This window comes from Lactuca sativa, chromosome 6, assembly GCF_002870075.4.
Source record: "Lactuca sativa cultivar Salinas chromosome 6, Lsat_Salinas_v11, whole genome shotgun sequence".
NCBI lineage: Eukaryota > Viridiplantae > Streptophyta > Magnoliopsida > Asterales > Asteraceae > Lactuca > Lactuca sativa.
This window is the reverse complement of record NC_056628.2, coordinates 201,977,229-202,049,317: the sequence shown is the minus strand read 5'-3', so window position 1 is coordinate 202,049,317 and position 72,089 is coordinate 201,977,229. Positions and strand designations below refer to the sequence as shown.

Below are 72,089 nucleotides of genomic sequence, written 5' to 3'. Positions count from 1 at the left end.
TGAGGCTCCGAAGACTCGTGGGAGAGCTTTTCAGCTGACAACGGAGGAGGTCCGTGCAGCGCCTGGTGTCGTGGCTGGTATGTATTTCTTTATTGTTTTTTAGATTTATTGTGCTTATTATGTATTATATCTAGGTACATTTCTTGTGAATTATGTACCAGCTTTAGTGTTATTTGATTCGGGTGTGAGTCAATCCTTCGTGTCCTTAGCTTTTAGTCGTCACATCAGTATCCGACATGAGGAGTTGCGTCGACCTTTGACGGTTTCTATAGTCGATGAGCATGTGGTTTTTGCTATTGATGTGTTCCGAGGATATGTGCTGGAGATTTTTGGTGTCGAGTTTCCAATGACTATACGAGACCCCAGTGGGGTTGCGCTTACCGTGTATAGCGAGGGTACCAGATATGGGTCAGCTTTCTGCTCTGCCACCAGGGCAAGGCAGAGTTTACAGTAGGGTTGTATGGGATTCTTGGCATATGTGACGGATTCACGGACTGTGTTAGAGAGGCCGAGTTTTGTATCTGAGGTTCTAATAGTATGCGAGTTCCCCGATGTTTTCCCCGAGGAGTTACCGGGTGTGCCTCCCGAGATGCAAGTGGAGTTTCAGATTGTTTTGTTTCCGGGGGCGGCGCCAATCGCCAAAGCACCATATCGCCTTGCGCCGCCAAAGATGCAAGAGTTATCCTGACAGCTTCAGGAGCTGCTGGGGAAGGGATTTATTCAACCGAGCAGCTCGCCGTGCGTAGCGTCGATCCTTTTTGTCAGGAAAAAGGATGGTTCACACCAGATGTGCATTGATTACCGAGAGTTGAACAAGCTAACGGTCAAGAACCGTTATCCACTTTCGAGGATCGATGATTTGTTCGACCAGTTGCAGAGGGCATCTTGGTTTTCCAAGATTGATTTAAGATCTGGGTATCACCAGATGAGAGTACGAGAGGAGGATATTCAGAAGACGGCCTTAAGAACTCATTGTGGGCATTATGAGTTTGTGGTGAGGCCTTTCGAGCTCTCCAACGCATCGGCAGCGTTCATGGATCTCATGAACCGGGTGTGCATGCCTATGTTGGACCGGTCGGTGATCGTGTTCATCGATGATATCTTGGTGTATTCGAGGTCCAGTGAGCAGCATGAGGAGCATATGCGTAAGGTTCTTGGGGTATTGAGGTCGAAGAGGTTGTATGCCAAATTCTCCAAGTGTGATTTCTGGTTACGAGAGGTCCAGTTCCTGGGACACCTCGTTAATCAGAATGGGATTTTGGTAGATCCGGCCAAGATTGAGGCTTTCATGCAATGGGAGGTGCCGAGATCCCCATCCGAGATCAGGAGTTTTCTGGGATTGGTTGGCTACTATCGGAGATTTATCAAGGATTTCACCAATATTGCGGTTCCTCTCACCAGATTGACCCGGAAGGGCGTTACATTTGTTTGGGGGCCTGAGTACCAGGCATCATTCGAGACTCTTCGCCAGAGATTGTGTGAAGCTCCAGTGTTGCTCTTCCAGAGGGAGTGGAGGACTTCGTAGTTTTTTGTGATACGTCCATTTCGGGAATGGGTTTAGTGTTGATGCAGAGGGTTCATGTGATAGCATATGCGTTGAGGTAGTTAAAGCCTCATGAAACGAGATACCACACTCATGATTTGGAGTTAGGGGTAGTGGTGTTCGCCCTCAAGATTTGGCGCCACTATCTTTATGGTGTTCGGTGTACCATATACACAGACCATAAGAGCCTAAAGTATCTGATGGATCAGCCCAATCTTAATATGAGACAAAGGAGATGGTTGGATGTAGTGAAAGACTATGACTGTGAGATCTTATACCACCCATGCAAGGCTAATGTGGTAGCCGATGCCTTGAGTCGCAAAGTAGAGAGTGCTCCGATCCGATATGTATGTATAAGGATGATAATGATGACTCCTGTCTTAGATACCATCCGAGAGGCCCGGGTGGAGGCTGTGAGGTCGGAGAACCGCAAGAGAGAGCGTGTGGTGGGACCTTCTACGGGTGGATTTGGGTGCCCTGTGCAGGTGGGGCTCGCCGTGTTCTGATGGAGGAGGCGCATAGATCGAGATTCTCAATCCACCCAGGGGCACTAAGATGTATTTGGACCAGAAGATAGACTATTGGTGGCCTTGTATGAAGAGGGACGTGGCATGGGTTGTAGAGAGGTGTTTGACCTGTCGTCGGGTTAAGGCGGAGCATCAGCGGCCACATGGTCCATTGCAGCCTCTGGAGATTCCCCAGTGGAAGTGGAAACAAATTTCTATGGACTTTATCACCAACTTACCGAGAACTGTGCGTGGGGTTGACACAATTTCGGTGATTGTGGATCAGTTGACGAAGAGTGTTCACTTCCTTGCTATTAGTGAGAGTTCTTCTGTGGAGAGACTGACTGAGATTTACGTTCGGCATGGAGAGCCGACCTCGATAGTGTCAGACTGAGACGTGCGCATTACTTCTAGAAACTGGAAGAAATTTCATGAGTAGTTGGGTACACGGTTGCACTTCAGCACCGCATACCATCCGCAAACAGACGGGCATAGTGAGCGGACGATTCAGACGCTTGAGGACATGCTGCGAGCATGTGTGATGGACTTTGGAGGAAGTTGGGACACTTATTTTCCCTTGACTGAGTTTTCTTACAGCAACAACCATCATTTGAGTATTGGTATGCCTCCCTTTAACCTTCTTTATGGGAGGAGGTGTCGGACTCTCATTTGTTGGGGAGAGGTAGGGCAGCGAGTGATGGGTGGCACTGAGATAGTGCTGAAGACGACTGAGCAGATTCAGCAGGTCAGACAGAGGTTACTGACGGCCCAGAGTCGCCAGAAGAGTTATGCAGACAGACAATGATCCGAGCTAGAGTTCCAGGTCGGAGATTTTGTACTCTTGAAGGTATCCCCGTGGAAAGGGGTGATCCGATTAAGGAAATGGGGCAAGCTTGGGCCCCGATACATCGGTCCTTTCAGGGTGACCGCCAGGGTGGGTAGGGTAGCATACCGTTTGGAGCTACCTGCGAAGTTGAGCCAGATTCATAACACCTTCCACGTGTCTCAGCTGAGGAAGTGTGTAGCCGATGAGACGGCAGTGGTACCACTAGAGGACATTCAGGTGGATGCAGGCCTGAATTACATTGAGCAACCGATTGCGATCACGGATCGAAAGGTGAAGATTCAGGTGGATGCAGGCCTGAATTACATCCGGACATCCATGTATTTTATTTGTTATCAATTTATTTAATTCTTGAGCTACTCGACGAGTCGGTGCCCCAACTCGTCGAGTAGAGTCGCGTTGTGCCATGTGGGTTTAATGACCTACTCTACGAGTCCTAGGAGCCGACTCGTTGAGTAGGCGTTGGGATGAGAAACCCTAAATCCTCGGGGTTTGGAGCCTATTTAAAGGTACTTATAGCCTCATTTGCGTCTACCCTTCCTTGAGAGCAAACCCTAATCGACCTTTGAGCTTAGAGAGAGTGCTTTGCTAATTGTGAGTGTTTGGTGCATCTTGTGAAGAGAAGAGAAGATTTCCAAGACAAGGGACAGGAGGGTGTTGCTAGATCTGATGTTGTTTCACATCAAAGCTTCTGGGAAAGGTATAAAGCTTGCACCTTTCTCATTATTTTGTATAGATCTCATGATTTTGTGAATCTAGGGTTTTTCCACCCAAATATGAGGACCTTGAGTGTTTCATGCTCATTGAGAGGGTTGAACTTCAGATCTGGACCATATGAGATCCCTAGAGCCCAAAAGTCCCTGCTTTATCCAACCATAATAGTGATCTTGAGTGAAAAACCCTTTTTGGGGTGTGTTTTGGCATTTTAAGCTCAAAATGCCATGCATGAACGTAAAGCTTGTGACTTTACGTGATTGATGAGCCTTAGAAGTGTAGATCCATAATTTGGAGAAGTTCTCTGCCTTGAAAATGACTGAATGATACATGACTCTGAATGGACTCGCCGAGTCAAGGAACCGACTCGACTAGTCGGATGCGTTTGTCCCGATGGTTTTGATCGTGCAGCAACTCGGCGAGTTGAGCCAGACTTTTGAGTGATTCTGTGGATCGTGAGCAAACTCGTCGAATCCCATAAGTGCACTCAACGAGTAGGGTCAACATGGATTGTTGACTCGAGTTTGACTCCTGTTGACTTAAGGTTTGGTCAACCTTGTCTTTGGGAAACCATGGAAGGGTAAATTGATCTTTTTCCACTTAAAGAGAGAGAGAGAGAGAGAGAGAGAGAGAGAGAGGATAACTTAGTAAAAATGTGTAATTTACAGAGTTAATTAGATATAATTATCTTATGTGATTAGGAGGAGGCTAGACTTGGTGATTCATGTGCGAGAGTATTCATTCACTTAGCTTACTTACGAGGTGAGTCTTCTCACTATACTTGCCTTGAGTGGTACCTTGTGTGATTGAGTTGTTTATTGTGATTATCTGTGTATTTTGATATTTTGCATTATGTCGTTGTGATTTATGTTGAGTATTGTTATTATGAGCTTACTGAGTTGGGACAAGAGGGTCCCACTAAGACACATTGACCGAAGGGTCTTATCGAGTTATAGCCTAGAGTGGCTAATAAGTTGTATATGGTATTTTGGGGAAACTCACTAAGTTTCGTGCTTACCGTGTTATGTGTTATGTGTTTCAGGTAGTTTCGATAATCGCGGGAAGGCCCCGGTTTGATTGTACACACACACACGCATTGGAGATATGTCTTGGAGGATCCTGGTTTAATTGAAAAACAATTTTTGATAAATAAATTGTATTAATGTTGATACTTGATATTTTCTGGAAATATGACATGTGATTTTTATGTTTAAAAATGAAAAATCTGGTTTGAAAATTTTCGGTGTTACATACATACACAAATATAAATATAGAATAAAAAATGTATGTTTTAACTAATATATTATAAAGGTACACATGCATGTATGTATGTATGTATGTATCATATTTAACCGAGTAAGATAAAAGTATTTAATATATAACAAAGTTGAACAAAATATGAAACGAAAAAACAACGTTTAAACCCCGAAAAACCAAAAAAATGAGTTTTGGTCCTAGGAAATCCCTTGGAAATATCTTCATATTTCCAAGGGATTAGTGATGAATTTTGTATTGTGTAGGAAGTCCCTCGGTATTTCCTATGCATTTTCAAGTGATTTACTAGGAATATAATCCGCTTTTTCATATTTTTATGTTCAAACATCGTTTTTTTTTTCATTCTATATTTTGTTCAACTTCATTATACATGAATTACTTTTATTTCAACAAGTTATACACGATATATATATATATATATATATATATATATATATATATATATATATATATATATATATATATATATATATATATACATACATACATGTTTGTACACCATCACAACACATTACTCCCATTAGTTTACCATTATAAATCTATATGTATGTGTATAATATGTATAACTTGGTAAGATAAAAGTATTTAATGTATAACAAAGTTCTACAAAATATGAAACGAAAAAATAACGTTTGAACCTCGAAAAAATAAAAAACGGGTTTTTGGTCCTAGGAAATCCCTTGAAAGTACCTACGAATTTCCAATTGATTAGTGACAAATTTTGTATTGCGTGGAAAATCCTTCGGTATTTCTTACTTATTTCCAAGAGAATTCCTAAGAACATAATATGTTTTTCATTTTTTGATGTACAAACGACGTTTTTTTCGTTCTATATTTTATTCGACTTCAAAACACATAAATTACTTTTATTTCATCAAGTTATACACGACATATAGATACGTACATGTGTCTGCACCATTAGAACCCATTACTCAAAACATTTGTTTACCATTGTAAATATATATATATATATATATATATATATATATATATATATGTGTGTGTGTGTGTGTGAGTGTGTGTGTGTACATATGTATGGTTGGGTATGTGTATATACGTATAACTTTAGAAAATAAAAGTATTGAATGTATAACAAAGTTGTACAAAATATGGAACGAAAAAACAATTCTTAAACCCCGAAAAAACAAAAAACAAGTTTTGGTTCTAGGAAATTCCTTAGAAGTACCTACGCATTTCCAATTGATTAATGACAAATTTTGTATTGCGTAGGAAATCCCTTGGTATTTCTTACTTATTTCCAAGAGAATTCCTAGGAACATAATCCGTTTTTCATTTTTTGATGTACAAACAACGTTTTTTCGTTCTATATTTTTTTTTACTTCATAATACATAAATTACTTTTATTTCATCAAGTTATACACAATGTATACATATGTACATGTGGCTGCACCATTAGAACCCATTACTCAACATTTGTTTACCATTATATATATATATATATATATATATATATATATATATATATATATATATATATATATATATATATATATATATATATATATATATATATATGTGTGTGTGTGTGTGTACATATGTATGGTTAGCTATGTGTATATACGTATAACTTTAGAAAATAAAAGTATTGAATGTATAACAAAGTTGTACAAAATATGGAACGAAAAAATAACGCTTAAATCCCGAAAAAACAAAAACAATTTTTGGTCATACGAAATCCCTTGGAAATACATACGTATTTCCAAGGGATTAATGACAAATTTTGTATTGCATAGGAAATCCCTCGGAAGTTCTGAGAAACTTCATAGGAACTACTTAAGCGAAATACTTCTAACGTAAAGGTGGGGCTCTTTGGCATATTCAAAAAAATAACATAATATCTTTATAATAATAAAATGGTATAAAAAAACTACCGAGTAACTACCTATGAACGTTAAATATATATTTATTTTTTATGAAAAGCTTAGGAACTACCAAGGGACTTCCGAGAAACATTTTATATATATATATATATATATATATATATATATATATATATATATATATATATATATATATATATATATATATATATATATATATATATATATATATATATATATATATATCGTAGGAAAAGCGTTGGACTTTTGAAGGACTTCCTAGGACAATTAGTAAAAGTTTGACATGTTTAATGGGAGACATTGGTTCGAAAATTTCTTAGGAAATCCCTCGGAAGTTCTGAGAAATACTTCTAACGTAAATGTGAAGTTCTTTGGCATATTAAAAAAATGATATAATTTGTTTATAATAATAAAATGGTAGAAAAGAAAACTACCGAGGAACTACCTAGGAACGTTTAATATATATTTATTTCCTAGGAAAAGCGTAGGAATTTCCAAGAAATTTTCGAGGACGGAAAATTCCTCGATATTTCCTATTTATTACCGAGAAAGTTTTAAGGAAATATCAGAAACACATTTTCCTCGGAAGTTCCTCGTTGATGTGTAGGAAGTAGTGAGAATTTTTTTGTTGTGGGAAATTTTTGTAGGAAATCCCACCTTTTTCTAGTAGTGAGATATAACGTTTATATTTGATTGTGTTTGCTATCAATAAAAATAGGTAACATCTAGTTTCTTTGCTTTTCGACCAGCAACCACCTACCGACTTCAATCACCTAATTCCCTAATTACAACTGTTTACAAATGTCATATCTCTTACTGTTTTACGAGCACAAACACACGCAATGGAACACGTTAATTGATATAGAGGTTGTAAGTAAGTTAACTTTGGTTATGGATTCGTTTTGTTATAATTTTTCTCATAATAAGGAATTAACCTTACACCTCTGTATCACATGAGTATCAGCTAATTATCGATTAATACTCTGATTTTATTTTAAGATTTCTATCATTTATTTGTTGTAATTAATGGTTAAAGGCACCATACAGTAATGTATAGACACATTTTTTTATCAGGAAGACGTGTTAACTACACCCATGAGAATATAGGTTTGTCTATTTCTCACATGTGTTTAGGCCTTCTTTAATCCAAATTGTTGATAAGTTATGTTCTTAAAGAGAATATAGGTTCAATTTTATTCTATACGTGAAAGAGTAGAGTGGAATCTCACAAATTGTGTCATCACTTTATGGTATACGCACACTCACAGACACCAAAATCTTTCGGTTTCTAACCGGTTGGTTTTCCAATCCCCTTTGATTTTTTTTGGTTTTTATATTGCAAAAAATAGCAACATACTTAACCTCTATGCTCTAATGTTTACTGATAATAACAACTTACTTATAATTTTCAACTTAATATGTTGATAGACAAGCTCTCATATTGTATCTTTTATTTATGGCTTCAATAAACTACTTACCGGGACTTTGTTGTTGTAGGGAACTCTAAATATTACGATGATTCAAGCTCTCAACCCGTTGGTTATGGACAACTTTTCTCACTAAAGATTATCTTTTGAATAACGAACCAACTATAATTTCATATTGTGTACAATTATATTTCAATCAAACACCTTTTACCCACGCAATGCGTGGGATACTTTTATAGTTGCATATATAAACCATTAGTTTTGAGACCTATATACTATATAGATTGATTAAAAGAAAATGTTAAATAGGAAGTTTATTTTAATTTGAAATTTGAAATAAATGAAAAATTATGAGAAAAAAAATGCTAAAAAAATAAATTAAAATTATATGTTTAGTTGTCATATCCGTGTAGTAAACGAATTAATTATAAAAAAAATATTAAATATAAATATTTAAATTGTAAATTTATTTGAAATTGAAATCGAAATTTCAAATTTGAAATTAATTATCATTATTGTACGTTTAATTTATGAAAACTAAATTATTGATATATCGGAAAATGAAAAATGAAGTAAATGACAAGTGGAAAATAAATATCTTAAAATTATGATAAAATGACATATAACAAATTGAACGAAAAAACGGTATGTGACAGAATGAATCTTTATTTATTAGTATAAATTAATTAATATTTTGGTCATTTACCTAACGAAATTTTGTATCGTGGCAACATTTTTAACATGTATTAGAAATTTAAAGTGATCAACATAGAAAATAGTTAAACTTAAAACTAGTCAAAGTTGTGTGGCCTGTGCGGAGATATTATACTTGGAGCTCGATTTCCTCGCCTGTATGCTATTGCATATAATAAGGATGCGTTCGTTAGTGATTATTGGGATGGATCAACTTGGAATTTTCATTGGATACGAAATATTAATGGTGGGGTGCTTTTTGATCATTTAGATCAATTAAATGTCCTATTCGATTCGTTCCATTTGTGTAATAGACGTGATTCTTGGCGGTGTTCAATTGGTGCAAGTGATACGTTTGTGGTAAAGGAGGCTAGAATTAGATTAGATAATTTGAATCTCCCTTCAGGTAGTCTGGTCACTAGGTGGAATACCTATCTTCCTATTAAAATTAACATTTTTGTTTGGAGAATGCTTTTGGATAGGCTTCCTACGAGATGTAACTTGGATAGAAGAGGGGTTGATCTTGAGTCATTGCTTTGTCCGTGTTGTGAAGCAGGCCCGGATTAGGGCATGGGCAAACAGTGCAGCCACACAGGGCCCATTTATTTTAGGGGCCCAAATTTTTTTTATAATATATATATTATATACACGATAGTCGAACAAGATACGGACTAAGGTTAAAGGTCATCAATCGCTCATCGACCACGCACCACCAGAAGACAGAAGTGAAGTGACGAAGTCGATATTCGAAATTGCACAACCAGTCGAGCACCTCTATGAAATCGTCCATCAATTCAGCAGCATGTAGTGATTTTCAGGTAAAAGGTTTCTACTTTTCTTTTTGTTTCATGCCTTGAATCAGAATTGCCAAATCAGATTATCATTTTATCAGACTATGATGTTATGTTGATTGTTTAATTTTTATCAGAAATCAGATTGCGACTAGCAAATGTAATACTATTGATAAACTATCAATAAATCAACTTGATTTATGTAAGTTTTAATTTCATACGACTCCAAGTTACACCTAGCTTTCCTAACCCAAATCATTGAGTTTTTTTTGTACCCGTGAACAGAATATCAAGGTTCAGCCACTCCCGGTTTAGTAAATAACATCTAGGTAGTAAGGTAGGATTTTAGGCAAGAGAATGCATACACATGGTTTGAAACCCCATAAATCAACTCACGTAAGTTGTAACTTATGTGGAGTTAATCAATGAATGTGTGTTTCTGTGTAAAGAAAGTTTCTTGCACACTCAAGATTTGCAGAAAATGTTCCTGTAATTTTTCTTCTTTAAAGGATTAATACCAACAAAATGGTAAGAACCTATGTTGAAAAGTTCAAAGGGGCATATTAGATTAAGTGTTATAACTATTGATGATACTCTCCATATTGAAACATGGAAAGGCTGTCACCAAGTTGAAAAGATCTTGGTACTACTGCAGTTTCAAGAATCAAGACAAATTCATATTTTTGAAATCCTTAAAAGTTGGAGGTTTTCAAGAAGTTGAAGATGTACACTCTATAGATGGTGTATGTATGGTGATAGATCCGGATGAAAAGATTCAAGATAATATTATGATGTTTTTGATGGTTTTATAAAGAAACCAATTAATGAAAATTTAGTGTTTAATGAAGAATTGGATAATATTTTGTTGGGTAATAAGAGGTTAAGGAACCATCTTCAAGGTATGGTTTTATGGATATCAAATTCAGTAAATGGACAAGTGATATAAGGTGTTGTTGGTGAAACATGTCCATTCACTTGGGTTAACTCTTAACCCAAAGAATACAAAATTGAATGAAAAAAGGGGCCTTTTTATTCCGGCTCGGCCTGGGCATTTAAATCCTTAGGACCGGGCCTGTTGTGAAGTGGAACAAGAGGAGAGGAATCATCTATTTTTCGAGAGTAACGTTGCACGTCTACTTTGGCTTAAAGTTGCTAAGTTGGTGGATAAGTCAATTCCTACTTTTCGTGAAGTGACAGATTTTTTTATATGGATTGATGGTATTCCGGCCGCTCGGTTCCAAAGGATGATCATGGAATCGATTTGTGCTTCTCTCATTTGGGTCTTATGGACGTATCGGAACAATCTTGTTTTTGGCAACAAGAAGAAGTACAAGAAAGAGTTTATATTTGATTCTATCATTTCTTTTTCTTATAATTGGTATTGTAATAGGAATCGTAAAGCTAGGAAAAATTGGAATGAGTGGATGCTTAATCCTCTCATGAACTAATTTGTTCTTGTTTGCTAGTTCTTTTGCTAGCCTTTTTATTTCATTCAGTCGTTCAAAAAAAAATATAGTAAAACTTGTGAGGCAGGAATGACCAAATTCACCACAGTATAGTTTTTTATTTTTTATTAGCTTATAGTCCGTGAGAATCATTTAAACTTTTTATATAGATAAAAAAAAATAATAAATGTAAAAAAAATAATATATTGTCGATTGTAAGTATGAATTAATTTGTTAAACAAAATAAACATCATAACGTTATTAGGATATGATTTTGTATTTTCAAATTTTGAATTGAATTTGATTTGTTATAAAAAATAATAATAATAAAAATCATAGAAAAATGTCACACATCAAAGAAATATTTTAAAAATTTTAGATTTCATTTATTAGAAGAGATGGAATAGAATAAAATAGAAGAGATAGATTTTTTATTTTTTTGTTTAATTTTTACTTTTTTTACTTTTTTGTATTTTGCCCCTTTTTTTATTTTAACCATGTCCATCTCACTTTTTTGTAGTACTAGTCAAACACGAAAATTCATTTGTCCGATTTGGAATATTTTATCAAACTTGGAATATCTGGCCAATTAAACTAGGACTCCACTATTTAAAACTTAACTATCTTCGAGATTTTATGTTTCATCAAAAACGACCTTTTGGCTTTTTCGATCATAACTAAAATGTCAGTTTTTTCTTCGCCATCAAAGTCAATAAAAGATAGCCAGCATGGTAAGCAACTACGATTTGTTCTATATATTCTTAGCTGTCTACTAACAAGCCAATATACAATATTCACCACAATCCCTTTGAAAACAGACACAGAAGAATGGAGACAGTGGCCAAAACTGAGAAGAAACCTCATGTCATCTTTATCCCACTTCCAGCACAAAGCCACGTTAAGGCGATGCTCAAACTAGCGCAGCTTCTTCACCACAAGGGACTCCAAATAACATTCATTAACACAGAGTTCATCCACAAGCGTTTGCTCAAGTCTGGTGGTGTCCACAGCCTCGATGGATCAAATGGTTTCCAATTTGCAACCATTCCAGACAGCATTCCTCGCAGCTCTGAAGATGACGATGGTCTAGAACATCTCCTTCCTTGTGTTGAAACCCACTTCCTGACTCCTTTTCTTGATCTTGCAACCAAACTCTCATCTCCTCCAACTCTTATCATCTCTGATGGCTTCATGTCGGTTTTCACCATTGATGCTGCAAAAAAGTTGGGAATCCCGGTCATGCTCTACTGGACGCTTGCAGCTTGTGGCTTCATGGGTTTTTACCAGACTAAATCTCTCTTGGAGAAAGGACTTACACCACTTAAAGGTTTATTTCTTTTTTATGTGTGTTTGTGATATGGCCCTTCTCTGTATATGTAAAACATGTAATCACAAGTCATCATTCATGTATACAGATGAAAGCTACTTGACAAATGGATTTTTGGAAACCATTGTTGATTGGATCCCGGGAATGAAAGAAATCCAGCTTAAGCATTTACCAATATTAGACCCTTCGCACAAACTGTTTACGTTCTCTATGGCAGCTACACAAAATGCCCACAAAGTCTCATACAATATTATTCACACGTTTGACACATTGGAGACTAGTCTTGTGGATGTTCTTTCGTCCATGATTCCTCGTATTTACACGGTTGGTCCAGCGCAGTTACTTCTTAATCAGATTCCGGCAAAGGAAAGACAAGCTAAAATGTCGAATTTCAATGGATACAGCTTATGGAAAGAAGAACCAGAGTGTTTGCAATGGCTCGAATCCAAGGAATTAAACTCTGTGATTTATGTGAACTATGGGAGTTCAACAGTAATGTCTCTACAAGATCTTATCGAATTTGGTTGGGGACTTGCTAATAGCAACCACTATTTCCTTTGGATAATTAGATCCGATGTTATCGTTGGAGAATCCGCAGTTTTGCCTCCTGAGTTTGAGGAGGTTATAAAAAAGAGAGGTTTTATAGGAAGCTGGTGTCCACAAGAAAAGGTGCTGGAGCACCCTTCCATTGGAGGGTTCTTGACTCACGGTGGTTGGGGTTCCACCATCGAGAGCTTGTCTGCTGGTGTACCAATGATATGTTGGCCATATTCGTGGGACCAACTGACGAATTGTAGGTATATATGCAAGGAATGGGAGGTTGGGATGGATATGGTGAAGGACGTGAAAAGGGATGAAGTTAGTAAGCTTGTACAGGAGTTGATGGGTGAAGGAGGTGACATGATGAGGAAGAAAGCCATGGAGTGGAAGGAAAAGGCTCTTGTCGCAACAGCTCCCAATGGTTCATCGACCTTGAACGTGAACAACCTTGTCGAGGAAATCATAATGTTGTCAAGAAACTAAAAAAAAAATATTTATACATTATTTTCCTCATGTATTGTATAGTCGTTAAGATTTACCATGTTTTATGTAATATTTTTATTTTTAATGGTATATATATATATATATATATATATATATATATATATATATATATATATATATATATATATATATATATATATATATATATATATATTATCTTATAAAAGAAATCTTACTATTTCTATAAATAGAATCAATATAATAATAATATTTTTTTAAGACGTTCAAGTGTTTAAGCTTAAAGTACAACCAACTATTAATATAATAATATTATAATATATGTCTTACAAATGATAATGCTAGGGATACAACTATTAAAAACACATTTAAATTAGTATTTCCTTATTTTTAAGGATTGAATTAGTATTTTCATCAATTTTGACCCAACTTGTACTCCTAAAATATCTCTTCTCTGGTATCTGGTGCATTCGAAATCTGAAACACTTCTTTTCGACAAATCGTTTGAAATTTAAAAGCTCATTCAAATTGGAGTTCCCTAATTTTTTGCATAAAATATAGTTGACTGGAGACTAATTCAAATCTTCATCTCCTTTTCCTCCATGGAATCCACCACCACAATATTTTTTGGTTTTGGCATTGCACTTTTTATTTTTGTGAAACCGATCGATAATGGTGCAAGTGTTCTTAGAAATATAACATGTCTCCGAATGGAACTAATTGCTTGAAAGAAACTATTCGTCGCCGCCGCTTTGCGCGGACAAACAGCTAGTATATATATATATATATATATATATATATATATATATATATATATATATATATATATATATATATATATATATATATATATATATATATATATATATATATATATATATCATTAAGGATATTGTCCACTTCTTGAAAATTAAGAGGTACAAAACTTAATACATCATTTACAAACATGTTATGCATATCACTAACTTAACATCATATACGCTTTTCCTTTTGTGAAAAACCCTAAAATCCTATACACATATCTTCACACGCCGTTTCTCCCATTTTTCTTATGTATCCGTAAACGTAACCGCCATTCCGCCTACCTCTTGAAGTCGTCGCTACCTCCACTCTCTTGAGACAGTCGCTACTTCCACCCTCCGGCGGGCCTCCGCTACCATCACCCACCTTACGTCGCTACAACATAGAAGAGGGTCCCCCATTAACCCTTACATACTAAGCCGACTGTTCTTCCATTTTAACTGTATAATTGACGACCTAGAAGTTTACCTATACTACCACCGGCATCCGCCATCCCCCTATGGCACCCCACTTCTACGTTCTATCGGGACGAGAAACCCTAAACCTATCCCACCGCCACCGTCAACGCCAACGTCACACACCATTCACAGGTACCACTAACCCTAAGTTTCCTCTACCATCGCCACCAGACATCACACACACTTAACCTGACAGTTGGATTCTCAAGACTGATTACTTATCCGCAAGCAATGAGGCAGGAAGATTCCTAACAGAAGAACCTTATGAATAGCAAAAGGACGGCCTAAGTCAAGATGGTTAGATTAACCTACAAGCTCCAAGGAAGTGGCGCCTTTTGAAAGAGAAAACCGGGCATGCTGCCTTTTATGGAATACGTATTGTTATATATGGGGAATGCATTGCACCCTCTTTGGTATTTTTATTTTTTAAAATCTTGTTTATATGTAACATTACAACCAAACTCTTTTAAGATGGTCTTTTTTTGCTTATGTTACAGGGCACTCTTAAACGGGTAGTGAAGGCTGGAGATGGGACCATAGTGGCGACTTCCCCACCATACACCCGCTTTTGAGACACTGGTATCGACTGTGCCATTGTGAGCCCTGGCATGCCACATGTCGATATATGGGTTCGGGAGTTCATAAAACATGAGATATCGTGTGTCCCCGCTGATTACCTTGTGGAATATGTATGCAAACCTGGATATTCCCTTGAAACACATGTCCAATATGATACCAATGTTTGGGCAGAAAGGTCATTTAACAATCTCAAGAACCGTTGTTTAACCATTGAAGAAGAAGAAGAGTCAACGGGTCCCACAACACCTGAGAGCAGTGATGTGGCATGTGAGGTATGTAGATCACGTGACAGAGAAGAAGAAATGTTGATATGTGGGAATGAAAGCGGTTCGATTGGATGTGGTGTTGGGATGCATATCGATTGTTGTAATCCACCAGCACCCATTTTCCTCCATTGCACCATATCTTCAACGATGAACCCCAACACGATATGCCATCACTGGGTTAAAAGTCAACAAATACCTTTAAAGGTACTCCAAATACATGAACTTTTATATATTGGATTAAGTTTTTCAACATTTCTCATATTGCATAACTTCTTATGGTATTCACAAAATAGATGTTGAAGCCTTTGTGCTTAAGGTATACCTTGATAGATGTAATTATTAGGGAAGTTTGTGTGTTAGTTAATACAATTAAAAAAAATATTGATTTTCCTTCTTTTTTTCTGATTTTCACTTGATTTTCCTTCTTTTTTGTTAATATGATTAAAAAAATGTTGGTAGGTGAAACCGTTGATTTGAGTTGAGGCCCAAGTTGAAAGACTTACTAGAAGTAGGATTATTATGCTTGTAAAACCTATAAGCCAATTTAGGGAACAAATGTATGTCTTATACCATGGGCTTTGTATTTGTTCAATTTAAATGTTTTTAGTTTTAATGTAAGATTACTTGTGCTTTGAGATTGTTTCCAAAGATTCTTGAGCAATTTATATAATAAATGTCAATGTACCTTTATTTTTAATCCAAAATAACAATATACATCTATTAATTTTAAATGAAAACAACGATGTAGATTTATTTTCAGCCGAAACAAGTACACATCAATATTTTAAACCAAATCACATGTATTCATATTTTTAACCAAAATAAAACCTTATTTTATTTTTAAACCAAAACAATTTACTTTTAATTTTCTCTCAAAATGATAATGTAATTTTGATTTTAAAAACAACAATGTATTTTATTTTTAACCCAAAAGGACAACTTATATAATTGATATATTTCAATGATAAATGATATTTGTAGATTCATTACGTGCTCTTTAAAAATACAATTAATAAAATATAATCTCAAATTTTAAACTCAAACAATTTACTTTTATTTTTAACTCAAAGTTTTCTTTATTTCAACAAACATAACTATGTACTTTCACTTTTGAACCATTCAAGCAACATACCTAAAATTTAAAACCAAAAACAGTAACTTGTGTTCCTTGAAAAGTAATTTACGTTACTTGAAATATAACATGTTTTCGAATGAAAATTATTGCCGCAACAAACTATTTGCACCCGGCGCTTGGCGCGGGTAAACGGCTAGTGTATATATATATATATATATATATATATATATATATATATATATATATATATATATATATATATATATATACACACTACATACTTCTAGAGGTCATGCTAAGCAGTAAACACGACCCACGAAGGGTAATTTGGGTAGTTCTTACATTGTATCATAATAAAAAGAATAATTAAAAGTACAATGTTATAAATGGCCAAGTTTTCAATATAGAATGTCTGAGTAAGAAAATGAAAGTACAATGATGTAATACATCGCCTTGATGCCTCCTAGCTTTCCCATATCCTATTTCACATCTATATCGATTCACTTTTATCGTTGATGCGAAAGACTCATTTCACTTCAAACTTATTATTTATCGCTTTCTCTACAATCTCACCATTGAAGCATATCTATCTCCCCCAATGTGTTCTCCCTCTTTTTTTCGGCTCTCAACCATCAACTTTCTACGACGGCTCTGCACTACTGGCTACAATGTTGGCAACAATGTCCACTTCCTTCACAACCTTCTCAAAAAAGTTGGCTTCCTTTTGAATTTGCGATTTTGAAAACATTTTGCTGCTTATTCAAAACGACATCTGCTGATAATCCCCAACATATGCCTTATCATTGCACTTACAGAACATAAGTTTACATCATTTTCAAGAAAATATAATGACTTTATAAAATAATATGTATTAAAATTTTAAAAGGGCTACATAAAATGATATATAGTGAGTGATATATCCGTATCTTATCTTTTTTTTCAAACTATCTTTGTTTAATGAAGCAAATATTTTTAGGCTCATTGGTCCTAATGGAGAATAACAAATGTAGTTCCCTATGTTGAACTATGTTTATCAATTTAAATTGTTTAGTCATAATGGAAATGTATTCACTTTTTTTACTAACAATAGAAATATTATAGAAATATTTTACCTATAATAAAAATATACTTATATTTTATGTATACACAATAGCAATGTATCTTTAATTTTGCCAAATAAACATGCCTAATAAAAATTTATGTCATCGATATCGCTTATTAAGATTATGATAAACAGATGAGAATGCTATTATTTACATCATGTGATGCAATCGTCATCAAGTTCAGCTTAACTAATAGCTAATGCCAAATTACCCTTGTTATCCAGAAAAAAAAATGAAAAATAACTTGTTTGTCTTTCTTCAAGTTAAAGATTGTTTTTTTCTAAAAGCAAACCCGAAATATGTTTCTATTATGAGTACAAAATTAAAGTATTTTATATCAGTAAAAATGGGCAAAGTACATTGTTATTTCCCTTAATTTTCCAAAAAAAATTAACATAAGTTTCTAGAGTTACCTGTCAAAATTGGTGTAAATTGTCGCTTCTCGATATCATATTTCCCAGGAGCTAAAAGATGTCGAGATCTTTCATGGACTCCGTACTTATCTCTTACATCACCAAGAAATACACTATGAGGTTCGGTTAAAGGAATTTGTTATTTATAGCACCATACTTTATTTTGTCCCATTACAACATTGTACTTTAAAAGAATTTAGCTAAATATAGCAATGTCATCAAAATACAAAGTAATTTTTCATGACTAAAAATTGGGTTAGATGGTTCTAAGTTCAATGTCGTAATAAGAAAAAAAATTGAAAAATTAAAGCTACTATTATTCTTAAAAGATCTCTTGCATAAGTATCACATACATGTAAATCTTGTCTTGTAGAAGTTTAAATAAGAGATTAGATGTTATGATTGCTAAAGTAGAAATAAAAGATTAGATGTTATGACTTATGTTTGCCAACCAAGAAAGCTTTTAGTCAACTATGACAACTGTTTTTTTTTTTTTTGATAAATGAAGTAGCAAAACGCCCAACAGCGGGCCCCATTGCAAACCATTTTGTAACATTTGAATTATGAGGTATTAAAAATATTTATTTTTGCATTTAGAAGAGGCTCACGATGTGATCCATACCGGTCACATCCTGAGTGGTACCATTGACCGTTTGACCCGTGTTCTCGAACCTCACGACGTGAGGCATAAGATCTCACGACGTGAGTCAGGCCTGATGGTTCCAAACCCTAAAAATCGAGTATAAAACGGAATGAGGAGGCTAGGGTCGCCCATCCTCAACCTCTTTCACTCCCAAGTCACTAAAAAACCTTAGATTCAGCCCTCTTGAGTCCTTGAGCCATTGTTGGTGGTATTAGTGTGTTAATGGTGTTTTGTTTTCCTTGAAGAAGAAGAAGAAGCTCTTGTGGTGGTTTCTTTTGGCGAGATAAGCTTGGAATCCTCCCCAAAATCTCAAGGATAAGCTCCCAATTGATCTTACTTCACTCACAATAGGGTGTGCGGCCGTAAACGTTCTTCTATGGTGCTAAGGGAGGCTACTGGGGAGGTATAATGACGTTTATAAAGGGGGCAAACCCAAAATTTAGGGTTTTCTTTAAACAGCTCGGACTCGCTGAGTCGACCTTCGACTCGCCGAGTCGGTCCCGTTCTGCGTTTCCTGATCTCACGACCCTACTCGACGAGTTAACCTCCCAAGTCGCCGAGTCCATGCATAAATCCTTCCCAATTCAAACAAGGTGTTACACCTTGGATCTGTATTTCGGTGCAAGTTTTGGACTCCAAGTTTGAATCTTGATGTTTGCACCCATCTTTTGTCCTAACTAGTGTTTAAGTCATGCATGGGACATGCATGACTAAAAAGATATAATTCTTATGGTCCTTTATAATTCTTATAGTCCTTTAGGCTAGATATGGTATTCTGGAAAGTCCCAATGCACATCTTAAAGGATTAAGAGCTTAATGCTCACAGAACAGTTCTCACGACGTGAGAAGTATAGTCTCACGATGTGAGCACGACGACTGCACCGATCTGAAACCCTGAGGCGAGTGAGCCGAGTTGACTCGCTGTGTCGACCCAAGTCGAGTTGACTCTCACGACGTGAGCCAAGGAAGGTCACGACGTGAGGATAGAATGATAAGAAAAGTGGACCATTGACCCGAGGCGTTGACTTTTGACCTAAGTTGACTTTTTGTCAATTATTGAGAAGCATGGTAAGTCTAAGGGTTTCACTGCATGATTTCTTAGGTGTGGAGTAGTCCAGAGTAGCTGATAGCGTGAGCAGTTGTAACATCCCAAAATTTAAGACCAAAATTTTCATTTTTAGTTTAATAATTCATAAAACCAACGGTATAAAAACATCCATAAAAACATCCCATGTCAAAACCAAAGTGTCAACAATCAAAACATGTTATCATAAAACAATATCAGAGTGTAATCCCAAAGATCTCATGTGCAGAAAACATAGTGTGATGCGCTGTGATCGGGGCTTCTTTCCTTTGAAAACAAAGTACCTGAAACCAAAACTGAAAACCGTAATCACAAAGCTTAGTGAGTTCCCCCATCATACCACATACCATACAATAAACATACTGTCAGGCATATCTGGGTACCCGTCCTACCCTGCTGAGCATATCTGGGTGCTCAACCTACCCTTGTCAGGCATATCGGGGTGCCCGACCTACCCCTGTCAAGCATATATGGGTGCTCGACCTACCCTGTCAGGCATATTTGGGTGTCCGACCTACCCTCCAATTTATTTCAACCGGTTACGGGGACTATTTCATCCCCTACCACTACCACATAATAACATAGCATAACATACTGTCAGGCATATCTGGGTGTCCAAACTACCCTGTCAGTCCTTACAACCGATATTGCGGTATGTCCACCTCTCCTACCATTATCACATAATATCATAGCATAACATACTGTCAGACATATCTGGGTGCCCGTCCTACCCTGTCGGACAATACAAACGATATTGGGGTCTATCCACCCCTCCTACTACTATCACATAATATCATAGCATACCAAAACATAACTCATAACAGATAGTGGCATACCAGACTATTATCGCACAGACAATTATCTTAACTATAATCAACTACAAGTGGGTCGGCATTGGTGCTTTTGTCCCACTTCTACTGGAAGGTAATTCACCTCACATTGATGTAGTCCTGCGGACAAAACTCTAGTTGTTGGATGACAGATTCCTGAACTGTCAATATCAAAATAACACCCAATTAATAATTGGGTTCCAATACATAACTATAAGTCTATGCTTGGGGTAAATGACTACTTTACCCCCCCCCCCCATCTTAGCTTCATTCAAGCTCAAGGCCCAAAAGTCAAACTATGAATCAAAGCCCAACATATGGCCCGATTTTCCAAATTCGGCCCAAACCTCTACATTGTCTTACCCTAAAGCCCAACCATTTGTTCCAATGGTCCAACATTGGTATTCCAATGATCCAACATCTCATAATCCTCAAGGCCCAGTTATGGCCCATCTATGGCCTAATTTTCCAAATTAGACCCAAACCCCTTACATGGGCCTTACCCTAAAGCCCATCAAATTATTCTAGTCCATATGTTTGTTCTTGGATGGCCCATTATTAGCCTAATCACCAAAACCCAATAGAAAGGCCCAACTTAAGGCCCAAGAAATGTTAGGGTTTTCACATAAAATGACAATTAGGTTTACGTGTTTCTTACTTAACCCATTAAGGACTTAATCCATTAAGTCCATCAATCTACAAGGTCAATAATATAGTGTGGACGGGCTTAATACATAATCTCAATCCGGTCATCCAAAATGCGGGTCCCGACAAGTCCAAATTAAAATCTCCAAGATTAGGGTTTCCAACCCAATTAGGACCAAAAGCTAAGTCTTTAGATCAATTAGGGTTTCCTTAGGTCAACTAGGGTTTCATAAGTCGGGCACCACCCACTACCACCTCGGGTAGTGGTGGTCAACGGCGGCGGCCACCACCTTACGGTGGTGGTTATGGTTCTAGTCCAATTATGCCCAAGCATCCCAAAAGCAAACTAAACACAAGCAAAAGCACACCGCCACCCAACATGGTGGCTGGTGGCGGAAGAAGGCAGCAGCCACCACCTCACGATGGTGGTTATGGGTTTCTTGATTATTCTGTCACCCATTACAATCATACAACACAAAATCCCAAATAACACACACATACACACACTAAGATAAACACACACATACAACCACCCTTGTGGTGGCCGGCGGTGGTACAAGGTGGCAGCCACCACCTCACGGTGGTGGTGGTGGTGGTTTTTTCTCATGAAATCCGACCAAGCAACACCACACACAATACACTCTTTCTGATCGCAACATGAATCCAGCCACCCACCTAGTGGCGTAGGGCGGCGACGACGGCACGAGACGGCGGGCAGCAGTGGCGGCTAACGGCGGTAGCCACCATGGCAGCCATGGTGGTTTTCTTTGAGTAATTTTGATTAGCAACAACACACATACATACGTCTGGAACACAGCAACATCGGGTTATGCACTCAATCAACAAACTTGTGACGGCATATGGTGGTTGGAGATGACAGCCACCACCTCACAGTGGTGGTGCTGGTGACAGGTTATCTTGATTCCCTGCCCAAAATAACGCACATACTTCACTATTAGCTCCTAAAGCAGCCCTTAAAGGCGAACACACACGCATTCAGCCACCTGCAAGGTGGTCGGACATCGTCGGAATGCCACAGGAATGGAGACCAACGGTGGCGGCGGCCAAAACGGAGATTATGGCCCCATACAACTAAAAGGGATGAAAGAGATGAAAGATAGCCTCACCGTGAGCATTCCGATCGTGCACGACTCATGTTCGCTGGTCACAACTCCGTCTTCGTTCTTGGTGGGGTTTCTCCGGCCGTTCACGACTTCACCAACGGCAACAGGGGAGGTGATGGTTGAAGAAGGAGAAGAAGAAGAACGGAGGAAGTTCGGTGCTCGCTTGGCGGCCGCTAGCTGATCCGAAAAACGGGTTACAGGAGGTGGCTGAATGTGTGTGTGTTCGATCTTGATTTCTATAACTCGTATGTACTAAGTGATCACAGGAGGGTATTAACAACACTTTCAGTATACAGAACAATATGTTTTCAACTAGTTTTATTTATGTAATAAAACCACTTTACATCACTGGTGGTAGACAGGGTTTTCAAACAGAACAATGTTTAAACAACATAAGTATGGTAGATACTCGTACTCTTCGATTTGGAACAGATAATTCAATAAATTACACTTAGGGAAAATATAGGATTTTCCATACTTATTAATTCTATATTCTAACATCTTCAACGATTTACAATTTATTTTCTTGAAATATTCATACAAAACATCACACCACACTTATTAATTGTGTTACAAAGTTACTATTAAGTTGATTTTGACCAAAGCAATAGCGATAGATTATTTGTGGTGGATTTGCAACAATATTTAGCATAGGACAAAGCGCCAGAAATGTAGAATAGCAACGGATGTTGTCTTTTTTAGTAACAATGTGGTGTTGATAAGGCCAACCGGTGTACGTAGCACGAATACGTCCGTGGTCTAGTTGGCCACGAACCACGGACGTGCACACCGTCCCGGTGGTTCGTGGTCGACCGTGGTCGTTGCAAAATGTGCTCGGGACAACGAAATGAAACGAGGATTGCTATTGGTCAAATATTTTGAGCCGTTGGACGGCTATTTTGGCCGTTCCTTTTTTTTTTTCAAACTCAATTATAAAAACTCAATACCAAAACACATACACATACATATACATTCTACACTCAATTACACCTATGGATCCCTCGATAAATATGGAATTTTTAAAAAGTTTTGACTCGGATGACGACGTAGAATTCGTCGAGACATTCTTCAATGTTGTGCAACACGTTCACGCCGAAGAAAGTTCGAATGCAGCGCGTACAAGGACGGTCGTCAATCGTGATCGCCAAGCCGCACACGACTTATTGGTACGTGATTACTTTGCCGATAATTGTCTTTATAATGACGACTCGTTCAAACGTCGTTTTCGTCTGAATAAGGCTATATTTTTACGTATTAGTAATGCTTTAGAATCTCGTTATGATTTTTTCAAACAAAAACCCGACGCTAGAGGAAGAATGGGTTTTAGTAGTATACAAAAATGTGCGGCTGCTCTTAGGTATTTGGGATACGGTATAGCATTTGATGCATCTGACGAATACTTGAAAATATCCGAGAGGACCGCGGTTGAATGTGTAGATTGGTTTTCTGCATGTGTTTATGAGGTTTTCACGAAGAATATTTGCGTAAACCTACTCAACGTGATATTGAGAGATTATATTCGGCTCATGAAGAGAGGCATGGATTTCCCGGTATGCTTGGCAGTCTAGATTGTACGCATGTGGCTTGGGAAAAATGTCCAACTGCATGGTGTGGTCAGTTCACTCGAGGAGATATAGGTGAACCAACTATCATCCTAGAAGCTGTTGCATCTCAAGATTTGTGGATATGGCATGCCTTTTTTGGAGTAGCGGGGTCTAACAACGACCTTAATGTTCTTGGTCAGTCTCCACTTTTCAACGATATTTGGACCGGCAAAGCACCTAATATGACGTTTACGGTAAACGGGCACGCGTACAAATATGGTTACTACCTTGGTGATGGGATATACCCGGATTATTCTACATTGATGAAGGCATACTCAGTTCCTCGAAGTGAAAAAGCAAAATTGTTTACAAAAAAACAGGAATCAGCGAGAAAGGATATCGAGAGGACATTTGGAGTCCTTAAGCAAACATGGCATGTAGTGAAATATGCTACACGACTTTGGGATAAAGAAAGAATTAAGCGAATGGTCCTAGCATGTATTATAATGCATAATATGATTATTGAAAATCAAGGTCGATCGATTTGCACGTATGATCCGAACGACGTTGTCGTTCCAATTGAGGAGTTCGTACCCGGAACGAATGCTTTTTTGGAGCGAGTTGTCGAAATCCATAACAGTGAAACGTGTTTCAATCTTCGAGAAGATGTCGCGGAACATTTGTACCAACATAGCATGAACGACGATTAGGATTTTTATATGTATGTTTGTTCGTTTTCTTATTAATGTAATGTTTGTTTTCTAGATTAACTAAGTAATGTAGTTTAAAATTGTTATTTTATTTTTATAATTAATGAAAAAATAGTTTTAAAAAAATAAATGCTTTTTACTTTTAAAAATTGTAATTTTATTTTAATTTTTGGATTAAAAAAAAAGTAATGTTATTGTATTTTTGAATTAAAAAAAAAGTTATTTTATTGTATTTTTGAATTAAAAAAAATAAAAATAATGATGTGGAGTGGTGTGTTAGTGGTAAGTATCCCATGTTAGTGGTAATGGAATGTGGTGCTGATGTGGCACCCACCACATATGTGGTATGTGGTGGGTATAACGGATGGTCTAATGTACCCCCACTACGCCAAAGTTAACTTCTTACCAATCACTAATTAATGATATTTCTTATCATTGTTAACCTGTCTTCTATATGTAGGTAATTCATCAATAAATTTGAAAAACTAAAGTTGTCGTTCATCAATAAACCATCATTAATTTAGTAGCAATGGTACACTTTTTTTATAACAACTAACTCACGCCCCATTACCTTACTATTAAATCTACATATTTCGCCTCAAGCGAAATTTAAACCCTCAACCTTTGGCAAGTTTTTTTTTAAACGGAAAATCTAATATACTTTTATTTTACTTCTAATACCACCTGTGTTCCAAGTGGCACTTGAATCCTTGATCTCTACCGTGATAAGTTTTATATGTTACAAAAAAAAATATATGTGGCGGATAAATAATAATAATAATAATAATAATAAAAAAAAAAAAAACTTAACCCTAAGTTCACATGCAAACTATTGGATCTAAGTTTTCTCTATTGATTTCAACAAACAATTGAACATCAAGAACCCTAGGAATACTCTATTATAATCGAAATTCATAAAGGGTTTTAGGGTTTACATACCTTTTGATTATTGTAGTAAATAATCAACAAATAAGACTTGAGATGAGAGAGGAAGGATAAAAAATTTTGCTTTTATTCTTGAGAAAAGGAGTGTCCGGAAATTTAAGGTCTAAGACTCCTTATATAGTTGAATTAGGAAACCCTATAAATCCTAATTTGAATATAATACTAATATCTCAAATTATGTAATTATTCACACTCCTAATTATCCTTAAAGATGAACCTAGAACTCTAAGAAGGCTCCATATTTTCAGCCTACCCAAGATAACTCTAGAATTCTTCTCTTGTTTAACTATTGAAAATTACAGTTTATGTCATTGCACTTTTAATTAATTCAATTAATTCCAAAATTAATTTCTGATTAATTAATAATTAAATAATATTATTTCTAATTAATATATTAACCCCATAATATATTAATAAATTATTTAATGCTACTTATTAATCTTATAATAAACCAATAAATCAACATCTCTTTCCAAAAAGTCATTCCGCCAATTACTAGTTTTTAGGGCAACCCAAAAGGATTTTGTTTTTAATTCAAATATATATCGATTTAGTTATTGGCTTAAACATCTAATCCAGCATACATTTGATTGCTGATGTTTACCTTTTCGATATTGATACCGTTGAGCCACATGCGTGTATTAGGGGTGTCGAACGGGTAAAATTTTCGGGTTTCGGGTAGAACGGGTATTTCCTTAAGAAAATAATACCCGACCTATATTGTAATTCGGGTTTTCGGGTTTCGGATATTTGGGTTTGAGGTCGGGTCGGGTACTTATCGGGTACACACGAAAATTTCTTAAATGACACTTATTGATAAATTTTTTTATTTTTATTTTTTTTACTTTTACATGTTGGCTGGTTTAATAAAAAATTGGGTAGGAAAATACTTCATACAATTAACAAGTACATATATAATAACAATACAAATCATTATAATATGTTATGTACTTTTTTAATTTCATTCCGTACAATAGTGAGAAACTGAGAATTGTGATGACGGTTCATGACTTCAGCTTCAGCGTCGTATTCCCTTTGTAAGTTTGCGTCGACTGTCGAGCTGTCGTTCATAAGAAGGAAACGAAGGGTTTTGTTTTATTTGAAGTGTGCGTACATGACTGCATTGTATATTCGGTATTATTTAAAAAACGAATTCGGGTATTCGGGTATACCCGAAAATAAATATTCATACCTAAAACCCGACCTATATTATTATTGGGTTAACCTATTACCCGAATGTTCATACCTGTTACCCGTTCTACCCGACCCATTTTACCCGAATTCGGAACGGGTCGGGTGTGTAGAACGGGTTTCGGGTTTTTTCGACAGGCCTAACGTGTATCATATATGCCTTTGTGATAGACAAGTATGAATTTCACCACAATTTGATGTTTGCATTGAGTTGTAATTTATTATCTCTAATACCCCCTCAAACGAACAAGTGGAGGTTGTACATGTAACTGATCTAGGGCTGTTAAATCGGGCAGTCGTGTCGTGTTTTTGTCTGACACGACACGACACGACATGACAAGATTTTGTATAACACGAACACGACACGACACGATGTCGTGTTTTTTTTCATTAACACGAAAACGAACCGATTAAAACATGACAACATGACACGACATGACAAAGATAATATTCCATAACTATTAGTGTATTTCATTCATGCTTAAAGATATATAACACGACAAAAACAACAAACACGAAAAACCCAACAACCACATGCTTAATCGTGTCAATTTCATGTCGGTTTATGAACACGACATGACACGATGTCGTGTCATAAATTGACACCCCTAAACTGATCTCGAAACGAGTCAAATAGAGTTTTGGTAACGGATTTGTAAAGACGTCCGCCACTTGAAGCTTGGTAGGTACAAATTTGGTGTGCGGGTTTCCTAAAGACACAAGTTCATGAATGAAATGATAATCAATATCAATATGTTTTGCCCGTCATGTGCAATTGGATTTTGACTAAGAAAAATGACACTCAAATTGTCACATAATAAGGTTGGTCAATATCAACAAGCTTGTCACATATAGCTTTAAATTGTTTCCCATAATCAGAAACGGAGAGACTGTCCTTCTTCAATTGACACATAAAGAGTCTTTGAGATTTTGAGAGAGCTCCATAGAATCATGGCTATATGTTGATTCCAGAGCTTTCTAAACTTCATGAGAGGTTGTAGGCTTAAAACTTCTGCGATAGCCTCCTCTGTGAGAGAAGATTGAAGGAGTAGAAGAATTTTCTTGTTTGCGTCAAACCAAGATGAATATTTTGGGTTTAAGGTAGTCTTACCTTCTGTAGTGATAGTTTTAGATGGATCTGATTAAGATCCATCAACAAAACGCGTCCAATTTTGATGAATGAGCAATGTTGAGATTTGATTTCACCATAGGAGGAAATTTGCGGATGAGAGCTTTATCGTGAGCATATGCAGCAGAGTATTCATGCGGAGAGGCAACTCATGTGAAGATGAGGAACCAGCAATGAGAGAAGAAGATGTATAGAGGGAAGAAGGAAAGACAGAGAAAGGTCGATGATCGACTGAGAATAGATGGGCAAAAAAATTACAGTTTGCAATTTAAGAGAGGGGTGAGACTGTGGTTGATACCATGATAGACAAATATGAATTTCACCACAATTCGATATTTGCATCGAGTTGTAATTTATAATACAAGGTACAACATAATTTAAAGAATATATAGAGAAAATGTATAATAGATTGACTAAATCAAATAATCTAATTTGTGGGAATATTATTTGATACTTAATTTTCTAGTAGAAAATTTTGGTCCCCATAGCCCACTTGCAGAGCTGAGAGGCGAGCTCAAAATTTTCTAATAGTATCGTCTGATGGTTAAAATGACGCTCTATTACATTTTTAGTAAGATTGTTTTGTATTATATCATGTTGTCAAAATTTTAGCTTAATCATTAATCAGGTTCAGGTTCAGGTCATAAAATTTTCACGTTAAAAAACATTAATTTATCAATTGATTATAAGCCATGTCCAAACATCTTATCTAAATTTACGATTGTTCAGTTTTTATGAATCGTGGAATATTTTACCAAAGTTGGAATATCTGGTCAAACTAGGACTCCTCCCGTACTTGAAACTTAGCTGTCTTCGAGATTTTATGCTTTATCAAAACAACCTCTTGGGATCATAAATCAAATCTCGGTTTCTTCAATTCGCCATTATAGCCAATAATAAATTTCCTTCCTTGTTCCGATTCTAAATCAAATCATGATATAAATATTACCTACTTACTTCATAATGATCCTAAAAAGCCGGCATGCTTGGCGGCTGCAACTCATACATTAAAACCTAAACGCATAAACACGAGGGACAATCAGCTTGAGTCAACATATCAAATCATATTTACTTATCTATTAATTGTTTTATTCGTAGCTGTCCACTAACAGGCCCCTACTTTTATATTCACCACAACCCCTTCGAAAACAGACACAGAAGAATGGAGACAATGGCCAAAACTGAGAAGAAGCCTCATGTCATCTTTATCCCACTTCCAGCACAAAGCCACGTTAAGGCGATGCTCAAACTAGCGCAGCTTCTTCACCACAAGGGACTCCAAATAACATTTATTAACACAGAGTTCATCCACAAGCGTTTGCTCAAGTCCGGTGGTGTCCACAGCCTCGATGGATCAAATGGTTTCCAATTTGCATCCATTCCTGACAGCATCCCTCGTAGTTCTGAAGATGACGAAGCTAAAGAACTGCTCATTCCTTATGTTGAAACCCACCTCCTGACTCCTTTTCTTGATCTTGCAACCAAACTATCTACTCCTCCAACTCTTATCATCTCCGATGGCTTCATGTCGGTTTTCACCATCGATGCTGCACAAAAGTTGGGAATCCCGGTCATGCTCTACTGGACACTTTCGGCTTGTGGCTTCATGGGTTTTTACCAGACCAAATCCCTCATGGAGAAAGGACTTACACCACTAAAAGGTTTGCTTCTGTAATTCTTTTTTGTATGTGCGATTTAGATATATGGCCTTCTTTTCATATGTACAACATGTAATATCGTACAGCTGTTATTCATGTATACAGATGAAAGTTATTTGACAAATGGATTTTTGGAAACCAATGTTGATTGGATCCCAGGAATGAAAGGAATCCAGCTTAAGCATTTACCGATAATAGACTCTTCGCACAAACTGTTTACGTTCTGTATGGAAGTTACACAAAATGCCCACAAAGTCTCATACAATATTATTCACACGTTTGACACATTGGAGACTAGTCTTGTGGATGTTCTTTCGTCCATGATTCCTCATGTTTACACAGTTGGTCCAGTTCAGTTACTTCTTAATCAGATTCACGCAAAGGCAAAACAACCTAAAATGTCGAATTTCAATGGATACAGCTTATGGAAAGAAGAAACAGAGTGTTTGCAATGGCTCGAATCCAAGGAATTAAACTCTGTGATTTATGTGAACTATGGGAGTTCAACAGTAATGTCTTTACAAGATCTTATAGAATTTGGGTGGGGACTTGCTAATAGCAATCACTATTTCCTTTGGATAATTAGATCGGATGTGGTTGTTGGAGAATCTGCAGTTTTGCCTCCTGAGTTTAAGGAGGTTATTAAAAAGCGAGGCTTTATAGGAAGCTGGTGTCCACAGGAAAAGGTGCTGGAGCACCCTTCGGTTGGAGGGTTCTTGACTCATGGTGGTTGGGGTTCCAGCATTGAGAGCTTGACAGCTGGTGTACCAATGATATGTTGGCCTTATTTGTGGGACCAGCTGACGAATTGTAGGTATATATGCAAGGAATGGGAGGTTGGGATGGAGATGGAGAAGGAGGTGAAAAGGGAGGAAGTTAGTAAGCTTGTACAGGAGTTGATGGGAGATGGAGGTGACGTGATGAGGAAGAAGGCCATGGAGTGGAAGGAAAAGGCTACTGCTGCAACGGCTGCCAATGGTTCTTCCTCCTTGAACGTCAACAATCTTATCGAAGAAATCATTATGTTGTCAAGAAATTAAATAACGATTCATTTTACGAATCTAATAAATAACTTCTTTATATATCATTGTTACATTTTACGAATCTAATAAATAACTTCTTTATCATTTTTATGATATATACTGCCTCCATGCACATTCAATTACTAAATTTATTATTTTACACATCTAGAAAAACAATAAACAAACTAAAATCGAACATCAAGCACCAAATCATCCCCACTAAATCCATTAATTAATAAAAATAGTAGCTACGATTAAAAAAAAAAAAAAAAAAAAGTAAACACACTTAAAACCATAAAAACATATCAGAAGATACATACATACATTTAAATTAGAATATACCAGTGAGAAGATTTGCAGCTGTTGAAACAGCTGCACCTGTGATGGCCAACTGCACAATTTGTTCATGAGACGAATCATCAGATGTAAGTGCCAGAGCTGCACCCGTGATTGCTCCCGCCACTGCACTACTTTTCTGCACCAAATAATACATTAGATAAAACAAATGTGAATTAATAACAACTTAATTCCATCTATTGGATATTATTATTATTATAAGATGCTACTTCCATTTATTCCTATTTTTAAGGATTATAAGACATTTTATTTTGCAAAGTCTGCCCGATTATAACAAAAATGGACAAAAGAGATTCATGGACTAACCCAATCATGAACCCCTCGAGCTTCTTTTAAACCATACGTCAGACCAGAGTACATCCCAGCAGCTAGACCTGAGATGAAAAATATCATTATATATTATTAGTAGTAGTACTATTTATATCTTTATTGTAATCTTTATAATTTTGATTATTATTGTTATTGCTATTACTATTCGGAGTCCATTAGATGATTTTCTTACCCCATTGTATAGATTCTTTCCCTGTGCTTGTCACCTAAGAACATCAAAAAATAGATAAAACAAATGTGAATTAATTTGAATAATAAATACTAGTACTCAAGTAAAAAGTGCATGTCCATTACCACAATATGCTGATGTTTAAAAAACATTCAGAGAGAATGATGGCAAATTGGAGAAATGAAAGGGAAAAATATATAAGGGCAAATTTGTAATAAACATTAAACATACCAAGGCTTCAACAGAGTTTCTGCTAGTTTCCCCTGCAAATCAACATCGATAACAACCAGTATAATAAGTAGTATTACTCTATATGACCTAGCTTTTATCTAATAAAAGTTAAAAGATAGAGATCATACCATGAAGGCCTCGGAACTTCCTTTTACTGGAGATTCTGGTTTCGTCTCCACTTGCATCTGATTATATTAATATTAGAAAGCAACTTAATTAACATTAAATTTTGTTTCATCATCTCTTCATCTTAATCTATCATAGTATTACATGCTTGTTTATGCAAACAACTTTTTATTCTTCTTCAGTTTATGCAAGATAATGGTTTTTAAACAAAATATGCAACCAGAGATCGGCTACCTCATGGTGTGGTATTTGGAATTAATCTGATTTTATGCAACAATGTTTAACTTTCTTTTACTTAAGGATCAAAAAATTAGCATCTGAAGCCAAACTCATAACAGCTATCCATAATAAATTTTGATGATAACGTGAAATACTACTTGATCATTGTCTTCATTATAAGTAAAACAGCTCAATTTTATGGTGTCAAATTCTTATTCTACTTCATCTGTACTTTAAACATGATTAAGCAATTCTGTAAACAGTGGTAAAATGGTTATGGATGATTAGTATTTTTTTTTTATTTTATGAACTCATATAGAAGAAATGTGAAGGAGACCGAAGTTTTGGGAAACTCACTTTCGAGAGCAGTGAAACATGCTTCGCGTGAAACCGCCTGAACTGCTCCGATCTGCACCACACATTACATCATTCCCCGATCAATCAAACTTCGTGTTAGAGAGACAGATGTATGTATGTAGAGAGAGAGAGATATAGAGAGATAGAGAGGGATGTGGGGCTTACGCCGGCGGCGGTAATGAAACTTCCGGCCATCCGATTGAGAAGAGGATGACCAAAATCGAAGAGACCTCCGGCACTGTTGAAGCTCCTCACTTCATCCATCAACGATCTCGTCTCCAAGTTGTGCCCCATTAATTTTGCAACTGTGTTTCTGGGTGAGAGTGTGAGTGTGAGATTAGAGAAGACGGTTGTAAGCAGAAATGGAGTGAAAACACTAATCGAAGCAGACATCTGTAACATTTGCGCGTCACACGTGTCAGACGTGGAGCAAGAAGCTGATGCCGCGTGGCATATTAAAGTAATTTTATTCTAGGGGAATTCACGAAAGGAAGTTCATTTCGAACTCCAGATCAAATGGATATCCATCCTTTTCAAATGGTTTTTTTGGGAAATTTGAAATGGGTACCCACACATATGGGGATAGTATTTTGGATTATTTTTTTTTTTAAATTGAAGCGACGATATAGAAGTGGATACACAAGAGATTTAGGTGTAGGTGGTATGTTTTTTTCTATCCTGTACGTCTTTGTTACTTTTTTTACATTTTGTCGTGTATAAAACTGAAAAAAATGGTAGTACAAAACGAAAACCCTTGTTAGAATTAGAATCTAAAGAACTTGTCCAAAACGGAAAGGGTTTTGGTTTGAAACACTCCGTAATTAAGCTTTCATTAGTAATTAATATCTTAGTTAGTAAGTATTGATGAAGTACAAACACTTGTCCAAATTGATAATTTTAGTCCATAATCCAATTTTTTTTTTTTTTATTTGTATCGGTCAATTAGAGTTAGGTAGAGATTAGTCGGGACCCTAAATTATAAAAGAATTTGTTTAAAATTAAATAAATATAACTAAATACCAAAGTCTGAATCACTATTATATGTTCGGATACACATCAAAGGTATCAAAGTTTATACAGACAGCTAAAAGTTAAAACAAATAGCAAAGTCTTATTCATTTTATGTTCAAATACATTAGAAGGTCCGTATTAGCATGATACGATGAAAGATATAGAAACTTAGTTATCGACGTGATAAGAGACAGAGATGTAAAGTTAGAATTAGAGAATTTAGTTTACCATTTGCGTATTTCATTTTTCGATACCATTTGACATTTTGACATTTTTTTTGACCATATAGACGATTAATTGGTCACCGAGCTCGATCAGAATCCTCCTAATATGACTGATTAGCATTAATTGTAGATGAATTGAGACCGCCAAATAACTAATCGGCTGCATATACCGATTTTTACAAGAAGTTATAACATTAGCATTTTGATCATTATAGCATTTTCAATTTGTTTGCTTACGAAAATCATTTCTCAACCAAATCTTTGTTGTCTTGCTTTTTTGTTACATGCAGATGTGCCTAAATCGAATCCGGATGTCAAAGTATATTATTTTTCATATATCAGGAAAGGATAAATCGTATATGTTGGATACGAATCAGATACCCAAAGTTTTTGAAATTGGATTGGATTTTTTATCTAGTTCTTTTTATTTAAATTTATATTCCAAAATCCAAAATCTAAATAAATGTCAAACCGTATTTTTTTCATATCAGGATATCGGGAAAGGATAAATCTTATATGTTGGATACAAACTTTTTGAGATCATATTGGATTTTTATCTAGTATCTTTTTGTCTGAATTTATATTCCAAAAAAATCCTACATTTTCATCCAAAATCTAAATAAATGTAATCTAAAAATCTGATCATTTTTAAACAAAAATTAGGATGAATTTGGTTGGGATTATCCCAAATCCAGTTGTATCATATTGGGCTTAAAAAATAGGCCTTCAGATTTTTATTTTCTTATATTTATCAATTAAAACATGACACCATATTACATAACGATTTTGTATTACATCTAAAGCATGACACCATACTACTATTACATATGCTATTATATGTTTGCATCAACATTTAACAATAACATTATTATTGTTTTTTCTCATAGTAATCATCATATTATCATGTTACAGCAGTGGCATTTTGAATTTATTCCCCTATGATACCAATTCCTATCTTGGAAAATTGAACTATTTATCTAAATGGTTACTAATAACAAATCCGAATTTAAAAAATAAATAAAAAAAGAAAAAGAAAAACATCCCAATCTTATCATTTAAAAAATGAAAAGCTAATTCCTGTTTTAATAGATAAATAAATAGCAAAAGAAAGTTTTGGAGCTTCTTGGAAGAAGTTGATAATGTACAACATATAAATAGCGCAGCTACATTGTCCCAACCAACCACCACCACCAAACATTTTCATGGGAAAATTATATAACAGTCAGTCACTTGTGACCCTGGGTGTTTTGTTATACAACCCAATCTATCAATTATATAATGGTTTTCACATTGCCTAAAAGACTAATCATAAAAAGCTAACCAAAATTGCAAAAAGAAGACAAAGTTTATAAATGTTTTAATAAACCCATCCCATCATCAAGACTCATTACCAGACCGGAAAGTATGGCACCACCTCCACCACCGCCTTTGCAATGGTACTTACTGTACAGTATGCTCTCCCACCACCACCACCACTACTCCTATTTCAGTTTTATCATCCATTTGCTTCTTGTTTTTTTTCAAGATCCATTTATAGCGACCTCGGGGCCCACTGTTAGGGTGTTTTTATCATCGGTTTCCTTATTTGGAGCAGTATCGCCCTTATCTTTATTGTCTTGAGAAGTGTAAGTGTTGGAAGGCAATACGGCTTGACTTAGAGTTGAGCATAATGTGGCAAACACGCTTTCTTTTGATTTCATTGGGTTTTTAGTGAGCAATCGCTTTTTGACAGAATCGGGTTGTTCTTGTTTGGAGATTTTTCTTTTTAATCGGAATTGGAATTCCAGGCTTCCTTCATCCTCTTGTGTTTTTTCGGGTTTGGTTTTTGGGGGTGGCTTGTAGTCTTCATCATCATCATCATCATCGTCTTCATAGTCAACCAGTCCACCTGGCCTAGGACTAGCACTAGAAAAAATTTTAAAAATAAAAATGTTAAAACTCCAAATAGCAACCTACTTTTGCTTATTTGTTTGTTGCTATTGTTTCCTTCTATTTCAGTATTTGTACTTTGAAAAATCCAAATGATTATAGCCAAGACAATGTTCTAAATTATCTAAAAAATCAAATAAAAAAGTTTCCAAGTATGAACATGAAATAATAAAAAAAAAAAGGAAGTTACCTATACCTACCTTAAAGATGATGATGATGATGATCCATTGGATAAAGTGGGTTGTGTGCGTATCCTTGTTGTACTACGAGGCATTGATGCAGATGCGGAATCTTCTTCATCGCTGTAAGGAACACAACTTAGATCTTTCTTAAAACTTAAAACAGATTATGCACACGCACATTTCTATTTAGGAAAGACTGAAACTTGAATCCATAATTACCTTTTTTCTACTCTCATTGGTAATCACAAAATATTGAATGGTATTGACTAGGTATACACGAATCCACTATTTCAAGTTTAAATGCAAGAAATAGCTGCGTGTTATAAGTATTTTATTCTACTTCCAAATATTTTCTTGTCAAATGTCAATGCATTGATTGAACTTTGAAAAGTCTACCACATTACAGCATTGTACTTGCACACAAAAAATTTCTTATTATTATACTTTGAAAAATCTACCCAATTATAGCAGCAGGGAAAACTGCTTTTTATATTTTTCAAATACGAGATATCTGGTACTATAAAAGGTGAAGAAAGTTTAAGATGTAGAAAGAAAAGGAAAGAAAAGAATACAAGTGTGATAAAAGTTTTGGCCAACTTCCTCAACAAAAATCAAAACTTTACACCCAGATGCACAAGTATTTGGAGTGAATTTAACTACACACTTTTTTATTGACAAAATTACCATTTCTTTTCTGTCCTAACTTATTAATGACAAAATTACCCTTTTTTATGAGATAACCACAAATGAAGGGTAAGCCTAACAGTGAAACATTTCATTAAACTAGGTCGGAACGGAAGACAAAATTTTATTTTTATTTTTATTTTTTTGGGAAACCATAATGTGAAGAAGTAAATGATTGAAGCATATTCAAATTCTTGACTAGGTGATGTTTCTTTTTGACTTAATGGACTTATTCCATAAGGGCGTCTCTTTTTTACTTGACACAAAAAGAACAGACTTGATGTAGAAAGTCAATAAAAGGAGACTATTTTTTTTTTGTTTCCTTCTATTTCCCACATTTTCTCAAATTATCTTTTGATCTTTATTTCTCCAAAAAAAAAAATACCTGTCCTCATTGAAGTAATCCTCCTCTTCCTTCTCAAGGCCGCGCTCATCTACACGTCTTCTAGTGTTGAGTGCATATGGCCCATTTTGATTGGTCACCTGCTCCATGGCCTGCAAATTCCAAATCCACACATACCATTTGATTCATAACTTTTATAAATAAATGTAAAAGAATTTAATTACCTGATCATATCTAACTTTCAGAGATTGAATGGAAGGTAAACCATCAAACTTCACCAACTCCACCCAAAATGTTTCAACCAGATATTTCATTAGCGTCTTCAAATTTTCCTGCATAAAACTCACTCTCTATGTCATCATACCAAATAACATAACTTTAAAGATATTAAATACTACTATTTTGCACTTGTGAAAACAACTACCTTACGGATATACTCAAAAAGCTCCAAAACTGCAGAGTTCAGTAAATTATAGCGACTTCCATTATCAACAAAAACATCTACAATCGGTTTCAATAGATTGTTTTTTCCCATATGATTCATGAGTTGCTCATCCTGCAAAAAAAGATTACATCATCCAAGTGCCTGAAAGATGTCTCCATCTAACTGTTTACAAGCATGTCATTATTATTAAATATTAATCCATACCAGCCACAAGATAACTTTTTTTCCAAAAAAGTCAAAATAAGGCCTTGTTTCTTCTTTTCTTCATCAAGTGTTATTTGGATAAATGATGTTTAAAAATAAGACTTGAGAAAATGAAGACACACTCGAGGAAATGGAAGAAAAGAATTAATGAGGGTAGATTTGTAAAAGGTTAGGAGTTCATGGGAATTTACTTACTTTAAGTGAAATTAGAGTTCGAATGAAGCGAATAGCTGCAACCACAAGATACTTTTCCCTTCTACAAGTCAGACTTAAAACTTTCTCTATTACGCCACTAAGCAAAAATTTGGACCTGAAAACAAGAAAAGATGGATGAATTTACACAACTCCCAAACTCTGAGTAAAATTTTAAAAATATCACAGAAAATTTATTGAAGTACTTACTTAATCTTATAAGGATGTTGCAGAACACAAAAGCATAAGAGGTCATATATGTTCAAAAGTATTTCAGGCTTGATGCTAGTTTGACTATGCAAACTTCCATTGGAATCCGCGGATTTATGAACAGCATATGGAGGACATGATGATGATGATATGACATCAAGTAGTTGATCCAAGTGCCTCTCATAGAAAACATCAACAATAGCATCTCTCTGCAGCAAAATCAAAAACATCAGAAAGTAGGTTGGATGCAAAGTTTTATGAATGAAAAAGATGAAGTTCTAGACAAGGGTAACCACTCAGCAACAAGGAAATATAATAAGGCCTTGTTTCTTTTTTGGTGTCATTAAATGATGTATAGAATACATTTGAAACTTTAATCGAATATTGTAACTTTTGACTTAATTGAAAAGTGGTCTTTTATTTATATGTGCAAAAGACATTTCTCATCATCGAAAATAGCCTTATAGAACAAACATTTCAGCTTGTCATGAATCGATATAACTCTAACTCATGGTTAATACATATCTTACTGATGACAAAAAGTATAAATAGCCTACACACCTGTCCTGCTGGAGAATATGTATCCAAAAGACTTTTAATTATCTCAAGAAATTGGCAATGCATATCATCCCCAAAATCTTTAAGCATACCTTTTACCTGTAACAGAACAAATATCTGCCTTTGTTATAAAAGTTCATGCCAATATCAATTTTTTTTTTAAAAAAAAAAAGGCCAGATATACAAAAGATGATTAGTGATTACATACCAAAAGCCCAATTAGTGAGACACCTTCCTGGCGACTAACATAGGAACGCAACAAAGCTGGATCTTGGCTCACAAAAAGCATGAGGATGTCTGTCCTGCATCCATCAGATTTTTGTTGAGAGTTATGTTAAGGGTCTTTAGGTCTTTTCATTTGTGGTTCAAATAATAAAGTTTGTTAGTAAGGGCAATAAGGTAGTTTCTTCCTATTAGGTCGGCGATAAATAGAAGGGAGGGAGAGTTTGTAAGTATCTTGAATCTATTTTTGTTAGAGTGATCAGAAGTTAGTTTGCAATATAATCATTCAATTCTTGTTCTACCATAAGTAGAACGAAATTAATGCATTATATAAATCAATGAGTATGAGAGATACAAATTGTTTACCCGGTCAGAATGAGCTTGTTATCATCACTCTGCAAAATATCACCAATCACTTCAAATATGCCTTCAGATACGAGATCCCTAAAGTGTCAAAACATGTTAAGAAATTAGAATTTTTACATAATAAAATGTTAAAGTTGAAACTCAGAAAGCATACCTGAACAGCCGGAGTTGCTGGACCATTTGTAAGCTCTTGCTTAGATTACAGAATTCTTGCAAGAAATATACCTAAATCATAAACAAACATATATACTTATTCAAAAAGATTAGGTTTATGTAGTGTTTGGTATATGAAATGCATATAGTATAATCTTTACCAAATTCATCTTGGATTCCGGAGTGGTGGAAGGCGATTTTAACCTCGTAAACAACTCCTTCATAAAGTTTGCATCATCTTTCAACAAAGTCACAACCTACACAAGTATAAAATATATATCAGATACTGAATGAAAGTCAAGGCTCAAGATTTTATACAAAAAGAAAATGTAATAACCTCCTCTCCTCACCATTCCATTGTTTGAGTGGACTATGGAATTCAAGCTTGCAGCTGTCGCCTCATCCAATACTCTAGACAAAACAACATCCTAACAAAAGCAACATATATCAGGATTCTATAGGAATTAGGCAAAAAGAGTAATTACCTCCTTGAATACATTCAAGAATTTACCTTCAGGTAACTGACTCTGTATGTTTGATGTATCTTTGATGAAGCTAGGGGATCCTTAATTGGTATTGCCTACACAAGTTAAGTGATATGTTACATTAGAAAAAAAAAATGTACTACAAACTGAAAGAAAATCTTTTTGTTTCTCATCATCCTTCACAGCATAGCTGTCAGTAAAAAAAAATCAATGGAAATAATTACCTCCTTGAATACATGTGCTTTAAGTAAGTCACGATGGTGGACATGAGGTACATCAGGGTCATCTACACAAGAATATATAGCAGCATCCATCAATTATAAATTTCTATACCAATAATGATATATTACAATTATAAATTTACTTTCAATCTTCGATAACACAAATGAGTTGATAGATATTTCTACACATCAATTAAATTACACTCCAAAGAACCAACAGAAGAATATGAATTCTGAACTAAAACACAGATTTAAGACGGAGGTACAACTTACATTCAAGACATCCAACAATGTCCATGATTAGTTCATCAGAAAATATTTTCTCAAAGATCTGTGGACTATTGAGGAGAACTGCAATAACAATTTATGAAATCAAAATGTCAGACTAGTTGTTCCATATTAATTATAAAAAGTAATTAGAATTTGGGTATTAACTGATCCCTCTGATAATTTTGTATATTATGTGAAGGCCATCATAATTCTCCAAATCTTCACACACTCTGAACAAATCCATCAACTTGCGGAAAAACTTTTGCTGCAAAGGTTATAATGATTTATAAAAAAAAGCATTAACCTTAGAATAATAATAAAATAGAATACTATGTACATTTCATAATAATTTTATCAAATACAGTGGCATCATATGGATAAACAAATATGCATGTTTCTCTATATTTTTCTGAGTGGAAAGAGATTGATAATAGCATACATCATGTAGTATGAGCTCTGTCACACATAACTGATCAGTAATGCTACTGTCCACCACAACCTGCAAGATAAAAGCAATTGTAAAAATAGTGTTAAATGTAAGAAATAGCAATTTACTTTCTTTAGCTGTTTATCATTGCATGCTACTTTCATTTCTTCCTATTACAGCATTGTGCTTTGAAAAATCTACCTGATTATAAGCTTTATACCAATGTCAGCCAAAAACAAAACAATTTTCACTGCTATAACAAGGTAAATTTTTCAAAGCACAATGTCTAATGAGAAATAAGTTAAAAGTAAAATGTTCCAACTGGATAGATTTTTCAAAAAGTACATTGTCCTAATAAGGAAAAAATGGGAAGTACAATGTTGTAATAGAAAAAAAAGGATGATATAATAAATAAATAAATGGAAGTAAGTTGAAATACTTCTTGCATTTAGCCCTAAGAAATATCAAGTTGCTACAGTGAAAAGTGAACATTCAAAAAATTCAGTGTTAAGAAACAGAGGGTTTTTCTTCCAGAAACATTATCCCAACAATTACCATGATTGTTAAAATATAAAAAATTAAAAGAAAATTTTAGATTTTTGGCCCAAACCTTAAGAATTGAAGGAAGCGTTGACAGCTCTACCTCAGGCAACTCCCTCAGCTCACTGTTGGCGCCATGATATGTCTCATCTGAACAAGTAATATAATGGAATATCTATCAAAGATCACATACTAAGGGCAAAATTCCTTCCTATTTTACCCTCCTTACAGTATAGCTCAAAACTGAGATTCCATATATATATATAAATCACAAGTACTTACTATTGAGGGTATTAAAATGTAGATTCCGCTGTACATTGCAAACATGATCCCTGCATAAAATTAACATTTAAATCAATGTAATCAAAGCTTAAAAGAAATTTAATGGAAATACATCATAATAAGATGTATTTAGTGTTTACCATATGTAGGAGCACCCTGTAGTCTCTTGAAAGCTAAGAGCTAGTTCACTTGAATACTCTGGATCCCTCCATGAGATTATTGTATCTTCTTGCTTTCTATATATATCATCTGAGCTAATCCGGTGCACAAGCAATGTTTCATTGTCTTCTTCATCAAGCACAAACAACCCCAAATCTTCAGATCTCTGATGGAAGACATTAGTTTAAGTGTAAACTTTTAGAAAGTAACTTATGGTAGTAAAGTTGATGTAGACAGAAAAATTCAATCTTTATATGTTTTAAAAAAAAAAAAAAACAAAAACAAAAACAAATGATGACAAACCTCTAAGTAGTCAATGGTGACATGACCAGTCCCTTGATCATCCCATTTTCCATCATCATTGAGTCGGTATACCTTGACACGCTACATATAAAGGTTGCAGGAAGAACCATTTTATCATTATGAGAAGTTAATACAAAAAAGCAATGAACACAACTAAAAAGTCTACAAGAAGTCAAAAAGAACAACAAAGACAATTAAAAATAATTTTATGACAATCAAGTGCTAATACTAGGACAAACATTATAAGAAAGTTGGGAGAAGATGAGTATTCATTGCCATAAATCCTATCAAGGAGTCAAGAGCTATCTGAGATCTAAAAATATTGTTAAAATGCTCATTTATAAAGCATGTTTTCCACCAATGGGAGAAATTTATGTACAGATATATGCACTAATATTTAAATATAAAATTAGTTTCTTTAACTACATATTCTTATTCCCTGTGTGTTTGTATATGCCTCTAACCATTGAAATGGATACAAGTTCCTCTTTTGTGCTTCCAAAAGAGAGCCACTTTCTTATTTTAATTTCCGATTCATATTTTACTTTCCATTGCCTGTTTCCTCAACATGAGACACCTCCAAGACCACATATAAAGATACACCATTGGTACAGAGAAAATAGAGATACTTAATCTTGATTTATGCAATTCAAAGGCATCCTCTTCATCTATATGCAACTAAGAGAAGTTCAGGTTGTTCCAAGTAAGAAAAATTCAGTCACCTACAATGTTGAAAGCAAGGCCACATGGCCAACTGCCCGAATTTTTAAAGAAAACAGCCAGACAGCTAAAAAAAAGGTCTATCATACAATTTCCCATACGAGGTCTATGCAGAATCGGTTTCATTTCATGTTAACACTTGACTATGTCCAACCATCAACCATCACAATAAGAAGGGTTTCCCTTATTGTCCAACTCTGAGTATGTTAAGATTGAAATAAGGAATATACCGGAAACTAGAATTAGATTGAAAATTCATAGAGAGTATCCAGTGAGTTATAAATTTCATTTGCCACTATACTCCTAAAGTAAGTTCAACTTTTCACTAAAATCTAGTTGCTTAAACTACCACCAGAGATCCATACTTTCACACTTTGCATTCTAAAAGGAAGCACACACACACACACATAATAATAATAATAAAAAACCATAGTAGCAGTACATCACTTTCATGTTCAACTGGAATATATGGGATAATCAAGAATCAGGAGGACTATAAGGCATGTTTACATATAAGATGATTTGAAGATAATACTAAGCTTGAAACTTATATGGACAGCAAACGAGCTTACAAAAATATAAACTCCATTCTAGGGCAAAATAAAAATCAAAAACTAAAGTCCCGCGCATCTATAACCAAATAAACAATCCAAAATATATGCCCCTACTTATCTTTCTGACATCTGACAAGAACACAAAGATATAGCCATATAGCTTAAAATTCGACATCTAATGAACTGCAAAAACTTCAACACGAAAAGGAGGTATTAATAAGAATCAAGCAAAAGAAAAGGCAACAGAATTACGTCAAGACAAGTAACAGAATTAAAAAGATAAGCAACTGGACTGACCTGCATCGAAGAATTATTGTTAGAAGTAGTTGTCTTCTCCGGCGCTCCCATCACAAGTCAGTCCGCTTTTTCTCAGAAATCGACAACAATAAAAAGTTGAAGATGATTCTTGCAGTATACGGGTAAATTAGGGTTTTTTTATCAAAAAAATCCAACAAAGGGAGAGGGAGACAAAACAGAAGAATGAAACTGATTCAAACAGAGATGAAGAAAATCAATTACGTAGATACCCTAACCGCCATTGATGTAGGAGTAAGCCTTTCTCTATCTCGCTCTCTTCTTCCCCTCTCTCTCTCTCTCTCCCTTCTGTCTCCTCTCTCAAGCCTCTTTTTTCTTTTATTTTTCTTTTTTATTTTGGCTTCTGTAAGAAGGAGAGAAGCATCCGTGCTCAGCCCCCGACTCTCTTTGGCTTGGCTACAGAAAAATATACATATATTTTTTTTTCTTTTTTCTTTTTTTTTAATCACATTATTGTATCTCTTTCATCCCTTTATACATTTAAACTAGTTTAAATTTAAATCGGATGATATTTATATTTTAAAAATTAGCATAATTTATGTTAAAAAATTAATATATCGAAAGGCATTAAATTTTGAGATATGAACGAAAGTTTAATTACGAATATGGATATATGAAATTTTAGATAGAGATTATGAGATTATAATTTGAACGTATAACTTTATTGTATCTTATACAACCTAATCACATATTTATTTTATATATACTTGATATATCAATTTAAATCGGAGACTAAACAATATATGAACCTTTATGTTTATCCAAATCCATGTATATAAATATGCTTTTATTAATTGTGTATAATTGTTTCATCAGAATATTCAATTATAATAAAATACAACTAAAAACATATATTTCGAATTTTGTGGATACTATGGTCTATCGATATCCAAAATTTTGAAATTTTACTATCAACATATAAATATGTATTTAAAGTTTTGGATAGTTTAAGATTAGGTTTCAAATTAGTATATTTTTTCCATTTGTGATTATATGTGTATTATTGTGTATATGGGTATTTTGGAAATTTCAGTTTTTGTTTCAGGTACAGGTGATCGCGGGAAGGCAAATGCATGATCGTACAGCTCCTCATGTTTATGACTTTGTTTCTGGGATACTCTGATATTATACTATTTTCAAAACAACTTTTGTAATGATTAATCGTTTTGAAATGTTATTAAAAGTTTAAATTTGGCATGATTTTTATGGGTGTTACATCATGTTGATCACGATAAAGTTTAATTGTATCACTACAAGCTTGAGAATAGAAAGTTTCACTAACCTCTTTTGTGGCAGGTGTGTAGGCGAATTGCAGTTCCATCATCTCTTCTTCGGCTTCTTCCACCTTTGAATTTTCACTGATCTGTGGCAAGTTGGCTGCTTCATATCCTGTTAGATTTAGGGTCTGCATTTGATCCTCCCAGTTGAGGCTTTGTGCCACCATTGCCAAGTTAGCTGTTTTATTATTGGTTGTAGCTCCTCTGTTGTTCCTAACAGTCACCATCGTCCTATCCGGATTGTTCCTGGTGTCTGGCTTGGTGCATTCACGAGCAAAATGACATGGCCCGTGTCAGTTGAAGCATCGTAGCTTGCTATTGTTGAACCCTACCTTCTTCTCCACGTTCATTCCTCAATTGTTCTTCCCTGTACGTTGAGTAAACTTTTTTCCCTAAACACCGCCATAGCAATTTGCCATGTGAGGTCCATCTCTTCCACGTCCTCACGGTGAATTTGATCCAAATCTCCAACCATAATTGGAGGTACCAAATCTCCTGCCATAAGAGCATTGTAGCATTTCATAAACCCATCCATTAAAGCCATGTTCTCTTCAGCTTCTTTGGGAATTGATGAAGTCTGAGTTATGGTTGTGACTTTAGCATTTAAGCCAAAAGAATTTGAGGATGCTAAGGATTGATGAGGCACAGTATGTTGAGCAGAGTAGGTTTGTTGAGTTGAGAAGGCATTATTTGAAGAGATTCCTAGATTTGCAGTAGAGTGGGAATTCACATGATTGATTTCACATTGCCTATCATCCATGTCACACGCCTTGATTATGGTCATCACTTTAGCAAGGGTGAGGTTGCTCAATTCTCTAGTCTTCTTGATCACTGTCACATTCATGTCCCAACTTCGTAAAAGAGAATTCAATAGCTTATTGTTAATTTTTTAGCGTGGTATATTGATTCCAGCTGCACTCATCTCAGTGGTGAGGAGTAATAAACCTTTGCAGTTAAACTTCTAGAAATTCTCCCATAACATGATTAAATAAGTTGAACATTTATCGAAGCAGGTCGTGTCTGCTCTACCTCATGTCCTCGTTTCCCTCATAAACCTCAATCAAGGCTTCCCATAAATCTTTTTGCAGACGTGTATTCCCTAAATCCTTAAACAATTTCAGGAGATAAGGCCATGATAATAGTAGCAAGAGCTCTATCATGTTCTTAAAACTTTTCAAAATCCTCATATGTGTAGTCCTCTATCTTCTTATCAATCATAGTTTTAGCTTTGTCGTCCACAATTGTAATCCTGACCGGACCTTTAAGAATGCTCCTCCATATCTTAGGATCCTCCATTTTAATGTATTTTTCAATTCTGAATTTCCATTTCGGAAATCCATCAGCAGACAATAGTCGAGGAATACGAGTGGTAGTCCCTATAATCGAGTCCAACTCTTGATGCATTGAACTGATGTATTCCATTTTAAACTAGTAACTCCGAAAACGTCCAAAAATAATCAAAGATTGACCGTAAACATATCCGAAAAAACCCTTTAGGCTTAGTGTTGACCGTAAACTTGAACCTTGACCAAATAACCTCCGAAAACACTAATCGTTGACCGTAAACTCCGAATTTTGACCAAATAAACTCCGTAAACCCTTTACGCTAATCTTTAACCGGAAACTCCAAATTTAACCAAAAATAGCCTCTGTAAACCATGATTTGTTATTTTGAAATTTTATCCAACACCCTTAAGATTTGTGAATTAGATATATCAGTTCAAGTCTAATCCCGATAAATTAGAAGGATATATCTGAAATTCTGATGAACACGAAGAATGCCAAAACCAATTTCACAAAGAACACAAGAATAATAATCAATAAAAATCTAAAGTTTTAAGATTATGATTTTTCTGAATAAGTAAATACTCCCAAAAACAGCAAAAAAATGATTCTAAAGTTCTTGAATGCGATTGATACCCGATATAGCTATGATACCAATTATAAGTCCCAATATTATGGATCTTATACGATATTAATCTAAATTGCTTAATGAGTGCGGAATGTCAAGTAAGAAATGATTCAAGAACATGAAATAACTTCCAATGCACACGATTCTATTGACAATAAATCGTCTGGTACATGAGAATTCTAAAGGGAGTCGTGAACCAAAACAATGAGAAAAACGATTAACCCATATACGACTGAAAACACTAATATATATATATATATATATATATATATATATATATATATATATATATATATATATATATATATATATATATATATATATATATATATACACCAAGTACAAGACCACAAAAGCCCAATCCATTATGACCGTAAACACTAGGTGATTACGGTCAAGCTAACCGTGAACATACACAAGCCTATTACACACAATAAAATCTAAGCCCAAGAACAAACACATTATGAGCCCAACATAAACCATAAAAATATGACCCAGCAGTAAAAATTTCCATATTTTAATTATTGTTTATATTATTTCATATTATATTATCTTCAAGATGTAGTGTAAAGTGATTAGAGTTTATGATCTTGTGATATTTAAGTTGCTTTGAGGCTTTTTATTATTGTCACAAGTGTTTCAAAAACTTATTTGATGATCTTGTATTTTAAAATAACAACCTATTTTTCAAGACAACCAAAACATTAAATATCGATGACTTAAGACTTTTTTGTATTCTATAATTTTATATCAATGTATTTTCTCGTTTTATATCATTTTTTAACCTTATGATTAACCTTTATTGATAATTAATCAAAACGATTAACCGATAAACATCATTAACCATAAATACTAACAATAAATGGTTACTTAAAACACATTAACCGATTGTAATAATTATGGACGTGTTCGACAAACTAGTTGGCATTTTGTTAAACATTATGTTAGATAACTTTAGATTTGAAGCGTTTTATTTAGAGGTTGTTTGAGTATTTATCTAAAAACTTCTTATTAATTTATTGACTTCTTGAAAAGTTAGTAAGTTAAAAAAATGTTTGAATACTTAACTTTTAAAACTATTTTTTGTTTAACATTTGAAAATGATTTTTCAAGAAGTAACAAATTGTGATTTTTTGAAATGACTTATAATTTACTAGGATACAAAACAAACAAAAAACAATTTTAAGCTAAATAATTTTTAATTTATTAACTTATTGATTTTTGTCACTAAAAAACCAATCCATTTTTTTAAAATTAAATGCTAAAACTTTATAGTGTCAAATCAAACTTTTTGTTCAAAACGAAACATCCGAACGCTAAAAATTAAAAGCTCCAAACTCTTAATGCGAATTATACCAATAACTTAGGGGTCGTCTGTTTTGTTTGATTCATAAGGAATTGAAAGGAATTGGAAACTAAAATCCAATACAAAACGTGTTTGGCTTACAAAAGGAATGGAATATGATTTCCATAATTACTTTTTAATTCCGTTAATGAAAGATTTCCCATTCATTCCCTGTTTATGAGGAATTCACATTCTGTTGGCTTATCTTTTTTTTTTTTAATTACACAATTATCCTCTCATATATATGCGATTCTAGTAAACAAATAAACTATGTGATTTTTCATATCTTTTCTACAGTTACCTTTTTCTATCGATTATATTTTTCTTCAATCGGTATTTGTCAAAAAAAATCATCTATCGATCATAGTCATTGTACTGTCGTATTTCATCTCTGGCTCGTCATTCTTCCACTGCTTTGGTGTATCTATCATCTTCGTTTACAGGTAAACATCTCATGTTCAATTTTTCTGCAATTAACTGTGTTCAACCATTTTTTTATATATTTGTAATATGTGATTCATCTTTGTCTGATAGAAAATAGCATAATTTTTTAACATTTGTGGTGCTTACTACATATCTAGTTTCTTTGTGTGAAGTATGAACAATTTTCTTTACATGCTCTGTACGTTTATTGTTGTCATATTATAAAATTTATTTTCTAATTCCTTTGTAAAATCAGCAAACCAAACAGAAAACAGATTTCATTCCTTGTCCTCCAAACACATTTCAGCTTCTAGTACATTCAGATTCCAATTCCTTCAAATTCCAATTCTTTTGACACATTTCATTCCTTTAAAAAATATTCTGCGAAACGCCACCTTAGATTTTATCCAATCAAACCAAACATTCCATACATCTATCTATACATAATGAAACACCTTCGTAATAATGTATGCATGTAACAACATTCTAAACGGAAGTAATTGGGTCTATCCAATTATTGGAGACAGATCAGCAAATCCTCCCCCATTCACTCTATCCAATTAAACAGTCTCTCTCGCCCTCCTTCACCCCCTTCCTTCCAATCACATAAATGCACTCCTTAATCTCTACATCACCAATTTCTCCATCATTCGAACCCTACACTTCACTCACCGCACTTCCTTCTTAATTCTCCGGCACCCTTCAGTTTCTGTTTCTGCGGTCTCAGGCGAAAGGTTCTACAGTTATCTCAGCCCAAATATAGAGTAGTTAGTGCCTTATCTCAAAGAAGACCGGGAATTACGTTACAGCAGCTTCGCCAGGCAACAATGGAAGTCCTCCAAAGTCTTTTGATTATGTTCTGGTTATAATCGGAGCGGGAGTTGCTGGCCATGGTGCTGCATTGCATGATGTTGAAAAGGTTAGAAGAAATAATTGTTTAAATCGCACCACATAAATAATTGCAGTATTTTTCGTATTATAATTATAACATGGCATGAAAATTGCAAGGATTCCTTGAGCATAATTTATTCATGTTATCTATTGTCAGAACTATAAAAAATTGATTTAGATTCTCAGTCTTGTTCAAACATCCTCAAAAGTCGAGTACTCAGTCAAAGGTTGCATAAAATATTGACATAATGATTAATCTATAATATCCTTGGACATGTCGAAGTTCATACTCCATAAATAATGAAATATATACCTAACCAGTCAAAGGTTGCACACATAATTTGACTATTTGATGACTACATATGATCGAAAAGATAAAAGAAAGCAAATTTAACTCCAACAAAAATGACCTTACACATAAGATGATTGATTGATCCCTACTTGCAACTGATGCACAGAACTTTGTTGAATTTAAATGAAATCAGTTTATACTATGACAATAGCATTTTAAGGTCATTTCTAGCCTTTTCATGATTGAGGTGTAAGATTAATAAAAAAAGGTTATTTTTATCAAGTTTTAGTACATGACAGGGTCTAAAAACAGCTATCATCGAAGGTGATGTGATAGGAGGAACATGTGTAAACAGAGGATGTGTTCCTTCTAAAGCTCTTCTTGCTGTTAGTGGTCGCATGAGGGAACTCCAAGATGATCATCACATGAAAGCTTTAGGCATACAGGTAATATAACTTTGACAAAATTGCAAAAATGGTCCCTGTGATTTGCCATCATGGTTAAAAATAGCACTAGAAAGTTTATGTTTTGGCTGTTTTGGAGTTTAATAGGTGTCAGGTGCTGGATACAACAGACAGGCAGTAGCTGATCATGCAAGTAATCTTGCTTCAAAAATTCGCAACAATTTGACCAATTCACTAACTGCACTTGGTGTGGACATATTGACCGGTTTTGGTTCAATTCTGGTAAGCCTTTGACTAAAATACTTTTGTTGATATCAATATAATATAGTTTTGACATATTATACTGATTATCAGGGTCCCCAAAAGGTGAAATATGGAAAGGATAACATGATAACTGCAAAGGATATAATAATTGCTACTGGATCAATCCCTTTTGTCCCTAAAGGCATTGAAGTTGATGGTATATAAATTTTTATTTCACATAAAAATTAATAAAGATCATAAGTCTATTAATTTTTTTTATCATTCTAAATAACTGCAGGGATGATACGTCCCAAACAAACCGCTTTGGTCGTGTTTATCAGAGACGCTTTAAGAAAAGTTTAAAATAAGATAATTATAAGTTATAGTTATCTAGTTATTATTGCTTAGTTATTTTATTATTTAGGAATCGGATGTTTAGGACTTTTGGTTATTTTAGCAGGTCACTATAATTGGTGCACCATAGGGAGAATTGTTTCTTTTATCGATTAATTAATAAAGCCGTGAGGTAATTTTGGAGTTCTTCCTGTGACTCGAATAACAGGAACAGTTCATGGGAATACCTGTGATCATACCAAGGGAAGACTGTTGTTACAGGTGATCATGCTCTAAAATTGGAGTTTGTTCCTGAATAGATAGCCATTGTAGGAAGTGGATATATTGGACTTGAATTCAATGATGTGTACACTGCACTTGGTAGTGAGGTGGGCCCTACAATCCTCTAGCTTCAACTTATCAATTTCTATCAACTTAAATATTACAAAATGAATAAATAGGTCACATTTATTGAAGCTCTTGATCAACTTATGCCTGGATTTGATCCTGAGATTGGCAAGTTAGCTAAAAGGGTTCTTATAAATCCACGAAAGATTGACTATCATACATGAGTATTTGCTACCAAGGTAATTCCTAGGTTTATTTGTTTATTTGAGTTCCATTATATTATATGCAAAAAGTCACATTGATTTTGTATTATTATTTCAACAAATCACCCCTGCAAAGAATGGGAAACCTGTCATGATTGAGCTTATTGATGCCAAAACAAAAGAACCAAAAGAGACACTAGAGGTAAAAAAAACTGCAACTTTTGACCTATTCAAGTCAATCCTTAAAAGCTGCAATTTTTATTCTATTAACATCAGTTCATGTCTCACCTTTTTTGGTGAGACAAAAAGCTGCATTTTTTGTTATATTGACATCAATTCTTGTCTCACCTTTTTTGTGTGATACAAAAGCTGCAATTTTTGTACTATTAGGACAAGAATTGATGTCAATATGACAAAAATGCAGCTTTTTGTCTCACCTTTGAACATCGGTCTTTGTTTCACCTTTTTGGGGGCAACATAAAGCTGCAATTTTTGTGGTCTTTGCTACTTGTGTAGGTAGATGCAACACTAATTGCCACTGGAAGAGCTTCATTCACAAAAGGTCTTGGATTGGAAAATGTATGTTGCTTAAGGTTAAAATAGTAAAATATTAAATTAATATGAGACTGGAATGGACAAGGCAACAAGCTTTCTAGGGCTATTTCTATGATGAGAGTGAAATTGACATTCACGTCTTTTCGTGAGTCTGTGTCCTACCTTTTTGTGAATTTTTGTCCCATTCACATCAGTGTCAGTTAGATGCATGTTAGACACAATACAACTAATAGGGCCTACATGTATAATTGTAATGGTTGTTCTGTAGATCAATGTGGAGACACAACGTGGTTTTGTTCTTGTTGATGAGCATATGTGTGTGATTGATGCAAAGGGAAACCTGGTATGTTTCAATTACCAATATGATCTTATAATCAAAACATATTTGGCTAATTGGTATTTGACAAAAAAAAAAAACTTTAAACTTTAGGTTCCTCACTTATATTGCATTGGAGATGCAAATGGCAAACTGATGCTTGCTCATGCTGCTAGCGCACAGGGAATTTCAGGTAAGACTTTTTTTTTTTTTTTTTTAATTCTCATGAAGTGTTGTCTAAATAAGATGGTGTTTAAAGTATTTGATTATAGCAAATGAAGTGATTTGTGAATGGATTTGGATTGTTTGAAATAGTTGTTGAACAAGTGAGTGGAAAAGATCATGTTATGAACCACTTAAGTATCCCAGCAACTTGCTTCACCCATCCTGAAATCAGCATGGTGAGATTGACCGAGGACAAATTTTTAAATTTAATCTTCTAATAACTTCTACCTATAACTTTTTTTTATACATCTTTGGGTGTAGGAAATGTTATGAATTATGATTATTAATTAAATTAAATGGGTATGTAATTTGTGTAGCCTCAAGCAAAAAAAGAAAAGTTCAAGATAAGTGTCGCAATGACAAGTTTCAAAGCCAACACAAAAGCTTTGGCAGAAAATCAAGGAGAGGGTGTTGCCAATGTTTTCTTTTCTTTCTTATTATTTCTTAACAACCCTACTCTTTTTCTTAGATCAATATTATTAGAAGTAAATGACCATTTTACCCTTACCCTTCTGTTTATAATGAAAAATAATTGTTTATTTGAGTTCATGCATATTGAGAAAGGAGGCTTTCCCCCATCAAGATCAAGTCCTATTTTAAAGATGATGAATGAATGGATGAGATTGGTTTTGTATGATTATGCAGTTGATATATAGGGCGGATACAGGGGAGATACTTGGAGTGCATATCCTGGGGATGCATGCAGATGATCTTATCCATGAAGCATCATATGTCATGGCATTAGGCACTCGCATTCAGGTGCATACATCTTACATCTTTCACCTTCATTTCCTAATGCATCCAATGTCATGGCATTAATTACTTCTCTATAATATAAATATATTTTTGCAGGACTTAAAATATGCAGTTCATGTACATCCCACCCTTTCAGAAGTACTTGATGAACTTTTTAAATAAGCCCAGGTGAGCATCTCATGTTGGAATCCTTTCCAATTATAGCAATGCCATCCAAATACAATAAAAAATTTCACCACAGTTATAGTTGGGTATATTTTTCAAAGTATAATTTCCTAATAAGATTTTTTTTCTTTTTGAAAAATACAATCCCTTAATAAGAAAGTAAGTTATTATTTCTTGTATTTAGCCATATAAATTATGGTCAACTCTAAAATCATGTCAATGTAGATGAACGCAAGCCGGTAGCAGTATAATTCAGGCAAAATGTAAGCGGCTTACATCAAACAACTGCATATGTTCATATGTAATATGTTTACATTTTGTTTATATTTGAGAGTTTTTTTTAATTGTAAATTCTACACAAATTTGACGTTTGATTCAATACTTTTAGGTTATTCTAAAGAGTTAAATGCAAGAACTAGCAATAATATACTTTCATTGATTTGTTCATTGTAACATTTTACTTTTATTTCTTCATATTACAAAATCTTACTTTGAAAAATCAACCTAGTCACAAGATTGTCATCCAAACATGAATGTTTAAAAATATTATAACTTGGTAGAATTTTCAAATTGAAATTACAGCGGTGTAATAAAAAAATTGGTTTTCTTAATTACACAAAAGGCAAGGTGTTGATTGTCATTGTTATATTATAATTATGATGCATTGTTCAAACTTTGTAAACTATGATTACGACCTTCAATGCAAATTAATAGCACAAAATGCTGATAACAAACCAATCCCTATCATAAAACAGGACAACGTTTTGACCCCACTATAGAATCGCAGTCATTCCTAAGGAATAAAAAAATGTTTTTATTGCAAAGCACTTGTATTTATCTTTTAGCATACAACTTAGAAAGGCAAAGTTTTTAAATGTTATGTTGTTTTGGGTTTGAATTGGCATAAATTTAACTAGTCACAAATTTTTATCTTGGTATAAATTTGACTAGTTGGAATATTTCACTTTCTAATAATCGATTCATCAAAAAAATAATAATAAACTTTCTAATTGGAAAATCAAGATGCTTTTCATTATAGGTGAGCCATGCTTATAAAAAACAGTTTTAGGAAGGAAGCCTTGGCATGTAATTCATGTCGATTTCAAAGCCCATTTTAAGATGACATCTTTCCTTGGATAAAAGAGGAGAAACGAAATTTTGCTGGGTTATATAAAAGAAAGAGTAAATTACACGAATGGTCCCTATGGTTTAGGGTAATTTGCATGCCTGATCCCTAACTTATTTTTCTAACTCGGACCGTCCTTACTTTTCGTTTTTGTTTCCCGGTTGGTCCCTATTTAACCTAAAAAGACTATTATGCCCTCATTAATTTTTTTAATTAAATTTATTGTTTTTTATTTATTTATATTATTAAATAAACAAAACCCAACGTCATCCCACCCCACAACCCTCCTCTTTCACCCTTTTCATCTCATTCTCGTTTTCCACCTGATGTATCTTTGTATCTCTTCCTCCTTGCAAATCCAGATCGATGATGCTTTCTTGTTCTTTCCGATGGCCGACAACATCTGTTATCACCACCCCTTCGTCGTCGTTGCTACAACTTGGAAAAGGGACACCGGCCGCCGCTACTACTTCCCGGAAAAGAGACCCTGGCGATCTTTCATATCCTCTCCACTGGATCATCAACAACATGCAGGTCCATCTTTGTCGGCGCTCCCACTGCCGCCCTATGTTCGACATCTTCACCCCTTAACCTCTGTTCCAAATTCAGGCCATCCCTTTCTCTCTCAGATACCATCGATACCAAAACCCACAAAAAAAAACTCAATCTGAAAAATCAAAACTTCACAATCACGGATTCAAGGATTTGTCATCTAAAATCAGAGATTCAAGGTAACAATCGCCTTTTCTTCCGGACTTCAGTCGACTCTCCCAGTCGACTCTCCCTCACTGCTAGCATCAGGTTTTCTTGAAAATTTATATGGTTACTGGCACTGATTTACCATCTAAAATTGATTCTCAGGGGAGATTAAGATAAGAGTTGTAGATCCAAGAGATGGGACTGAGTTGCACATCCATGAAATCGGGTTAGATTTCATGGAAATTTCAAATATTGGGAATGGATTTGATTCAAGTTTTTTTTTTATTACATTTATCAAGAAGAAAACCAAAAACTCTGATTTCGTTGATGATGGTTTCAAGAGATTCATCAGATTTGATTACATAGGTTTAAAATTTGGTTGTATCTTGATTAAATTGTATTTGATTTGATTCTATTTGGTGGCGGTTTACACGAAGAAGACGTAGTTGTCGAATGAAAATTATCGGGCAAAAAGGAATCAGCATGGAAGAAACGCGTGAGGGGTGATTTTGGTAGAGGAATAAAGAGGATGGGATCATTAAATATTAATAATTATATAAGTAATCATATAAAAAATTATTAAAAAAAACAGTAAGAGCAAAATAGTATTTTCATGTTAGACAGGGACCAAGGCCAGTCCGAGTTAGAAAAATAAGTTAGGGACCAAGCTCGCAAATTACCCCAAACCATAGGGACCATTCGTGTAATTTACTCTAAAAGAAACTTTTTACGTTTAATCGAGATCAATAAATTATTTGGACTTCTGTTCTTAATAAATAGAGAAATTAATAAAATTATATCAATATCTCTTGCATTTATAGAGCTCTATAATTAATAAAAAACAGTCATCAAGATATCATATTAAATCAAAACCAAATCTGACAAGTTAGATTCTTGATCTGACAACAAACAAAAATCATTAAAAAGATAAAACTTTAAAAACAAACATCATCTATTCTTCCTGGGTAGATTCAGCACCAGCCTGCTTGTTGTGCTTCCTTGCATACCTCTGGTTCCTCAAGAACTTGGGATCCATCTGTGTAGTCATACAAAAATCAATTATAATTAACACATTTCATTAAATTAAAGTAAATGACAGTTCTCTGATTATATGACTATCACGCATATTTAGGGGTGTTTGGATAGGAAAAAAAGAGTTGCTTATTGCTTATTCCCACAATAAGCTAACTTTAAGTGTTTAGATAAAATCCAGCTTATTAAGCTAAATAAGCTAATTTTAATAAGCATCTCTTCCCATGCTTATTGCTTATTCCCACCACAAATAAGCTAATAAGCAATAAGCCAATAAGCTAATCCAAACACCCCCTTAATAAAGTGTTGTCTTATCTAAGAAGTTGCTGCTTAAGAATGTTGCAAAACAACAAAGTATCAAATTAAGCACTAAACTATTAATTTTCTATGGTTATTATAAAAAAAATTCAGCATTTATGCTCTTGTTAGTAAAGTGACTCAAACTAAAACCACAATGTTATATGGTTATTAGGAGAAAACTGGAAGATAGTTTAAATAAATGCATTTACTTTGGATGAAAAGAAGGAAAACAGATAGCATATTTGGAGCTCATAAAAGAACTAACAAAACTATTCATGGAAGATAACAATCAGATTACAAAAATATCCACTGGAATAAAGGTTCAAGTTCAAAGTGGAAAGAGTTCCACTTTCATTTTAGGACTTTAGACTATTAAACAACTTCAAAAACTATATTTTTAATTCAAGAAAATCAAATTTATTTTCTTATTACTACAGCTAAAATCTAACCGATAAGGATTTAGTAAACTAAGAACTTAGTTAAGTAAATTAGATAATGGTGATTCTTTTCAACTCGACGCAGAAACAAGGAAAATGAAGGCTTTCTCTGTCAGTTTTTTGTTTTTTTTTTACAAATTTGGCCTCTTTTCAATGGGGAAAAGGAGCTAAAAATGTAACCATGAAAAAATGCGACCAATTTAATGAAAATAGATATTATGGAGAGGAATGCTTGAAGATTAAAAGGAAAACATCAGACAAATTTTCAAAGATCTGAGAGAAATTATGAATTTCTATTGGTTATGTTAATCATCTAGATATGTTACAAAATGTGTTGATAGAACTATAATGGTGAGTACCTAGACCCATTGCAACTAATCCTCTGACACAGTAGCAATAAAGATCAGACAAAAAATAATATTTATCAAACAAATTATGATTTTAAGCTTCTTCTCTTTGAGTTTAGTTAATATGAATGCTATTGATTTGGTGGGCTGAATGACAGTCAACCAAAAATCTCGCAAATCCAAACCCCAAGTGATTATAAAATCGGAAGACCTTAGAATACACGGACTATAATACGTACTAAGTAATTTTAGATAGATTAAATGAATGAACTGACCCCTTTGGTTGACGTGTGACGGTGTTTCCTCGGTTTTTTGATGCCGTTTCTGTGAGCCTTCGCCGACTGGTTGTGCGCCGTATGATTCTTCGACTTCGCCATCTCTCTCTATCAATCAATCTGTTCTCCAAATAACAGTAAAATCAGATCGAATACAAACTGGAAATGAACTTTTGCTATATAGAAGATCGATAGATCCGATTCATAGGTAAGGAACAATTAGTGAATAAATTAAGAAAGAGAGCGAGAGATAGAACAACCTGCTCAGCTGCTGTGGGCGGATTGAATTAGGGTTTCTACGAGATATGACAAATGGGGTTTGGAGTATTTAATGTTAACCCTAGTTTCTTCTTTGTAGTACAAGTTGGGCTGGAAAAAAATGGACAAAGAATGGGCCGTTATCACAAGGCCTGTTTTTCACAATTGACACTATTTACATACCTCTTTTCACTAATTTGTGTATTTAAATCTTAAGAAATTCATCATTTGTGCTTAAAAATCTTGTAGCTAAAAAAATAGTTAGCTCATTCACTTTGAAACTAAGCCTTAAAGGTTTGTTTATTCAATTTGATATCGATCATTGCAGATTGCATTGATGTCTCGTACTTATTTCGAAAAAAATGCAAGACACAAGTAAATTTTTTTTTTGGTAATATTATGTCTTTAGTTGTATATGCTCATACTAATTTTGTTTTATTTATTGCTTAAGATGTTTTTTTTTCTAAGTATTCTCATTTGCATCTACAAAAATTATGGTTGTTGCCAACGAAGATAGAGTTGAGTCTACCATCGATGTCTTACTCAGCATCATTATAATGGTAACTACACAACAAGGATTTTTCGAACAAATTTAGAGACTGACTTATTTCGATAGGATTTTTTGATCCTCATCTGATCTAACTAATGATTGTATGTATTGCAAAACATAAAACAATGAGAGGTAAGATTCCAATCAATAACATTGGTTCACACTATAGTTGGAAGCATGAAACCAAATATCAAGTTAAAGATATTTGACAACGATCTTTCAAAAGTTTTTTTAGCTTTAAGAAAACTTAAGTTACAGAAATACATCTGTTTAAAAGTACAAACTTAAAGTTTTTTCTTGGAACAAAAAAAAACTTATAATTTGTATGTTATTTCAAATAAAACTTAAATAAAATGGTCTGATCTAACTAAAGATCCAAATTTTATTCAGATGTATTGTAATTTGTACATTTCAGAAAGTTATTTTCTTTAAAATATTTTTACACAAATAAAAGTTATAACCTCGGTGTGTTTATATATATATATATATATATATATATATATATATATATATATATATATATATATATATATATATATAGGGCTAGGTTAATTTGTTTTTTACATTTATTGTGTGCTAGAATCCACCAATAGAAATTTAGTAAAATTAAATAATTATTTAATTAAATAAAGATAGATATTAAATGATTTCCATAATTGTATATATTAAATGATATCCATAATTATAATTTTTTTTATGGAAACTAATTAAATTCGTTCAGCAATAACATTTTTTCATAATGAATTCATATCTAAGTTTTTATATATGAGTTCGTTGTTTGTTTCAGGACTCAGTCACTTAAAATACAATAAAGTTTAATGGAATATGAAGAACGAAAGTGTATTCTACTAAAATACACTCTCATTGTTCTAGATACGAATTCATTCTGAAATAATATTATTGTTGACATTAATGACGAATTTAATTAGTTTCCATAAAAATGAATTATAAGTATGAAAATCATTTAATATACATATAATTTTTGCTAAATTTTTATTGGTACATTATAGCACACAATAGATGCGATAAACATTTGAACATCTCTTCTCTCTCTCTCTCTCTCTCTCTCTCTCTCTCTCTCTCTCTATATATATATATATATATATATATATATATATATATATATATATATATATATATATAATCAGGATCGGGTGAAGACTCTTTTTTCGGTGAGGACATCTTAAAATTGAAAAAAATATACAAATCATAAAATTGAGCATAGTACTATATCGGAGAGAAAAAATTTGGAATTTTTTTTATCGTTAAAATTGAAGTATGAATCATTTTTATGATCCATGATTCAATTTTAATGATTAATTTTTTTTCCTCTTCGATATAGTACTAGACTCGATTTTAGGATTTGTATTTTTTATAATTTTTTTCAATTTTTTAAGGTGTCATTTTGAGTCCTCACCTAAAAAAATTATCACCGGAACCGGACCCTATATAGAAAAAAAAAAAAAAAAAAAAAAAAAAAAAAAAAAAAAAAACTTAACATAACCTAAATCAAAACCAATATGATTGCTTGTTGCAAATGGTAATATATTAAGATATTTAATTTGCATTGATCTTTGTGAAGTTATAACTTGCTCATTGATTAAAAAAATATACTTTGTTTATAGATTTATTTTCAACCATATTTCATTTATTGTTATATTTTTACAATCACATTTAAACAAATATGAACTTGTGAAACATAAATTTGAAAGAATTGGAATTTGTCTAAGATAAAAAAAAAAAAAAGTTAGAGAAAAGGAATAGAAATGAAACTAGTTATAATTTTTTCCATATGCTTATTAATTCCATTAGTATTTTAGTGTTTCTAACATATAAAGAAAAAATGAAATTAGATTCTACCCAAACCCCAATCTGGAAGACCATCCCCTTCATGAATATACGATGAATTGATTGGTGAATAAAATAAAAGTCTCTACTGAAAAGAACTCCATCTCAAACCTTATTCAGTTGTTTTTTTTTGTTAGGCCGGGCAGAGTGGAGGTCGTTACCGAGTGTATGTTCGCTATGGACACAAAACACTGCCCCTAGCTCTCGCTAGGGGGCTCGCTAAGATGGACTCGTCAATTGTATGACGAGAAGGAAGAGAAGTGCTTGGAGGGTTTTCATTGGTCCAAACCGCCTTTTTGACTGGATTGCAAATGAAAAATTCATGGCCTCATGTGTCTGGTGCGTCTATATCATCGTGACATTATCAAAATAAAATCCAAATTTATGAAAAGGACTTCCATTTAACATCAAATACATATATCGTTGACATGTCGATAAATTAATATTGAGATAAATAGATAACTAAAGGGATAATCATTTAGATTAAATGGTTTTTTAGTGGTTTTTTGATTTTTTAATTAAAAGACAAAATTTAATTTTTCAGCATAAAAATTGTTTGTGTATTAAAATAAAGTAATTTAATTAAATTAAAATAGAAAATTAAAAAAATGGAGTGCTAGAGTGTTATCACTCCCTACCAAATGCTAATATTAGATGCTAAATAGTAAAAAATGAGATAACACTTAAAAATCGTACGTAACAAAGTGTTGAAAGTGTTACCACTCCCATTGGCCTTAATTGTTTTGTATGCATGAAATAAAATAAAATATTTCTTTCAAAAAAATTAATTTTAGAAAACCTTGAAAACTATATCTAACTAGATAAGATTTTGTATCTCTTAGGATTGTGCAATACAAAAGAATATAAAAGTGTTATTAAAAATTATATGTTTTTTTTCTATAAATAGACTATAAGGTGATTAATGTCAATATACTTTCGTATCTAAATTCAAATTCGTTTCTCTATCTCTGATTTATTTCGATTTTGTATTTCATGTCATGGATCATTCGTTTCTAAATAATTTTTTTCAATACTATGAAAACTCGTAATTTTTTCAAATCCGAATCAATTTTTTGTTATTGAAAATCTTCAAACCTCACAAAACATTGAAAAACAACCACAAGACAATAATGGGTTGTTGTTGAAGATATCACTTTAATGTCAGCTTTTGGTTTGAAAAATTAATGTCAGCTTGGTCGAACCAAGCCTCCGCAATTTCAGAATCCCCCTGCCGAATGGCTTGTTATCCCTGGTCGAAATAGGTGGGTTAATTTCTTGAAGACCATTCACTATTTCTTGATAACATCCTATAGCCAAAAGATCTCTCCCTCGGCAAAACTGTGATAAAGTTGAGCCAAAAGATACCGATTCAAGATAAATTCATGAAGAAGTGGTATTTCTTGATGGGTTTTAGCCATAAGAACATCATATGTGCTCATACAAACCCTAATGCTTGGATCTAGGTTTCTCTATTGTACATGCAATTCATCCAAGACTATAAACCCTAGATCTAGTATATGATAATCAATATAACATATGAATTAGGGTTTAGATCATACCTTGATTGTTATGTAGCAATAACAATCTCAAATCCTCCTTGTAATGACTTTAGAAAGCTTAGAGTCACAAATGTCACTCCTCTAATGGTTCACAAACACCAAGAGCAAGAGGATGAAGAAGATAAGAGAAGGAGACTGCCCAAAACGTGTGGAAACCCTAATCAACAAGTTCACCATGTTTTTGAGCCATAAGGGTCCTTTAAATAGAGATGTTATTAGGGTTATCTAACAAGGAAACCCTAATTTGGATGCTTAAGCCCTAAGCAACCCATGGACTCATTCCTTAAAGCCCTAGGACGATTTCTAATGGGTTTCCCCATAGAATTCGTCCACCCCTTTAATATGGAGTCCATTAGCTGAATATTCAACTATCATACAATTGACAGTTCTAGTCCCTTAAGTTTAATTAATGTCTTTTAGTCACAAGCTTAATTCTTATTAATTCTTGACTAATATTAATAAAACAATATGATTTCTCCTTTAATATATTATTCTCATAATATATTAATAAATCATAATTAATCCTTTCTCTCCATAATTCATCCTATCAAATTGCTTTGGTGAAGGCAACCTAAAAGGACCATGCACCATCGGGTCAAGTACATACCAAAATAGTTATGGACTTAGACACTAATCCAACAGTCTCCCACTTGGATAAGTCTAATAACTATTCTGTGTATGACTTCAGATCCTGATCTGCAATCGTAGCTTTATAAAGCCGTTGTCAACTCTGATCTTATCAGATACGCGTGTCCTTTAGATAAGGGATCATATATTCCTCCATTCTAGATATCATATAGACTGAGACATGGATCTAAATCATTCTCCCTGTCTATGTGTTGTTTCCCGAATTCAGATTTATGACGACTGACAACAGACTACAATTGAACACATCAATTTAGTCCCGGCTTGGCCAAGCACTTAGGTGTCATCACTAAATCATCGAGGGGCCCACAGATATCGCTTTTATCCTACTTTGGATAAAAGGAACGGATAAACTTTGACTCAATGCTCGCTTGCACTCACTCACCAAATCACACACAACAATATGTTTTATAACACCAAGTAACTGGTGCGTTTACATATTATCAATGTGCAACCGACTCACAAGATACAACTCACACATCTCGGTTTCAAGAATATAAGATGTTATCGTCTCACCAATCACTCGTGATGAAATCCATGATGTGATCCAAGTGAGCGTAGGTTTAATCCAATGCTCAAATCATATTCATAAGCACTCATGAACGTTGCAGCAAACAATTGCTTATGTCTAATACACTTTAGACAATCCACACACCAATTCACAACAATCTTCATTCATACCTACTTCCAACATATGAACGACTGTGGTCCGTTCGAATAATTTGACTGTTCAGAACCAATTAAATTATTCAGGAAGTCAAAACATGCAAAGTGAAACACAAGAATAATACTAATCTCATATGGCCCCAAACTTTTGAGTATAAATAAAACACTTTTTATCTATCGCCATATTGATTACTCATTATTTGTTGTTTCGGGTAATCAACTTCTTACTTGAATTATTACTACACTTGTCCCATGCTCTTAGCATGCACACAATGTTTACCTACGGTTCTTACTTTGTGAAATAGATCAAATGAACACATTTCCAATCATACTCATTTCACAACTCCCAATCCTTTATCATAAGTGAAAGAATATCAAATTCTTGCCACTTATGGAATATGTTAGATTCTAACATTTTATGCAATGATCCTTTCGTAATGTCACTGCACTAAAGTCACAATGACTATTGCCAATGAAATTACAAAGTCCTTTATCGGAGATTGTTATAATACAATTCCTTAGATATGATGTCTCTCACTCAAAGTACATTCCTTTGAACATCCTTTTGCATAAAAGTTTCTAATCTAGACATAGACTTTCAATATCCAACTCCCAATGTGGAAACATTTCCATATTTTCCATATGACAACTCATTCTTAATAGAACCTTTTCTATTCATAATAATGTGAATATGGTCCATCCAATACTATACTTCCAACTACTCACAAGCGACCAATCATCGGCGAACTTTGGATTGTCCTTTGATAGTTGTTTAATTATCTTAGTCAAAACCGATTCTTGTCCTTTTCCCTCTAAATGCGCTAGACATTTGGAAAATTGTAGAATGGTCAAATATTATAGCATTTGCAATCGATCCTATACCCGAAGCGTGTGGGACACGATACATAATGTCTTACATAAAGATTTGATACTTTATCAATCTTCTGCCATAATTATTTATGTGCTACGTTCTTATAATTCGAATTATGAAGAGGAATGTCGTAATCATAATCGAAATTTAAGAACACACTATGTATCCTTGACTATATTTATTAACATTCCACAACCTAAGCCTTTAGATTTGAAATGAAGCATAATATTATCTCCCTTAATTATAGCAAAACAACTATTCAACCCTTACAACTTTGCAAAGTATGACTCTTGTTTTCTATAATTAATATTTCTAAATTGCAATACTTGCCTTCATAATCATGCAATCATAACATTTATGCTCCCACTATCACGATGATTATTACAAACATAACACTTATGCTCCCACTAGCTTTGACATGTATTCAGAAACAGCTTAACTTTCAGAAAAACAATGCCTATTGAATTTCTTTAAGTTCATATTTCTAATACCCAATGCTTTGATAATCTTTTATCAAGGTTTCTTAAACTTATACACCTTTGCCTTATATAGTTTATATGTGTGTCTTAAACAATTTAGACTAATTTCCAAATCTCATAATTCGAATCATGGAAAGGGATATCGTAACCATAATCGAATTCGAGAATACAATTTTCACAATCACTATCTTCTTAAAATCTTCCTTAGTGAAAGCATTTCCTCACAGTCATTTTCATGAAGGAGGGAATCTTATGACACTTAGATTTTAATGGTGTATGTGTTCCTATCCATGTGAATTTGTTAAAACCAAAGTTTATGACAAATTCAAACTCATGTGGACCGAACTTTCTCAATCTTGATTTCTTGCCTTATGTTAACACGGCTACTCACCATGTCTTCCAAGTAGTTAAGCAGCTCACCCTTTCCTATCAATGTACTTTCCATTGATCAAGGTCTTTGCCTTTTATGCGTTCAAATGAGAACTCTTAGAACTTACATGCATAATTAACTCGACTTGAACGGCACAAAAACAAGATAATGTCGCCACGATAGGTCGTAAACCTCAACTCGTGTGCTAGTAATGATCGACAAGGTTTATTCTTGATTAGTTCTTGAAACTTTTCAAGACCATTAAGACTCCCACTGACTCCTTGACATATAAGATTCTCTTGTCAATAAACATTTATTGACAACAAAATATTCAAGAGTTAGTGTAGCTTTTATCAAGACGAAACACTTCACAAATTGGTCCTTGTTGGTCTTTGTCTAATCCAAGACATCACAACTTACCAATTTCAAATGTGCAAGAATAAGAAAACCTTTTTCCAAATTCTACATTTGATGAATGTTATAAACCTTCCAAAGACTCTTCAATCAATGTCACAATCTTAACTCTAAGATTTGTTTTGGAACGAAGTATGATTGACTTCTTTATTTAACCATTTCTTCAATTCTTGATTCCTCTTCTTATACATACAATTGTACTAAGACTCACTTAGAGGATCAATTGAGATATGGTTCTTAATCATTAAGACCTATCATAAACATAATAAAAGGTACTCTCCCTTCTTCTTAGAATAGAGAAACTTTTATCTTTCTGCCTACTTGATTCTTCTTATTTGTTCTGCTATTGATTTAAACCTTTTCAATCAATTCAAAATTACACTTAATCTTATAAGTATAATCATATTTACTAAACCTTTAGTAAATCATGACGAATATCTTTGTTACTCTTGCGGTGGACTTGTTCAACACACAACTTTGTGTACTCGATCTCCTAGTCATTCACTTGACACTTTGTCAACGAATTAGTCTAATTTCCAAATATGAAATTTCTCATTCATCATGCAACCAAGTTGCATGATTCCAAGTTTCTGTTCAATTGAAACTTGGGTGATGAGAAACTCTCCCTATTTGGTAAATTCTCGACATTTCCACAAACAACTTAATTTAGAATCACATCCATTCGTTGTAGAATTATACGAACATCAATTTGTCATAACGATTTCATTGCAAGGAAATAGATGAATAAATAAATGAGTCAAATCAAAATTCATTTTATTCATAAGAGCAGCGGAAAACATTTGTCCTTACAATGCAAAATCAACTGAAAAACTATGTAGTCAAATATTCCTAACAATTCTATCATAACTTTCTAAGCTCAAAATCTAATCTTCAAGTCCATGCGATCGAGATCCATTTCTTTATGATCAGACTCATCTTGCTTTTCCATCAAGCTTCCTTTCTTTTCACTGATCCTGCAAAACATTCAAATGCAATCTTATCACATCATGTATTAAGAATCAACGAATAGGAACTTAATGGAGTTAGATAGTGGATTTCACCTGAAGCACAACCATACTCTTTGACTCTCCCATCTTCTGGACTCTTCAGGCTCTTAGGACAGACTTGTATCCAACGCCCTTTCTCTTGGCAGCAAACGTAGGTCGGTTCTCCTAGAACGTCCTCGGAAGCATGGTTGGTTGACTTTCCCAACAAATATGCTCCATTGCTTTGCCAAATCATTTCTGATTCAGCAGCAATGAGCATGTAAGTTAGGTCAATGAGGCTTTCGTCATGATCCATCATATAATACTTTCTTTTGAACTCATTATATGATTCAGGAAGTGACTGCAAAACCCAGTTCACAGCCAACTTATTAGGGAATGATGCACCCAACATTATCAATCTATCGATGTGTGATTTCATTCCTAGAACGTGGGCACACACGGGTTCATGTTTCATTTCCAATAGGGCTTTAGTGACATTGAACATTTCAATTCTTCGATCTTGTGGGTTAGGGAGAACAACGGGAAGAGGAGGAGGAAGTGAAACATGATTTCTTGTTCCTCGATCGAATCGTGGAATATCATCTTCATGTGGAATGCTTGTTCCAAAGGATTTGGGAAGACCATAGTTGTCGTACTTTGACATCTACAAAACGGGAGGAAACAAATTCAAGTTAGTTAATCGATTGAGTCCTTAATAAATCACCAAAAGGAGATATTAAGGCTAGGGCCCAACACAATACGCTACAACCTAGAAAAGGGATGTCGTAATCTAGTTGCAGAATATTTGAAGGTAAGTGAATGACGATTCACTAATTTCCACCATGAAAAACGAAAAAGAAATTTAAGTTTTAAATCTATGAAAACTCCTAGATCCTATGAGATTCATTGAACATTTCAATGACATGTTTAAATCTCGATATGCCCCTCTAGTTTGTGACTGGGATGCCGAGGATCACAAAACGGGTGTGAATAACCATGCAAACTTACATGGTACCCCCACATGTTACAGTCACCTATTCGATGTGCCGGTAAACCATACACGCTCCACCGAACTATGACAAACATTGAGTCACCCTTTGCTACCTTTGCTTAGAACCATTTAGTGTGCCGGTAAACCACACACGCTCCACTAACGTCTTCGCAAGGGCACAAAGTGTAATTTCATGGAATTGCATCAATTCACTTTTGCCTAAAGTAACTAAGATTGGGAATTTGTAGAACATTTAGTTACCTTTTGTACTTCATTATACTTATAACGGAAGGTTTTGTCCAATCCTACCCATTCGGCTAACGACCCTCCACTAGTCAAGAGTGCGGTGGGTAAGAGTGGATACCCATTCAATCGTCATTTTATAGGCAATTTCCTTAAACACCCCTTATAGACCAGCTTCGTGAATGAGGCCTACTAACGGTTAGACTGACTTTTATTCATACATATATATAATGTTAGAGTGTTAATGTTATATATAGTATAGGGTGTATTTTACACTTTTAAAATACTAGGTGGTCAAATTTAACAATTATACTTTTAATTCAATTAAATTGTAAACCAAAACTTTATGGATTTATTAAACCTCTTTTAATTATACACCTTAATTAATTAATAAAACCATAAGGGTGTGATTTGAACTTTTCAAAACAATACTAGGGTTTTAGAATTTAACATTCCTAAATTAAACCTTTAATCAACTTTTAAATTCCAAAACTTGAGGGCAAGTTTTGAAACATTTCAAAACATTAGGGTTTAGAATTTAAATGTACATCAAAATTAAACTTTTAATCAAAATTTAAATTCCAAAACTTGAGGGCAGTTTTGAAACCTTTTCAAAACATTAGGGTTTCAACTATTTAAATTTCAAAATAAAACTTTTGAGTTCAAATTTAAACTATAAAACCTAAATGGGAAAACTGAAACTTTTCATAACACAAGGATCAAATAACAAATAATATAAATTAAACAATTAATTTCATCATTATCTATATTTGACCTAATTTCAATTTCTTGCAAAATAAGTTACCCAAATAATACAAATAATCCAACTTTAATCATATAAGGAAGTTATTATCTAATCAATTGGTAATTATCTTTTGTTTAATCAAGGATATACTCATAAAAATGTATAAAATCGGATTTTAACGATCTAAAACAGATAAGGCAAGTATCCATGAGTAAAACAGCAAGAAATCCCGAAAATAGCTCTAACTGACGCTCGAACTCGCCGAGTACCACACTGGACTTGCCGAGTTGAGGCCTACTCACCGAGTACACTGTGGTACTCGCCGAGTTAATCAGGCAGATGGGCAAAAAAACGTTTTTGCAACTTGAACAAACATACAAGGCATCAATACAATAGAAACCAACCCGGCTCTGATACCACTGATGGGTTTTAGCCATAAGAACATCCTATGTGCTCATACAAACCCTAATGCTTGGATATAGGTTTCTCTATTGTACATGCAATTCATCCAAGACTATAAACCCTAGATCTAGTATATGATAATCAATATAACATATGAATTAGGGTTTAGATCATACCTTGATTGTTATGTAGCAATAACAATCTCAAATCCTCCTTGTAATGACTTTAGAAAGCTTAGAGTCACAAATGTCACTCCTCTAATGGTTCACAAACACCAAGAGCAAGAGGATGAAGAAGATAAGAGAAGGAGGCTGCCCAAAACGTGTGGAAACCCTAATCAACAAGTTCACCACGTTTTTGAGCCATAAGGGTCCTTTAAATAGAGATGTTATTAGGGTTATCTAACAAGGAAACCCTAATTTGGATGCTTAAGCCCTAAGCAACCCATGGACTCCTTCCTTAAAGGCCTAGGACGATTTCTAATGGGTTTCCTCATAGAATTCGTCCACCCCTTTAATATGGAGTCCATTAGCTCAATATTCAACTATCATACAATTGACAGTTCTAGTCCTTTAAGTTTAGTTAATGTCTTTTAGTCACAAACTTAATTCTTATTAATTCTTGACTAATATTAATTAAACAATATGATTTCTCCTTTAATATATTATTCTCATAATATATTAATAAATCATAATTAATCCTTTCTCTCCATAATTCATCCTATCAAGTTGCTTTGGTGAAGGCAACCCAAAAGGACCATGCACCATCGGGTCAAGTACATACCAAAATAGTTATGGACTTAGACACTAATCCAATAGTAAGTGTCCCAACTTCCCCCGAAGTCCATAACATAATCACGCAGCGACGAAGTTACTACAGGGGCTGCCAGATGCCCAGCCACCCCAACATTCTTAGTGTATTAATTAGATAAGCCCATTTCATATGTTTATAGCCCATTGCCCCTCCTATGATTTAATATGTAATAGCCCGGATTCCCAGGTATTATTCATTTAGTTATTTTTGGTAAATTGTGAGGAGACTCGGCGAGTTGGAGCCTAGACTCGCCGAGTAGGATCGCGGATTTGGACGCGGGTTCGCGTCCGGACTCGGCGAGTCCAAGAGTGGACTCGGCGAGTCCATGTTGTTTAATAAAACCCTAATTTCCCGGCCCTGAGCCCTATTTAAAGGGCCTTATAACCCTTCATTGCGGCTACCTTCGACCTTGAGAGCACTAGAGCACCTGTGAGTCCTTGTGAGTGAGAAAAGAGACCATTATTCATCATCTTTGTGTGTGTTAGCAAGAAGGGAAGAGGAAGGCCAAACTAGGAGGGTTGGGGAGCTTGGATCTACTTCCATTTTGGAAGAGGAAGCTATTTGAGGTATTATTCAAAGCTTATTCTCGTGTTTTTTATGTATATGGTCAAATCTAGGGTTTCTTCATGTCTTGTATGCCTTGTAATTTGAGTACGAGAGGTCCCTTTGGGAATTGGTACCTAGATCTGGATCTTAGTAGGTCCAGAGAGTCCCAAATGCCCTGCTTTATGCCTATCCTTTTGAGTTGGGGACTTAGGTTACCATTTTAGATGTCATTTCACCAAAAGAAGCCTTGTAAGCGTTGCATGGTAGCCAAGATTGTAACTTTACGTGATAAATGTGCTTGGAAGGACTGGAACTATGAGTTACTGGAACGGATATGACCTCAGGAGTGAGTTTGAGTTCATGCATGGCTTAGACTCGCCGAGTCCGAAGAACAGACTCGGCGAGTAGCATGAAGATTGCCTTTAACCACTCAGCGAGTGGTCTTACCGAGTTATGGGTTGACTCAGTGAGTAAGGGAGAGTCAGAGAGGGTCGACAGGTGGACTGAGTCAAGCTGGAACTCGCCGAGTTGTTCTTGAGACTCGACGAGTTGAGTCGTGGTGGCCCCGCGATTCATGCCAGGTGGAACTCGTCGAGTCAGGGAAGTACTCGATGTGTCAAGAGAGGATCCTAGGGAGTCAGTGAACACGTATAGACTCGCCGAGTCGCTCTAGTGCACTCGCCGAGTCCGGTCAAAGTTGACCGTTGACCAGAGTTGACCAGTGTTGACTTGATAGGGGTAGTCAACTTTAGTTGTGAAAGTGTTAATTAGAGGTATATGATGTTATAGGAGGATTATAGCTCGGAGGATCGAGCGCGAGTGATTTCCGGGATTCGTGAGTTATCGAGATACACGAGGTGAGTCTTCTCACTATACTTTACCTTGAGTAGGTAACCAGAGTTATGTGACAGAGTATTTGTATGTTATATGTATGTTTTCTGTTGTACTGCATTATTTTTATGTGATTTATGCTGTGCATATTTATAGAGTTGGAACCGGAAGGTTCCCAGAATTAGAACCAGAGGGTTCACAAAGTAGGGTCTACGGACCCACAGAGTTATAGCCTCGAGTGGCTAATATGTGTTATGTGTGGTATTTTGGGGAACTCACTAAGCTTTGTGCTTACAGTGTTGGTGTTTATTGTTTCAGGTACTAGTGATGACCGTGGGAAGGCGCCGGCTTGATCAGTACACACACATGGGATTTTTATGATATGTGATATTGGGATTCGTTGTATGACATTGATTGGAGTTTCAAACACTGATGTTTATGAAAATTAAATGAATATGTTTTAAATTATGCGAAAAAATTGTTTTGAAAGTCACGGTGTTACAAGTTGGTATCAGAGCCTTGGTTTGAGGGATTCGAGTACACCTTCGGGCGTATTTGAACTCAAACTGAGGATTTGAGAAGTATTTTCAAAAAGAATAAAAGATTTTTGGAAGAACGCAAAGCAGAGTTGTGTGTACGATCAGTCCACGCCCGAACGGTGATTTCCCCAAATACCCTCATGTTATGTGATATTGATATTGATATGATGTATTCTCATGCTAGAGTAGGCTAGGTACTCCTATTAGGACTAGAGTGGCCTGATTTGTGATGCCTTAGCCTAAGGAGAGGTGAGCTGCTATGAGATGCTTGAGAGTGAGTAGGTAGCAGCGAGGGGCTTATGAGAGATCTGTTAGAGAATGGATTATGCATGATAGAGTACTTGGAATTTGGGATCCGAAGAGGAGGACTTGGGGTGTATTCTGATACGATGCGGACAATAGTATTGGGCCCATACTATTGAAAGCACCAGAGCGGTGTACAGCCCAAGTAGGAATCTTTGGAATACCAAGGATCAAGGAGGGAAGAGTTGTCGAGTGTGAGTATGCTCGAATGGATTCTAATTTATCGTATGATGTATTTCAGAGGTAGATCATGGTTAGGACACGTCTGATGCCTGAGAGTAGTGAGACCAGTGATGAGGAGATCCGCCGGATCATTCATGAGGAGGTGGCTGCAGCCATCAGGGCAGAGATACCAGAGATGTTCGGGTCTATTAAGACCACGTTGATTGAGACCTTCAACGAGCGTTATGCCGCTCTTTCTGAGGCTGCTGTTGCAGCGGCTACCGCAGCTATTGCTGCTGCGAGGCCGCAGGGTGGTGATGCGTTGCTGTTCCGAGAGTTCAGCAACACAAAACCACCAGAGTTTGATGGGACCCAGGACCCGGTGGCGGCTATGAGATGGATTTCTGATATAGAGGGGTGTTTCTTCACTTGCTCAACTCCTGACCATTTGAAGGTTCGGTTCGCACTGAACCAGCTTCGCTTGGGAGCGAAGGACTGGTGGAAGTTTGTGACGGCGCACTTTACGC

General features: G+C 34.7%; 6 protein-coding genes and 1 pseudogene across 13 annotated transcripts; 4 read left to right on the top strand and 3 right to left on the bottom strand.

Annotated features, from left to right (window-relative positions):
- The first annotated feature begins 9,359 nt into the window (after positions 1-9,359).
- LOC111914155 (UDP-glycosyltransferase 85C2) lies at positions 9,360-13,540 on the top strand. 6 transcript variants are annotated; one of them, XM_052764824.1, is made up of 5 exons: positions 9,360-9,682; positions 9,793-9,857; positions 9,941-11,831; positions 11,919-12,427; positions 12,516-13,540. In XM_052764824.1, exons 4-5 carry the CDS (start codon positions 11,929-11,931, stop codon positions 13,448-13,450), a joined length of 1,434 nt encoding a protein of 477 aa, XP_052620784.1. In that variant the 5' UTR covers positions 9,360-9,682; positions 9,793-9,857; positions 9,941-11,831; positions 11,919-11,928; the 3' UTR covers positions 13,451-13,540. The 6 variants fall into 6 exon arrangements, with proteins under 6 accessions (XP_052620784.1, XP_052620785.1, XP_052620782.1 ...); XM_052764825.1 differs by lacking the exon at positions 9,793-9,857 and having other exon boundaries at positions 10,311-11,831; XM_052764822.1 differs by having other exon boundaries at positions 9,793-11,831.
- Positions 13,541-23,460: 9,920 nt separating this feature from the next.
- LOC128126941 (uncharacterized) lies at positions 23,461-25,179 on the top strand. Its single transcript, XM_052765142.1, has 4 exons — positions 23,461-24,000; positions 24,069-24,427; positions 24,985-25,048; positions 25,165-25,179. The coding sequence occupies exons 1-4, from the start codon at positions 23,461-23,463 to the stop codon at positions 25,177-25,179; spliced, it is 978 nt and encodes a 325-aa protein (XP_052621102.1).
- A 3,647-nt stretch (positions 25,180-28,826) lies between these two features.
- Positions 28,827-30,765, top strand: LOC111914153 (UDP-glycosyltransferase 85C2). The gene is made up of 2 exons (XM_023909900.3): positions 28,827-29,630; positions 29,733-30,765. The coding sequence occupies exons 1-2, from the start codon at positions 29,132-29,134 to the stop codon at positions 30,665-30,667; spliced, it is 1,434 nt and encodes a 477-aa protein (XP_023765668.1). The 5' UTR covers positions 28,827-29,131; the 3' UTR covers positions 30,668-30,765.
- On the bottom strand, positions 30,736-32,947 carry LOC111914154 (outer envelope pore protein 16-2, chloroplastic). The gene is made up of 7 exons (XM_023909902.3): positions 32,604-32,947; positions 32,439-32,490; positions 31,865-31,921; positions 31,737-31,768; positions 31,509-31,542; positions 31,313-31,380; positions 30,736-31,124 (listed from the first exon to the last, which is right to left on the bottom strand). Exons 1-7 carry the CDS (start codon positions 32,838-32,840, stop codon positions 30,981-30,983), a joined length of 624 nt encoding a protein of 207 aa, XP_023765670.1. The 5' UTR covers positions 32,841-32,947; the 3' UTR covers positions 30,736-30,980.
- A 1,780-nt stretch (positions 32,948-34,727) lies between these two features.
- On the bottom strand, positions 34,728-43,828 carry LOC111914152 (uncharacterized). Of its 2 annotated transcripts, XM_023909899.3 has the most exons (23): positions 43,420-43,825; positions 41,849-41,929; positions 41,527-41,711; positions 41,387-41,436; positions 41,175-41,254; positions 40,577-40,636; positions 40,303-40,402; positions 40,141-40,218; positions 39,871-39,932; positions 39,673-39,741; positions 39,512-39,589; positions 39,323-39,418; positions 39,163-39,233; positions 39,009-39,086; positions 38,629-38,722; positions 38,424-38,519; positions 37,863-38,071; positions 37,656-37,770; positions 37,236-37,367; positions 37,036-37,143; positions 36,854-36,963; positions 35,803-35,904; positions 34,728-35,578 (listed from the first exon to the last, which is right to left on the bottom strand). In XM_023909899.3, the coding sequence occupies exons 1-23, from the start codon at positions 43,468-43,470 to the stop codon at positions 35,194-35,196; spliced, it is 2,490 nt and encodes an 829-aa protein (XP_023765667.1). In that variant the 5' UTR covers positions 43,471-43,825; the 3' UTR covers positions 34,728-35,193. The 2 variants fall into 2 exon arrangements, with proteins under 2 accessions (XP_023765667.1, XP_052620781.1); XM_052764821.1 differs by lacking the exons at positions 34,728-35,578; positions 35,803-35,904; positions 36,854-36,963; ... (3 more) ...; positions 37,863-38,071; positions 38,424-38,519 and having other exon boundaries at positions 38,649-38,717; positions 43,420-43,828.
- Positions 43,829-49,017: 5,189 nt separating this feature from the next.
- LOC111914150 (dihydrolipoyl dehydrogenase 1, chloroplastic-like) lies at positions 49,018-53,092 on the top strand (annotated as a pseudogene).
- A 2,689-nt stretch (positions 53,093-55,781) lies between these two features.
- Positions 55,782-57,730, bottom strand: LOC111914149 (60S ribosomal protein L29-1). Of its 2 annotated transcripts, none has more exons than XM_023909897.2 (3): positions 57,602-57,730; positions 57,342-57,461; positions 55,782-55,986 (listed from the first exon to the last, which is right to left on the bottom strand). In XM_023909897.2, the coding sequence occupies exons 2-3, from the start codon at positions 57,441-57,443 to the stop codon at positions 55,903-55,905; spliced, it is 186 nt and encodes a 61-aa protein (XP_023765665.1). In that variant the 5' UTR covers positions 57,444-57,461; positions 57,602-57,730; the 3' UTR covers positions 55,782-55,902. The 2 variants fall into 2 exon arrangements, with proteins under 2 accessions (XP_023765665.1, XP_023765666.1); XM_023909898.2 differs by having other exon boundaries at positions 57,599-57,714.
- Positions 57,731-72,089: the final 14,359 nt, after the last annotated feature.

Excerpts from the sequence above, each read along its gene's own strand:
- LOC111914155 (XM_052764825.1), top strand. The coding sequence starts at position 11,929 with ATGGAGACAGTGGCCAAAACTGAGAAGAAACCTCATGTCATCTTTATC. Across the intron at positions 12,428-12,515 it reads AGGACTTACACCACTTAAAG|ATGAAAGCTACTTGACAAAT; the intron begins GTTTATTTCTTT and ends TCATGTATACAG.
- LOC128126941 (XM_052765142.1), top strand. The coding sequence starts at position 23,461 with ATGGAATTTTTAAAAAGTTTTGACTCGGATGACGACGTAGAATTCGTC. Across the intron at positions 24,001-24,068 it reads AGAGAGGCATGGATTTCCCG|TTCACTCGAGGAGATATAGG; the intron begins GTATGCTTGGCA and ends TGGTGTGGTCAG. Across the intron at positions 24,428-24,984 it reads GGAGTCCTTAAGCAAACATG|TGGTAAGTATCCCATGTTAG; the intron begins GCATGTAGTGAA and ends GTGGTGTGTTAG.
- LOC111914153 (XM_023909900.3), top strand. The coding sequence starts at position 29,132 with ATGGAGACAATGGCCAAAACTGAGAAGAAGCCTCATGTCATCTTTATC. Across the intron at positions 29,631-29,732 it reads AGGACTTACACCACTAAAAG|ATGAAAGTTATTTGACAAAT; the intron begins GTTTGCTTCTGT and ends TCATGTATACAG.
- LOC111914154 (XM_023909902.3), bottom strand. The coding sequence starts at position 32,840 with ATGTTACAGATGTCTGCTTCGATTAGTGTTTTCACTCCATTTCTGCTT. Across the intron at positions 31,922-32,438 it reads ATGTTTCACTGCTCTCGAAA|ATGCAAGTGGAGACGAAACC; the intron begins GTGAGTTTCCCA and ends TAATATAATCAG. Across the intron at positions 31,125-31,312 it reads CTCGAGGGGTTCATGATTGG|AAAAGTAGTGCAGTGGCGGG; the intron begins GTTAGTCCATGA and ends TATTTGGTGCAG.
- LOC111914152 (XM_023909899.3), bottom strand. The coding sequence starts at position 43,470 with ATGGGAGCGCCGGAGAAGACAACTACTTCTAACAATAATTCTTCGATG. Across the intron at positions 39,590-39,672 it reads ACAGAGTCAGTTACCTGAAG|GATGTTGTTTTGTCTAGAGT; the intron begins GTAAATTCTTGA and ends TGCTTTTGTTAG. Across the intron at positions 38,520-38,628 it reads TCTCACTAATTGGGCTTTTG|GTAAAAGGTATGCTTAAAGA; the intron begins GTATGTAATCAC and ends GTTCTGTTACAG.
- LOC111914149 (XM_023909897.2), bottom strand. The coding sequence starts at position 57,443 with ATGGCGAAGTCGAAGAATCATACGGCGCACAACCAGTCGGCGAAGGCT. Across the intron at positions 55,987-57,341 it reads GTCACACGTCAACCAAAGGG|ATGGATCCCAAGTTCTTGAG; the intron begins GTCAGTTCATTC and ends ATGACTACACAG.